General features: G+C 33.1%; 3 protein-coding genes and 1 long non-coding RNA gene across 5 annotated transcripts; 1 reads left to right on the top strand and 3 right to left on the bottom strand.

The window, feature by feature from the left end:
* Positions 1-7994: 7994 nt before the first annotated feature.
* Positions 7995-9536, top strand: LOC114179355 (transcription repressor OFP5). Its single transcript, XM_028065678.1, has one exon. The coding sequence runs from the start codon at positions 8146-8148 to the stop codon at positions 9367-9369; it is 1224 nt and encodes a 407-aa protein (XP_027921479.1). The 5' UTR covers positions 7995-8145; the 3' UTR covers positions 9370-9536.
* A 6499-nt stretch (positions 9537-16035) lies between these two features.
* Positions 16036-18177, bottom strand: LOC114177899. The gene is made up of 3 exons (XR_003603236.1): positions 17620-18177; positions 17442-17510; positions 16036-16075 (listed from the first exon to the last, which is right to left on the bottom strand). It is a non-coding gene; the product is annotated as an uncharacterized LOC114177899 (long non-coding RNA).
* Positions 18178-18592: 415 nt separating this feature from the next.
* LOC114178716 lies at positions 18593-26495 on the bottom strand. The gene is made up of 8 exons (XM_028064773.1): positions 26407-26495; positions 25850-26079; positions 24439-24520; positions 24261-24329; positions 20577-22450; positions 19169-19280; positions 18941-18991; positions 18593-18688 (listed from the first exon to the last, which is right to left on the bottom strand). The coding sequence occupies exons 5-8, from the start codon at positions 22442-22444 to the stop codon at positions 18593-18595; spliced, it is 2127 nt and encodes a 708-aa protein (XP_027920574.1). The 5' UTR covers positions 22445-22450; positions 24261-24329; positions 24439-24520; positions 25850-26079; positions 26407-26495.
* LOC114177897 (heat stress transcription factor A-4c-like) lies at positions 26374-28818 on the bottom strand. Of its 2 annotated transcripts, XM_028063488.1 has the most exons (3): positions 27825-28818; positions 26661-27698; positions 26374-26495 (listed from the first exon to the last, which is right to left on the bottom strand). In XM_028063488.1, exons 1-2 carry the CDS (start codon positions 28038-28040, stop codon positions 26706-26708), a joined length of 1209 nt encoding a protein of 402 aa, XP_027919289.1. In that variant the 5' UTR covers positions 28041-28818; the 3' UTR covers positions 26374-26495; positions 26661-26705. The 2 variants fall into 2 exon arrangements, with proteins under 2 accessions (XP_027919289.1, XP_027919288.1); XM_028063487.1 differs by lacking the exon at positions 26374-26495 and having other exon boundaries at positions 26565-27698.
* Positions 28819-52601: the final 23783 nt, after the last annotated feature.

Raw genomic sequence — 52601 nt, 5'->3', positions numbered from 1 at the left:
TTTGACTATTATATAAAAAAAATTGTTTGGTTGTTGTACCTTCAGAGGGCCTGAGTTATCTTTTTCGGAATTTTATAGAATCGACTATCCGAAGAACCAATAAATATTATCAGTGAAAAAATAAATTAGTTCTAATACGGCATAAAATATAAAATATATAATTGTTAACGTGAAAAAAAAATATATAATCAAAATTGAATGAGTTTTTCTTTTCAATCAGAATTTTAAGTGTCTTATATGAATAAAATTTAAAAACTTGAAATAATTTAATACACCATTCAATGTTATCCATACAAATCAAACATCATATATCTCATATTTTCATCCATACAAATCAAACATATGTATTCAACACTTCCTTATCATTCATATCTCATATTAACCATTCAATATTATCAATAAATCAACAGATATACATAATTATAAAATCTAAAACATGCAAATTATCTATTACAGAAGGTAGAGCCCAAAAGAAACTCTCTTACGTCAAGTTGCTCTATCTCTCGAGCACACTCGAATTTAGTTTCAAATGACGCCCAATGTAAAATTTTTGACAATTAACGCTACAGTAGAGCGCCCAATGATATCTATAGGTGTCCAACGCTCCAAACCTCTAAAGTTCATTGTCGTTGGATAGCACCTAATGCCCCAAACCTTTAGAGCTCACTACAAGTAAGAACCAAGCAATCCCTCGGTAGCACCTAATGCCTTAGACTACTATAATTCTTTGATTTCAATTTTATGCTTACCTCCTGACGATTTTGTGGTGCCACCCAACACCAACTTAAACTCGAACTAATTATAATAGTTTACCTAATTTGCTTATCCAAACAATTCTATCTTTTTTTTTATTTCAAAATACCCACTAGTGCATTTTGGACTTTCTAACTCGAGCTTTATGCCTCGGTTATAGCGGAAACGAGGCATATAAACACGCGGTGGCAGTTTTGTAATTTATGCAATGCTTTATGCCTCAGTTGTTATTGACCCGAGGCAGTAAAGCAAGTTTATGCCTCGGTTGTTATTGACCTGAGGCAGTAAAGCCAGTTTATGCCTCGGTTGCTACTAACCCGAGGCAGTAAAGTGTCAGCAATTTTTTTTTCTTTTTTTTTTCGGACTCTATGGTTTCAGGTGTTAGGACCCGAGGCAGAAGATGGTGATATGCCTCGGTTTTCAATTGAACCGAGGCAAAAGGTGGGATACAAATCTTCAAAACCAGAAACATTCCATCTCCTTCCTCTGGTGCGAAAAAACCCTAACCCTCATATTTCCCTCTTCGATCCTCTGCGTAAGTTTCATCAGAGAAGTGTAGCAATGGAGTGGCTAAAGCGTTGCATTCTAAATGGGTTCGTGATGTTGTTGTGTTCGTGACTTTGGTTGCGCTGGTTATGAAGATCTGATGGAGGCGTTGCTATGTAGTGAATCTCGCGATTAGGGTTCGTGATTGCTTGGTTCAGATGTTGTAGCGTTGAGTTTTCTGGCGTGGTGGATGTGTATTGGCTAGGTCCGTAGTGGTTCATTTGCGTGGAAAAATCCATGGCGCGTTATGGATTTTGGGTTCATTCCGTCTTGCTGCAACGGGATTTTGGTGAAGAACTGGTTTGTTTCGTGAGTGCAGGACCGTGAACGAAGCTACACTAATGGTGGTTCGAAGGTATTGTGTCGTTCTTGATATGCCCGTGGTCACACTTCTCGAGTTGCTCCGTCAGCAGTGTTCCGTCGTCATTCGTGTGGTGAAGATGGTGTGGAAGGTCGGAGAAGATGAGAGAAAGTTCATTTCTACAATTTTTTTTTAATTTTTAATGTATATTATGCCTCGGTTGCCATCAGAACCGAGGCAGTAATGATGGGATATGCCTCGGTTGAGAACCGAGGCAGAAAGATGACCCTTTTTACCTCGGCTGCATATGTCTCAGGTCTTAAACCGAGGCTAAATGACCAAAATAACCGTGATAAAATGTCTTTCCTGCACTAGTGACCATAGTTTATTTCAAAATAAATCTTAGAGCAAATTCGACAATTTTGTCATAACCAACTAATCTTACAAACACAATTTCATTCATTTAGAACAGTCAATTCAATTCAACATGCCAACAATTTCAATTCATCATCACAATCAATTCATTAAACAAAAATCAATCCATATAATTAAATTAACTTCTCTTACCTAAAAAATGAGAGTTTTCACTCATAGAGATTCCACACAATCAAACTCCTGAGGTCATTCTAGCTACAAAAGAAAGCTTAGATTAATAATTTGAACACGACTTTAAGACTATAAAAGAGTAGCTACCTAAAGTCACATGATAACCTCTTAGAGACCTTATGCAATAGGATCAAAATTGGCTTAAGAAAAAAAAAAAGCAAATCTATTCATAAATATGATCGGATAAATGTGTTGCTCTCAATGGCAAAAGTCTTGAGATAGGGTCAGATCTTCAAAGAAATGAGAGATAAAGTCAAAAACTTAGAGAGATGACAAAGAAGGCTTAGAAAGAAAGTTTTAGGGAGATGAATTTTTGTAGGGTTAAATATGTTTTTAATCTTTCAACTTTTAGTGAAAATTGAAATTAGTTCCTCTTGGAAACCTTGAACCAATTTAATCTCTTATCAAACCCGTTTCTCAACTAATATTGAAGCGAACACACTACAAGAAAATGCTTAATTAGTAACCAATTTTAGTGACCAAAAGTTGTTAGTCACTATAGTGACAAATTTAGATACTAATTTACAAAGTAAAAAATTATTAGTTACTAAAATAGTCACTATTATGAATAAAAAGTTATAATTGGTCACTAAATTAGTCTTTAAAATTAGGTACCATGGGTTTGGCTACCAAAGGAAATTGGTCACTAAAAATTAGCTACCTAGGTTTTGACTATCAAAATAACTTAGTTTCTAAATTGGTCTCTAATTAATTAATGACCAATTATAGTTTTTTTATTTATAATAGTAACTATTTTAGTAACTAAATTATATTTTTTTAATTTTTAAATTGGTTTCTAAATTGGTTACTATAGTGACTATCAACTTTTGGTTACTATAATGGGTTACTAATGAAGCCTTTTCTTGTATTGACATGTGTCAAACAGTGTAAGCAAACTAAAAGACTATAATGAAATGTGTTTGAAACTAATGACGGACCTTAGAAGGTCCGTAGGAGGCCATGGCCCTACAAGAAATTTTAAATATTTTTAATTTTTTTTTTAATTTTTTAGATTAATTTTTATTTTTTTATAAAATATAATATTTAATGTTAATAAATAATAAAATTAAAAATTAAATATAATAAAGAATAATAAATTTATTAAGATATTTTTTTGTTCTCTTTCTTACACGTATTATATACATTTACACTCTTGCATCTTTTGTTTTGTTTTTTGTTTTAAAAAATAAATAGAAAGTTAGACATAAATTCATTCTCTTCGCTTTTAGTTGTCGTTCGTTCTCTTTTAAGATAAAAAAGTAACTCTCCTTCTTCTCTTCGTATAAAAATATTAGTTTGATATTCTTTTTTTCATCTTATAGGTTTTTTATATAATTATTTTTTTATGAATATAAAAAGAAAAGTTATGTAATATATGTTTTTTCATAACCATTTCTTATATTTGACTTGATTATCATAATATTTTTTAGTAATTATGTCTCTCAATTTTTGATTAGATTTTGATAAATTATTTTTTAGTCTTATTTTTTTTTAATATAGGTTTATTGATGAAGAATAAAATAACATATTTATTTTTCTTAAAGTAATAAAAGGAAGATACCCTTGAAGATGAAAACAATACAAATTTACTTATTCACCTTCAATTGTTGAATTAGAGAACCATTCTTTAAGATTCAAAGAATTATAAGTGGGAAGTTTCATATTAACTCTTTTGAATTATAAGCGGAAAGTTTGATATTAATTCTTTTAAATTTATTATAAGAAAACTTTCTCAAATATGTGAATATTTAGGAAAAGAGAAGAAATTAGAAAAACTTATTTAAAATGAATTTCATATCAAATACAACTTCAAAAATATCATTCTTTTAAGAAAAAACGTACAAGGATATTTCAATACTAAATTATATATATTTTTGTTATATTAGTAATAATAATTAAATATATGAAATTTGAGTATATTTCAAAATCTATCACGGTTTGAAACATAAAATAAACTTAATAAAATGGTTAAAAAGATTAAATCCACACGATTACATAGTTAAGAGACTAAATTGATTCAAGATTTTCTAAAAGGACTAATTTACTAAAAGTTGAAAAACCAAAAATATATTTAAGTCAAATTTTTATAAAATGAATCTCTTTTAATAGAATTCTATTTATAATTTGATTTCTTAATATTAAAATATTGCGGTATCATTTACAAAATCATCTCCACTCTTAAACGATTTTTAAATCTTCAGAAATATAATATATAATGTGAAAAAAAAAATTACCAAATTCATCTACAAATAAAGTTTGTAAGAGTTAAAAATAAAAGTTACAAACATTCTAAGGTTCATTTTTAACCACAAAAAAATGGAATTTAAAATGTTAAAAAAAAGCTACAACTGTATATTTAGTAGTTTACAATTTTAGCTATTTTAAGAAATAATTTTATCTTTTATTACTTAATAGTTTAACTTAACACCTTTCAACTTTCAAATACCAGTTCATTTTAAAATCTTCTGCTAACTTTTCATCTTTGAGCTAACTTCAATTAGTTTATCAAACACGACCAAAGTATGATAATAATTATGAAGTTTGAATCTAAAACATTGTATAATCTCCACCACTCAGCATTATATGTCGGTAATAAACGTGAAAAAGTGAAATTACAAATAAACAAAGTCTAATTTAATCGAGTTTTGTTTACATACACACTTTGTTTACATATACGTATACCGACATGGAAATTAAAGAATCCTTTAATCATTGGAAGTCCCAAAAAAATGTACCAAGTAATGCTTAAATTTTTACAGTTTAAAACTTTTCAAACATTATCCTTAACAACAATAACAAAATACCCACACCGACAATAAAATAACATATCATGGAACTGGCAATAATCAATTCGTTGGTTGCATTAAAAAAAGTATTTGCCATGACTCAATTTGAATCATCTTTCAATTTATGGAAATTTTCAATACTAAAATAGTATTATTTTGAAGTGAATGACGTTGAATTTCAGGTATTGAATGCAATACTAACTATTATTTGACCAACTTCTATTGTTATTATCTTTCCAAGTGTCTGGATGATTTTGGAATAGTTTTTAAGAATTTTCTTAATTGGCCACCAAAAATGTAACTTCATTCCTATATTTAACTAAACAATGTTGAAACTTGAGTTCAAAGTCCAGCACCATTACTACCCTTCAATGTTGAACAAACAATATTTAAATTAAAGTAACATCAAACATTAATGAATGATCAAGATTTTGTATGGAGGAACGTTCCAGATTCTTACACTTCCACCTGGATTCAGAACTCACCAGACAAATAAAATTCCTAAAAATCGATAGTTTCAAATAAAGATAGATGGTGGATGAGAGAGTAAAAAAAAAGAGAAAGAGGGTAGTGGAAAAAGAAGAGAAAAAGAATGAAATGAAAAAATAAAAAAAAAATAAATAAATAAATTGGAGACTGAATTTCGAAAGAAAAAAAATCACATTACATCAACTATGAATGTTAAGATAAAAAAATAATTAAGCCAGAAAACAATTCAGTAGTATTCATGTTAAGAAAGGGTGAAATTGAGATTTTAGAAAATATGGAGTGCAGGAAGAAAAGCCATAAGCAATAAAGAAACAATTCAGCCATCGGCAAAAAGAAAAACTGCGCAAAGTTTTTTCTTCTTGCACCTGTATAATTTCAAACTGCACCTAAAATTTGTAATAACTAGTTTATTCTTATAAAGGTGACTTCATGATTATCTAATTTGGAATTTTTCTAGAATAAGTTTACCGGAACTTTTAGAATATGATTTTGGAACAAAATTTTCATAACAGGATTACAAAACAAACTTTTTATAACATAATGAAATATATTTTGCAATGAACTTTATAGAATAAAATTTCTGACACAAACTTTCTAGAACATATGATAAAGCATTGCAAAAAAAAAATTAAAATTCAGATGTAGTTGGAGGTGCTGCGGTAACATGATACAACAAGAAACGGTATTATTGTTTTTTTTAGAATGCGGGTGCAGGTAGTAATCACAGGGGTGGAGAAGTAAAGAAAGAGCCACGAGCAAAATCTAGTACGGTTTGTGTGCTGTAGATTTTGGGCTACATAAGAGAGATATTATTGAACCCAACTAACTTCCTATAAACTCAAATACTTAATTAATGTAATTTAATTTAATACCCATCTATCATTTAATTTACTCTCAACTAAATATATTCTGCACACGCAACTAACAATTATTTTTTATTTAAACACAAATTTCTAATTACTCAAAACTAATTTGCCACAAATTCTTCTATTCCTTCTAGCCCAGTTAAAAATATAATTTAAAATAAAACACTTATTCAAAATTATTGAGCAAATAAAAAAGGAATTTATTTATTTATTTATTTATTTATACAAATAAAGAAAATGGAAAAAGAAGATTCCACGTTTCCTAATCATCTTCAAGACCACAGATTATGTGCATGATGTTCGCAAAGAGTCATGAATGGTGTCTACAATTCTAGTTGAACAAAAAGGATTTGCAGTTTTCTTCCTTCATATATATATAATGATGCTAAGATTCTGTTTCATTTCCAGTTAATAAGAAATGCCTAGATTAGGTGAGAGTGAAAAAGAAGAATGGGGTGGTATGAGTTGAAGGATTTATTTGGGAAGTGTGTGAAAATGAAATAACTTGCAAAAGATTATGATCGAATAGGAAACTAAAGAAGCAATTTGATGACCTCTTTATGTTGACAAACTACAACACGACCAATTTAGAAATTCATAAATAACCGAATATTTATCCACCCAATAGCTTTTTTGGTCTTATACCTTGCTTGGAAATGAAGTTCCCCTAGTTGATCTTAAGAATGTTATTTTTTTGGGTTGGAATGGAACTTAACATTTACTGCATAATTTGGAGGAGACAAGCAGAATCTCATGATATAACACCTACTACGAGAAAGGGCCATTTGCTAAAATGGTAGGTATTGTGTCAAGTTTCTCTTGCATAATCACATCATATTTTTCCCTAAATTTTTAAATATTTCTCGTAACTTAATCTTCTTGACGCTGAAACATTCCAAAGGATCACTATTCTCGAAATTCAATATAACTTTTTGAACTGTTTAGTAGTATACAAGAAGTGCAGATAGATGAATTTGTAGAGAGTCCATAAATAATATTTGTACTATTTGGTGGCGGGTGAAAGATGAATTTACACGCCTAGACAGACAGGACTAAATTTGGAGCACCCCAACCGCCAAACATTGAGCTTAAACCTAGTAATAAGTTGTGTATGCTCACTGTGCTGCTGCTCTCAGACTCTTTGACCTATAACAAAAAGTTGAGAAAACTGCAAATAAATAAAGCCACCAAAGCAAAAGATGAGACAAAGACAAGGATTTTGCCTTGCCAGAACAAAGACCAAACACTCTCACTCCATCACAATCCAAAAAGAAACTGTTTTCTTCTTTAGTCTTATACCTTTTACAGAGCCTTCTACATATTGAAAACAAAGTTAATGTTCATTCAAATACACTGCAACATTCAAACTCTCTACAATTCTAGTTCTTGTTGTTACTACAAAGGACTACCTCAGTATTACAATGTACCATGTTCATAACCATTTTCTGATATCCGCAACCTAATTTCTGATTAAGAATTTGTGTATTTGTTATTATTAGCGTGTGGGCCTAAGAAAGAGGTCCCCCCTTGGCACAAATCTTTTTTTGAGTAGAAACCAAAAAGCAGGAAAAGTGGGAAAAGTGGTCACAGGAATTGGGGCGGGTATCTCTTTTGAAAACATAGCAGAAAAAACCAGTAAGAAACCCACGTTCCTATTTAACAGCCTAACCGTCCCACTAACTGCTACAACTCTCTCACACACCCCAACCCATTATGCACTTCACTTCTTCTCTTTATCTTCTCTCAAGTGAAAATCTTCACCAAATCTAGAGTTCCAAACACAACAACAGAGCAAATTATGAAGTGGGGTGGAAAAAAGCCTTCTCCTTCTCCTTCTTCCTCTTCTAGGCCTTCTTTCGCATCTCATGTGTCTCCTTTTTCATGGCTTTCCAAGTTCAAGCATATGAGAATGAACTCAGAGCCAAAACCTGGCGCACTCAAGCAAAATGCAAAGCAGAATTCAACTCCATCAGATACCTCACCCCATTATGCCTGTGGGAATAATAGAGGCAGGTTTTATGGAGGGGATGATGAGGCTTTCTGGAGACTCTCATTTGGTGAAGAGGGTAATGAGCACAGAAAAAGTGATGATATTCTGAAGCCACCCAAGTACAAATTGGATGCTGAACATGTCATTCCATCCTCAAGTTTCCCCGCTGGATTGAATAATGCTAAAAGACAAGGTAGAAGAGAAGTCACTCAGAAGTTGAAGCAGAAGGACACTGGACTGAGAGAAGAAACAACATTGCTGAATGAAGCTGCCAGGAGTGTAAAGGAACTCGAATCCTTGAGGAGGAGATATGAGAGGAAAGCACAAAGAGTTTTGCAAGAGCAGCTCTTGAAATTGGAAAAGGCAGAAGAGGAAGCTGGGTTTGCATCAAGTCCGTTCTTAGAAAATGATGTGCTGCAATATGAGTCACCCAGAACAATTTGCACGCCAAGGAAGCATTTGTTTGTAGATTCCAAAAGTTCTGGCCTTGGAAATCTCAGAGAAGCTAGAGTGAGTAGTCCCCAATTGGATTCTGAGTGGCATAATCTGAAACAAACTGAGGAGATGAAATTGAAAGCAAAGAGTAACCAACAAATGCAATCGCTTCATGTGAGCAGAGAAAACCAGAGGAGGAAATCAAAGCAGAACTCCAAGGTTAGAGTACATTCTCCAAGAATGGGTTCCAAAGTTGAAGTCCGCAAAATAAAGGCAATAGAAGAGAAGAAGAAAGCAAAACTGAAGATGAAGAAAGAAGAGGAAATCGTGGAGGAAACAGAAGGGTTAGATAGCTTTGCGGTGGTGAAATGTTCTTTGGATCCACAGAAGGATTTCAGAGATTCAATGATTGAGATGATCACAGAGAAACAGATCAGGCAGCCAGAAGAAATGCAAGATCTGCTAGCATGTTATCTGACTTTGAATTCTAATGAGTACCATGATCTCATCATCCAAGTCTTCAAGCAAGTATGGTTTTGCATGAGCCGAGCCAGTTCGGGTATTCAATCACACAAGCAATGCTGTTATTGTGATTAACAACAAAATGTTTAGCTTGTAGGAAAACATTTGCAGAATTGTAAATACTTACCCTTGTTCCAGTTATGCTCTAAGTTTACCAGAATTTCTCTATTCTCATCTTCTGTATAAAATTCAAGAGGAGTTACATCAACATCTCAGCGAACTTCATACTTTAGATTAATAATAACGAGTTATTTTAACAGTAGGAGTTCTTTGTGCATATAAATCTAAATAATCCAAGCTTTTTATGATCAAATCATGATTATATTGTTGAAGCTAGGATTCTTGTAAGCTTGTATCAACATGTTCATCATTTAGCACTGTTTTTAAGGCCGAAGCACGAAACTTTTAGAGGAAACAAGGAATCCAAAATTCGAAATGATAAAAATTTCCAAAAACAGAGAATGCACATACGAACACAAAAGACATTGTTGCTATGCACATCAGCATGATCCTAGACCCATAAGACATTGCCCATGCCGGTGGAAGAACTGTGGTTAAATATTTATGGGAAATGAAAGAAAGAGAAAGGAGACTGTTCTTCACTCCTCGTGATCAGTATTAGACACCATCAGATACACCTTTAGCTTTACCTGCACCTTTTAATTATTTAGTTTTGAAAAATCGCGGCAATATGCAAATAAACTATCACAAGAATGTCATAAATGGTAATGTTCAATTATGCTCAGTGATTTATTTGCATCCCTGACTATACATTCCATAAGTATCAGTAGGGTTTAAGTTTATAACTTAGTTAAACATTAAAATGTCATGGTTGCAAGTTAATGAGCTGAATATGCGCAAGATGAAGTAGGACTCGTTTAACCAAAAACTATCACTTGAGTTTTTGCAAATAAGCAGAATCATGATGAGCATGTTTGAGTCATTGTATGTATGTCCTACCGTCACATGGTTGATTAGGACCCTGTAAGAATATGTTGTTCCTTCTCCCTATTTCAGTGTGATATGTAGTCTAAACCAAACTACTTAAATGAATTGGCTTGTCTCCCTCTGAAGACACCACACACACTTGAAAATGTTTGAGAAGTGATGAAATTACGTTCACAATGTTAGTTTTGGCAATAAAGCTTGGTATAAATTCTCAAAACTTTCTTAAGTGGGTTGGGAGCATTAGGTGAGGCCATAAAATGGTACCATTTCTGATGATCTACCATAAGGGATGAATAAATGATAGAAGCAAATAGTATGCATGTGTATTATTATTATAATCTACATCTACAGTATGGGAAAAATTAATTATACATAATTTGAGTACCTTACCTAAAACCTAAAACCTGTATCCATGACCTAATGAGTTTTTGTGAGGCATTTAAGCTACATCTACGCAATGCTTAATTAGGTAATAACATAACAGTGAGTCCCAATTACACATGAGACCTCAGCAACTCTTAAAGTCAACTGGGTGGTTACTTGGGATACCTATAAAAAAGCAGAAGTAATAATAAAGTTAACCTACTTGCTAGGGTCTCATAAATTGGTGATTCTACTTTAATCATGCTGCAGGTAGCCTTTGCATGATCAAATTAATGTTTTCATTTATGATTTTGGCATCGATCATTCTATATAGATGCATCTTCATATTCATCACTCAACGTAAGCAGAAGTTGCTAGATGCAGAATTCAATGGGTTTTAATGTGATCAATTCATAGTAGCAGTAAAGGTTTCTGTTCTACAATTTGGCTTCATGATTATTGGATACTCATAGCTATCATAAAACAGGGAAATTTTGTAGGGATAATGGTAAAAATCTCGTCCACGAAAAAAAATGGAATCGAACTATTAGGATTGTTGAAAGAATATTAAATACACGATAGAGATCGAGACCGTAGTTATATATATATACATATAACATTAATTTTATAATTAAAAGTATTTTGTGTCAAAATTTTAAAACGTATTTTTATTTTTATATAGTTTTTATTATTTTTCTTATACTATTCTCACGTCTTTGTCAATTCATTTACAAATAAACTGCATAGCATTTTTTTTAACAAAAATGGTTGAGTGGTGAGTCGCCCGATATTATTGGACAAAGCGAGATAGTGTAAAACTTTCACTATCATTAATAAATTTATTTATTTAAGTAAGAAAATGATTATTTATTTACTATCAAAACCTATAGGTTAAAACACAATTTATTTAAATTAAAAAAAATTGGATTGCTTTTTATTCTAGGATTTTACTGATAATATACTTCAAAATTTACTTCCCTTCTTTGAATTGCGGGTGGGGTGAAAAGGAAAAATAATAATGAGAAATATAGTGAAAAAAGTAAAGTAGTTTGAATTCAGAATAAATAAATAAAATAAGTAAAAAAATTATATAAATTTAATTGACGTGATAACATAGTTAAATTATTTAAGTAATATATAAATTACAAAAAAATACCATTGTTCACTTAATAAAAATAGGTATGAAATAAAATTTAAAATAAGTAAATATAAAGTAATTATTTTGTAATATTGAAACAAATTTTAAAATTTTTTAATAGCATTCCATGAAATTACGTGGAATTAAAGAATCATTCAAATTTTAATATAACTTTATACTTTTGTACAACTTTAACTTATTTTATTCATTTCTTTTACAATAAAAATAAAAATATTAATATCAAATTAACATTTAATTGAGCTTAACTTTGTTTCAATTAAAATAAGGGTTAAATATGTTTCAAAATATGTGAATTTAGTTCTTTTAATCAAATTTTGATAGGTTTATTTGATATTTCGTACACATTTCATGATTGTAGTTGAGCTGTTTATGTTGTTTGACATATTTTTACTTTAATGTTAAGTCAAATACTATTATGAAATGTGCTTGAAATGTCAAAGAAACTTAACAAAAGTTTATTAAACGGACTAAATCCATGCATTTTGAAAAAAAAAATGAAGAACTAAATTGGTTCAAAGTTTCAAAATAGACTAATTTCAAAATTCACTCAAAGTCAAGAAATAAAAAACATATTTAACCCTTAAAATAAAGTAAAATGATGTTTAGTATTAAAATGTAAATAATTTAATTTTTAAAATACATTTATGATTTTGTATTTATTCACTTTATTTATTTCACATAAAACACGGTATATAGTTACATGTATTAATTTGTTATTAAAGAGGCGCATAACCGACTATGTCTTTTATATACTTTAATAAGAAATTAATGCATGGAATTATGTACTACAATTAATTATTACACTAAATTACCTTCTTCAAATTGTAAAACCATTCCATTGCAAGTTAAATGATTTATTAAACTATTAAGAAAGAATCGAGTAAAAAGGTGATGAATGTAAAAAGAATATTCATATATCGTTTTCACTATAATAAGAAGAAAAAGTTATTACAAAATTTTTAATTTTGTCAATGTTATTTGAATTTTTTAAATAATTACGGTACTGGAACGTTTTTAGTTTTTAGGAAAATTATCATTAACAGGTAAAAATTACTCAACACGTGAAAATTACTAAAAGTTAAGATTAGTTTTCTTTTTTTCTTTTCTGAAATCTCACATCAATTAAAGAGTTTTATAGAATATATTTGGGTGTAAAATTTATCTTATAAGTCGATTTTGTAAAATTAAATTAGATTTGAAGTTTATTTCTTAACATGATATCTGTTATAAGATCATTATTAGATCATCCATTAATGTTTACTCTCACATCTGGTATGTAAGTGCTTTGACTAGAGATAAGATAAATTTATAAACACCTGAAAATGCAAACCTTTCTTTATAAGTTAATTTTGTAAAATTAAATTAGATTTAATGTTCACTTCTCAACATTTTATCTTATTGTACTAATAAATGAAGTATGATAATATTGTTGCTCGATTAATAATATGGGTTAGACCTTGTTATAATTATATATATATATATATATATATATATATATATATATATATATATATATATATATATATATATATATATATATATATATATATATATATATATACCGTCATATTTTAGTTAAAATTGTATTGAAAGTTATTTTTGAGATAAAATAGCTCAAAACATGGAATACAAATAAATAAAAATGAGAATAGCATACGAAAACAAACATGAAAACATAATAGGATATAAGTCAAATGAAATCAGTTTTATGAATGTTGTACCAAAACAGAACAGGTTCCAATTAAAATGGAACTGGTTCCATTCGTTCACCGATCTAGTTATAAAACATATCAAGTTCCAAGCTATGTTGTCTCGAACCATGCAAGGCCTCCACCAATAACAATGGTGGAGAGGAGGAAACAACAATGGTTAAAAGGAGGATATACCTTAAGGAATGAAAGGGTGTAACTTTTTCCATTCGTTCATTCAAATAAAATGACAAAAATACTTTAGTAAAAGGAGCACCATTACTCTCAAATCCCACCTACAAAGCGAGGTGTTGTTATGAGATCAATCTCCCAAATCAGCGTCTTCCACTACTCTCCATTCAACACAAAAGAACAATAATAAATCTCTTGAATCTTTATTCATAATTATCTTTGAACAGTAATTCATTTTAAAAGAAAATAATCTTATTATATTTGGATTGGACTTGTGGAGAAGAAGAATATTATTGAATTTTATCATAGGAGCATCCCATAAGTCTAGCAAGAGGAGTCATAAAATTAAGCACTCTTGGCATAGAAACTAAACAGTTTGACGTGGCTGATGCTGGTTAAATATATTGATCCTGAAGCAGTCCAATCAAATTAAGAGTTACATAGTAGTATTAAACAGCAATATACATCATGGATTCAACTACACCAAGGCGCAAAATGTGTTGTCCTAACATTCAATCAATGCATTCAATTCATGACGCGACAACACAATTCTTAACTTCATTTTACTTTAATACAAATCCTGTAGGAAAAAAAAAATATAACTTCATTTCATTAAGAAGGGAGATATGAAGACAGAAATTATTGATGAGATTCACCGCAAAACAATTGTTTTCCAAAATTGGCATCAAACATAGGTAAATGCTAATCTATTTGTTGAGTTTTACAGATTTTTTTTTTAAGAATAATATTTAGTTTTTTTAAGAAAAATGATAAAGAAAATATATATTTTTAATTAGGATTAATATAAAAATACTTTCATATACTTTTTCTTTTCTTTTGCTTCCCAAACTCAAACGCTAGATGACAAAAATTAAACAAAAAAATAAAAGAATTATCAAGGAAAATAATCTTTGAAATCAAGTCAGATCAGAAGTCCATTATGTGTAGAAAAGATATTAATACATTATCATTTCCACTGTTACTTCTAATTGAATGTAGATTTCTAATATGTAACCTTTAATACATTTGTTTTATCCTTTTTAAAACAAAATGGCATTGTTATCATGGTTTCATTCATAACAGAAAATCAAATATTATATAGTTTTCTTTATTAGGGATTTATGGGTTCATTTTTCTGTTTAAAAAAAATTAATTAAAATATTTTCTAAGACTTTATAATTTTCATTAATATAGTCTACGATTATAGGAGATAAGATACACTTAAAAATTATCCAAGGTAAAGTATACAAACAATCTTATATAATTCTAAACGACTATTTAATGAATTATAAAAATAGTATAAATCTTATTAATAAAAAAAATCGTATTTAATTTATAAAATAAGACCATTATTTCGTGTGTATATATATATATATATATATATATATATATATATATATATATATATATATATTCCTACATTTATATGATATGACCCATTAATTCATACAATAATTTTTTTTTATTTATCTATTATTCATTTCTGTTATTAGTATTCTTCATTCTCTATTTTACTTTTAATTTAAATAATTCACACACAAAATATTATAAAGATTTAATGCATCAAAATTAATCTGAAACAATACTTTGTTTAAATAACATGAGCATAAATTAAGGGATCAAGAGGCATTTGGAGGAGCTTATTCACACTAATTTCCCTTTTAAACTCAGAAATAATGTATAAATGTGTGATAAATTATTATATTTTATTAAAAGGTAGATTTATGGCTAATTCAATTTCATCAAATCGATTTAAGAAATAAAAATTGTACTTATTTATATAATGAAAGTTTATTTTATTTCTAATTTATTCTAAAATATTTTACTTAAATATATTTAACAATGGTCACCTTAATAGCAAAGAACCCGGAGCTTTTAATGGATTGGGTAAGTCTGAACCCTCTCAACCCATCATTAAATTTACTATTTTTTTTGTTCAAGACCTGAGTCAAGGATAAATATTCTTAGTGATTAAGAAAAATGTAGTTCTTTCACATCATTTATTTATATGTGAAATAACAAAAATTTATCATTGCTACCTTACTAGAGGCAGAAAATGAACCTTAGTAACTTAGTATGAAAAATTAAATATTAAAATAATATTTAGTATAAAATATTATTTTATTTTCTAAATTGTTGATCAATAATCAATGTAACGTCCCATTTAATTATTAAGCGAAATTAAAGGAAAACGTCACACAATATAAGTACAGTAGCGTAGTCCTGGGGTCTCCAACACAACCCCGACAAAACTCGGGCACACCACGATGCCAAAGAAAAGCTGAAAACGAATACGACATAGAGTGTAGCGTAGAAATACAGAAAGGGATACACGGGCCATAGTCCTAAATAAAACACAAAGAAAACTCCAGCCCAGATGGCTAAGCAGCGGAACCACCATTCGCTTGTTGACCATGAGAACCTCGCCCATCTGCTCCCATCAACCAAGTTGATGATCATCGCAAGGAAAACAGCCACATACAACACAACCATGCAACGAAACGGGTAAGCTAGAGCCAACAACATATTTAACATGCAATTAAATATATTTTCATCATCTCATCCACATAGCAACCAAACATGTTATGACTCTTCATTCAATACACTACGACTCGACTCGACTCATCCGAATACGTATAACTCGGTCGGATTCAGCGGATGCTTGCACTTGTTGTGGATACCTCTGCTCGATCCTGAGCTATGTGTTACCAGTGTTACAATGAATCAAAATCTCTCCCACCACAAGGTTAGCCCTCAGTGAGTTTCAGGCCTCCTGCTACTCCCACCACAAGAGTCAGTTCACTCTAAGTGAGACTAACTGGCTCCTCGGAGCGTCAGGATGCAACCTTACCGTGAATCCTTACCTAGTTATACAGATGGGGCACCACCATGAACACCCACTAGCAGGGGCCATGGAATTACGTCCCGACCACTGAAGCGCGACCCCGGAGGTCTCACCTAGAGACCCCAAAGAATTACACGCTGACACGGACCAACATTCATAAATTAGCAATAAGAGAATATTGAATTATATTTTTCAATTCCATATCAACCCTTGAAGTTTAATCCTCATATCAATCACATCTCAAATCCACACCTCTGATCATCACCACCCCAATGAGTCTGGGGCCTAGTCTCATATTTATACCATGTTCCTTTAGTTTCAAACCACATACTCATTTCACATGCTAAGTCCCCACCACACTCATCATTCATCATTCATGAATCATGTCACGCATATATAGCAACCCATTAGGCATATATTCATACATCGGTACATGCATCTTATCCTAGCAGTCATACCCAAACAAGTCCAAGCACAAGAGAACAAATATGCAACCCAACACCACGCTATCTCGCCCAAACCCCTCGCTCAGGCTGAAAGGTCTCGCTCAAGCGAGACAGGCTCGCTCAGGCGAGCCCCCCTTCGCCTAGGCGAGGGCTAAAAAAAACAAGGGCATGAGCAACGCGGGATCTCGCTGAAGCGAGATCCCTCTCGCTTGGGCGAGTTGCTTGCTCGCTCAAAAGTTGAGCGAGCCGCCTGGGCGACTTTTCGCGCAATAAACCTAGGTGAGCTCCCTGTTTCATCTCGCCCATCTTGCCTAGGCGAGATGGACTCGCTTGGGCGAGATTAACAGGTCTCGCCACTGTTCTTCACTGCCACAGCCATGTAAATCGAACCAAACCAACATGCAAAGCATTCTCATACCCAAATCGCAGGATTAAAGCATACAAGCAGAAACCAACGCAATCACAGACCAAAACTACTGGAAAACAAGAGCTCTAACTTCCCGTACCTGGAAAACTTAGCGAAGACCTCTACTATGTGACCACGAGCACGGCAGCTCCAAGGATGCACTATAGGGCTGCAATGAGAGTGGGACAGGACCAGACAGGTGGGTTAGCCAGGGCTCTTACAACAGATCACGAAAAAGTTACGAAAAGGGAGCTAGCACGAACTCGAAAGTCACTTACATGGAGTAACGAAACTTCCTGGCTCACGTAACAGCTGCGGCGGAACCCTAGCAGAGGGGGTTGACGGTTGCAGCAAGGTTTTCTGAAAATGCAAGAAGTGTGGAATTAGGGCAACGCTAAGGGTCTTTATATCATGGGCCAGCCTTTTAGGCCCAATACTGTAGGGCAGCCCACTAGCTTTTAGGGCAGGAAAGAAATGGGGCCTTACATTCTCCCCACCAACAAAATTTTCGACCTCGAAAATAAAGACTCACCAGGTAAACAGATGTGGATGTGATTTTCTCATGTCCTCCTCTAACTCCCAAGTCGAGTCACCCGTCCTCCGATCCCAGATGACTTTAACAAGGCTAACACTCTTCCCACGACGTTCCTCAACCTTACTATCCTCAAGAGCTATGGGTGGTACTTCCACTGAGAGGTTTTCCCTGATCCGTATATCTTCAGCCTCCAACACGTGGGCCGGATCGAATACATACTTCCTTAGCTGTGACACATGAAACACCGGATGGAGGTTCGCCAACTGCGGGGGTAAGGCTATCTCGTAAGCCACTGGTCCAATCCTCCTCGTGATCTGATACGGGCCAAGGAATTTAGGCGAAAGCTTCCTTGAGCGGAGAGCCCTTCCCACGCCCGTGGTTCGGGTCACCCTCAAAAACACATGATCTCCCGCTGCAAACTCCAAAGGCCTCCTCCTGCGATCCGCATAGGCCTTCTGCCTACTTTGCGAAGCCAACATCCTATCTCTCACCATCCTCACCTTCTCGGTGGTCTGCTCTAACAACTCGGGTCCAACCAACACGGCCTCTCCATCCTGATACCAGCAAAGAGGAGTCCTACACCTCCTGCCGTAAAGGGCCTCGTATGGTGCCATGCCAATGCTCGCATGAAAGCTATTGTTGTAGGTAAACTCTATCAAAGGCAATACTTCGTCCCAAGCGCCCAGATGATCCAATATGCAAGTCCTCAACAAATCCTATAACGATTGGATCGTCCTTTCAGACTGGCCATCTGTCTGAGGGTGATACGCTGAACTCATGGTGAGCTTGCTACCCATAGCACTCTGCAGCGTCTGCCAAAATCGGGATGTGAATCACGGGTCTCTGTCGGAAACTATGCTCGAGGGCACTCCATGAAGTCTTACTATCTCCCTAATGTACAACTGAGCCAACTTGGCCATGGACATCCTCAAGTTCATCGCCAAGAAATGAGCACTCTTGGTCAATCGGTCCACTATCACCCAGATGGTGTCATGTCCTCTGAAAGTCCGTGGAAGATGAGTCACAAAGTCCATGGAGATGCTGTCCCATTTCCACACCGGTACCTCCAACGACTGTAGAACGCCACCGGGTCGCTGATGCTCCACCTTCGCCTTCTGACACGTCAGACAGGCGGATACAAACTGAGCCACATCCTTCTTCATCCCCTGCCACCAGAAAGTTTCCTTGAGGTCCTAGTACATCTTAGTCATGCCAGGATGCAAACTAAGACGACTTTTGTGTCCTTCCTCAAGAATCAACTTTCTCAACTCAACATCATCCGGTATGCATACTCTGCCTCGAAACCTCAGTATGCCGTCATCACTTATAGCAAAGTCTCTGGCTTCCTCTGATCCAAGTTGTTCCCTAACTCTGTTTAGACTAGCATCCAACAACTGCCTCTCTCTGATCGAGCCCAAGAAGTCACTAGATATAGTAAGGGTACTGCACCTAATGGACTCGGACCCCAACTCCACCTGTATCCTCAGGTCTCTGAACTTCTCTAGTAGTTCTACCTCTTTTATCATGAGGTGTGTTGTATGTACCGTCTTCCTACTCAGGGCATCTGCCACCACATTTGCCTTCCCTGGGTGATATAGGAGTTCGAAGTCATAGTCCTTCAGGAACTCCATCCACCTCCTCTGCCTCATGTTCAGCTCCTTCTGATTAAACAAGTACTTTAAACTCTTGTGGTCGCTGAACACCCGAAACTGAGCACCATATAGATAATACCTCCAGATTTTCAAGGCAAACACTATCGCTGCTAACTCAAGGTCATGAGTGGGGTAATTACGCTCATGCACCTTAAGTTGTCGTGAAGCATATGCCACTGCCTTCTTTTCTTGCATCAAGACGCAACCAAGTCCAAGATGAAACGCGTCGCAGAAGACTTTAAACGGTTTCCCCACATCCGGAATTACCAATATAGGAGCACTCGTCAATCTCCTTTTTAGTTCCTGAAAGCTCTCCTCACACTTCTCCGTCCAAGTGAAAGGTTGGTCCTTCCGGGTGAGCAAAGTCAGAGGCGCCACTATCTTGGAGAATCCCTCTATGAATCTCCTATAGTAGCCTGCTAACCCCACAAAGCTCCTAATCTTTGTGGCTAACTTAGGATTTTCCCACTTTATCACTGCCTCTACCTTTGCCGGATCCACTGCAATCCCCTGGGCGGATATCACATGCCCTAAAAACTGAACCTCATCCATCCAGAACTCGCACTTGGACAACTTGGCATACAACTGCTTCTCTCTCAAAACACCAAGCACCAACCTCAGGTGTTCTGCATGTTCCTCCTGAGTCCTGGAATAGATAAGGATGTCGTCTATGAAGACTACGACAAACTTATCTAGGAAAGGTCGAAAGATCCTGTTCATGTAGTCCATGAACACTGCGGGGGCGTTGGTCACACCAAACGGCATAACCACGTACTCATAGTGGCCATACCTCAACCTGAAGGCTGTCTTCTGTACATCATCAGCCTTTACCAGAATCTGATGATAACCCGATCGCAGATCTATCTTCGAGAACACTGATGATCCATGCAACTGATCCATCAAGTCATCGATCCTCAGAAGCGGATACCTATTCTTGATCGTCATCTTGTTCAGCTGCCTGTAGTCCACACACAGACGTGAACTCTCGTTCTTCTTCTTTACCAACAACACTAGTGCTCCCCAAGGTGAAGTACTGGGTTGGATGAACTGTTTCTCCATCAGATCTTCTATCTGTTTCTTGAGCTCCACCAACTCTGCCGGAGCCATACGATACGGAGTCATTGATACCGGACCCGTCCCTGGTACCAGGTCAATAGAGAACTCCACTTCTCTACTGGGAGGCAACCCTGGTACTTCATCTGGAAACACGTCTTCAAACTCATGTACCACAGGTATGACTGATGGTCTCTCTCTCTCTCCCACCTCCATACGAGCGAAGATTATGAAGCACTGCGCGCCACTCTGAATCTCCCTCACCGCCCCCTGGGGGGACACTAACTCAAGATCCTCTGAATCGGGAAACAACAACCTCTTCTCCCGGCAGTCTATAAGGACGCGACTGGCAGAGAGCCAATCCATCCCTAAGATCACTTCTAAGTCTTGCAGAGGCAAGCAGATTAGATTCACCTTGTACCTGCGTCCCTCTACCTCCACTGGACATCGAGCACACAAAGACGACGTCGTGACCAATCCCGACGCCGGAGTAGACACCGCGAGCTCGCACTGTAGCTCGCTTACTGGCAAACCCAGACGTTTCACACAACTATCTGACACAAAGGAGTGCGTCGCTCCAGAGTCATATAACACACAACAAGATACACCAGCTATCAAGCAGCAACCCATAACCAAGTTACCTGAACCAGTCGCCTCTGCTCCTGTCATAGCATAGACTCTGCCCGTCGCCTGAGGCCTGTTGCCTCTGTCTCTCCCCTGATGCTGCTGGGGTGCCTGAACTGGAGGGCGTGTCGCTGCCCTAGCAAGGTTGGGGCAATCTCTCCCAAAGTGGCCTTCCTTGCCATAGTTGTTGCATCTACGGTAACCCTCCCTACGTGGATAGGCGTGCCTCGGGTGGGGTCCTCCACATGAGTAGCACCGAACTCGGCCCTGCTGCGGAGGAAAGCTCCTAGACTCTTGAGGCTGATGGTGTGGTCTATCATATGGTCTCCTCCGCTCCTCATGTCTGGGCCTGGACCCGGATGGTCCACTGATCCTCTGAGGCGGCTGTGGCTGCTGTGGGCGCTGACCTTCCACCTCACGCTTCATCTTCTCCATTACTCTGGCCTTCTCTACCAGAGCAGCAAAGTCCTTGATGGACAAGGGTGCCACCATCAAGCGAATGTCACCGCGGAGCCCGTTCTCAAACTTCCTGCATCGCCACTCCTCATCGAGTGGTAGGGTGTAGAAACGGCTGAGGTGTTTGAACCTCTCAGCATACTCTGCCACTGTCTTCCCTCCCTGGGTCAACTGGAGGAATTCCACCTCCTTGGCGTACCGGATACTATCAGGAAAGTACTCCGATAGGAATCTCTCCCTGAAAATCTCCCATGACACGGGCTCATCCCTCTCCTCCAGGATGGATCTGGTGCTGCTCCACCAATGCTCCACCTCCCCCGTGAGCATGTACACAGAGAACGCCAACCTGTTCTCTGCAGGGCACATCTTCGCATCATAGATGCGCTCCAGGTCCTTCAGCCATTGGTCTACGGCGTCAGGACTGGTCTTCCCGTCAAACTTCGCCGGGTGGTGTTTCAGAAAGTCCTCCAGGCTCCACTCCCTAACTGCAGGTCGTGGTTCAGGACCAAACACAGGGGCAGTCGCCCTGTTCTCCTCCAACTGGCGAAGGGCCTCCATATGCTGCCGATGAGCATCCTCGGCAGCTATCCTCGCAGCCTCCATCTGCTGTATCACTGCCTGCTGCTGCTCTAGCGACGCCGCCTGCCGCTGCATAGATGCCTCATGCTGCTGCATCATCGCAGCACTCTGCTGCGTCATAGCTGCTACCATCGCCTCTATGGCTCTGGCGATATCAGGTACGTCTCCCTGGGATGATTGCGAATTCCTACGAGGAGGTGCCATAGTCCACTGGCACATAGAAAATCACTTGGTTAGGCTTGATAAAGACAGAAAAAAAAATCAACTAAGAACACTCAGAAGACGCAGAGAAAGCTAAGCGGACATCCAAGTCCACAGACCTAAGGAATGACCGCTCTTATACCATAAATGTAACGTCCAATTTAATTATTAAGCGAAATTAAAGGAAAACGTCACACAATATAAGTACAGTAGCGTAGTCCTGGGGTCTCCAACACAACCCCGACAAAACTCGGGCACACCACGATGCCAAAGGAAAGCTGAAAACGAATACGACATAGAGTGTAGCGTAGAAATACAGAAAGGGATACACGGGCCATAGCCCTAAATAAAACACAAAGAAAACTCCAGCCCAGATGGCTAAGCAGCGGAACCACCATTCGCTTGTTGACCATGAGAACCTCGCCCATCTGCTCCCATCAACCAAGTTGATGATCATCGCAAGGAAAACAGCCACATACAACACAACCATGCAACGAAACGGGTAAGCTAGAGCCAACAACATATTCAACATGCAATTAAATATATTTTCATCATCTCATCCACATAGCAACCAAACATGTTATGACTCTTCATTCAATACACTACGACTCGACTCGACTCGACTCATCCGGATACGTATAACTCGGTCGGATTCAGCGGATGCTTGCACTTGTTGTGGATACCTCTGCTCGATCCTGAGCTATGTGTTACCAGTGTTACAATGAATCAAAATCTCTCCCACCACAAGGTTAGCCCTCAGTGAGTTTCAGGCCTCCTGCTACTCCCACCACAAGAGTCAGTTCACTCTAAGTGAGACTAACTGGCTCCTCGGAGCGTCAGGATGCAACCTTACCTTGAATCCTTACCTAGTTATACAGATGGGGCACCACCATGAACACCCACTAGCAGGGGCCATGGAATTACGTCCCGACCACTGAAGCGCGACCCCGGAGGTCTCACCTAGAGACCCCAAAGAATTACACGCTGACACGGACCAACGTTCATAAATCAGCAATAAGAGAATATTGAATTATATTTTTCAATTCCATATCAACCCTTGAAGTTTAATCCTCATATCAATCACATCTCAAATCCACACCTCTGATCATCACCACCCCAATGAGTCTGGGGCCTAGTCTCATATTTATACCATGTTCCTTTAGTTTCAAACCACATACTCATTTCACATGCTAAGTCCCCACCACACTCATCATTCATCATTCATGAATCATGTCACGCATATATAGCAACCCATTAGGCATATATTCATACATCAGTACATGCATCTTATCCTAGCAGTCATACCCAAACAAGTCCAAGCACAAGAGAACAAATATGCAACCCAACACCACGCTATCTCGCCCAAACCCCTCGCTCAGGCTGAAGGGTCTCGCTCAAGCGAGACAGGCTCGCTCAGGCGAGACAGGCTCGCTCAGGCGAGCCCCCCTTCGCCTAGGCGAGGGCTAAGAAAAAACAAGGGCATGAGCAACGCGGGATCTCGCTGAAGCGAGATCCCTCTCGCTTGGGCGAGTTGCCTGCTCGCTCAAAAGTTGAGCGAGCCGCCTGGGCGACTTTTCGCGCAATAAACCTAGGCGAGCTCCCTGTTTCATCTCGCCCATCTCGCCTAGGCGAGATGGACTCGCTTGGGCGAGATTAACAGGTCTCGCCACTGTTCTTCACTGCCACAGCCATGTAAATCGAACCAAACCAACATGCAAAGCATTCTCATACCCAAATCGCAGGATTAAAGCATACAAGCAGAAACCAACGCAATCACAGACCAAAACTACTGGAAAACAAGAGCTCTAACTTCCCGTACCTGGAAAACTTAGCGAAGACCTCTACTATGTGACCACGAGCACGGCAGCTCCAAGGATGCACTATAGGGCTGCGGTGAGAGTGGGACAAGACCAGATAGGTGGGTTAGCCAGGGCTCTTACAACAGATCACGAAAAAGTTACGAAAAGGGAGCTAGCACGAACTCGAAAGTCACTTACATGGAGTAACGAAACTTTCTGGCTCACGTAACAGCGGGGGCGGAACCCTAGCAGAGGGGGTTGACGGCTGCAGCAAGGTTTTCTGAAAATGCAAGAAGTGTGGAATTAAGGCAACGCTAAGGGTCTTTATATCATGGGCCGGCCTTTTAGGCCCAATACTGTAGGGCAGTCCACTAGCTTTTAAGGCAGGAAAGAAATGGGGCCTTACAATCAACACCCATAACCATAACTGATGTGTCCTGAGTCATTCATAAATAAGTCATTCATATTTTAACTTTGTATAAATATACATATTTTTGTTTTAGTTCTAATAGTTATGTTATTTTTTTAACCGTAATCCTTACAAACATATTATTTTAGTCTATAATAACATCATATTTTTATAATGTCAATATCATTAGTTTGTAAATTTTGAATAAATGACATGTAATAATGGCATACCTTAAATTTGATGGAAAAATTTAATGACAAGGATATTTTTTTCAAAAAATTTGTAAGAAACTGAAAGGTTGTCTAAAATAAAAAAGGAATTAAGAATTTAATTGCTAACATACATATCTATATTTATTTCTTTGTAGTTTAATTTGAATCCTAAGAAAATAAAATACGATGCTAAATTACAATATTAATTAACTTGTTCTATTAGAATTATTAGTGACAAGTTTCTTATGCGGATGTTATTTATCAAGTTTCTCATACTTTGTAGTAGTATTTTAAGAAAATGAATAATGAAAATTAATTTCACTAGAAAAACATTAAAAAGAAATTGAATCAGGACACCAAAAACTTTGTTTTTTATCACCTGATCAATTTTTTACTGTCTACGGATAGTTCTGTTATTCATAAACATGAATAAATAACTGGCATACAAAATTTTGATAATTTATCAAACTTGCTATCTTGGCATGGCAGCAAAATGCAATGCAGTATGCATCCACTTTCCATTCTTGTCTTCAGCATTAGATATTAAACATGATGTGCCTAACACAGAATAACTGCTCTAAATGAACTTCTACAAAATGGTATGACACATCTTATAACAGCTCTATTTCTCCTTCTGTAAATCCTTTTGCTATTCAACAATATATGTCATAGAATGAGTGACAACTTATAATCCTGTTTGATTTGTTAAATATTTGGTTTTGATTTCTTGTTCTTGTAAATATTACCATAATATTACATTGTTTTCACTGATTTGTATAACAAATGGTGGACACGGTTGTTTTCAGCACCGTTTCTATAGATTTCTTTGAAAACAACAAACAAAGTGATAACAAGGTAACATTTCTGTAATTATTTCCGAAAACAAGAAATAGAAACAGAGAAAGTTTTGCAAAACCAAACAAATCCCAAATATTTCTAAGTTCTTTCGGCTCCATGTCCTTGAAAACTACTAGTCAGCAATCATTACCTATTGGCCTTCCCACATCAGTTCAAAACCCAGGTCAATTTTGAATCGTAGGTTCAGTTCAATCCAATGTAATTTTCACTTCAGCAGTTTGATGATTGGACAGTAATTTAACTTTACCCTTCCATCATGAATTTCTTCCTGTGAACCTTTTCCTCCTCATGTCAGCCTCAGCTTTTGTCTATGATAATAGAATAGTGAAATTGACAATATAGGTCCCTGTGAAAATTATTCTGTGAAGAAAATTTAGGCAGAAGTACTCTACTGCAATTCCCATTCTCAAATGACAAATCCTAGTTTCCATTTCCAGTAATATCTCTAAATGCAGTACTATGATATGAATAAATTCATGAAAACAAAAGTCTTTTCCATTCCAGAGAAGCAAGACTTTCTCAAAAATACTATCAGTGTTCTTAGAGACGATCAAAAAAATGAAAGAAACAAAAAAATCAGTGCTCGTGGTATCAAATTGTGAACAAAAAAATCTGCCATATGGTACAAGTAACGTTATAAGGGATCAAAAGGAAGAAAGAACAAAGGTAGATTAGTGATAACCATACCATCAAGGTTCTAAATTAAGGTTATGATTGCAGTCATGATTGCCGTTGCAGTAGCAGCACAATGCAGTACTGAAGATGCGTGACATGATCTACAATTTGAAAGCATGAACCAACCACAGTTCAGAACAGGTATAATAGATCTAGAAGAAACCGTGATCAGCAACGAATCAATGGAGGATGCATCCTATCCAAAATAAGGAGAATGTATTTATTGTAGACAAAATAAAAAAACCATGCAAACCTATATTTATTACATGTGATTGTACAGAAGTACAAGCAAGAAGAATAAATTATTGCCACTAAGTTTTCTCTGCTTGACCAACATGCCCCATCGGTTCTGAGTGATTATTCGCATTCCGTATATTCCACCAAAATTTGCTAAGGTCATTAGGTTTTCCTTCATTCTTTCTGCCATCAGAATCCTTTCTTTCTGACTGCACTTCCTGTGTTTCTGATGCACCAGGATCCTCTGTCAAGAACTGTTCCCAGAATACATCATTCACTCCAGTCGCTGCGACAGTGATTCCTGCAGGTTGATCTTTTGATGCAACTGGATCTGGAACAGCAGCTACAGTTGGCTCGGAATTCATATCAATTCCAGATGATTTAGCCCGAATTTCAACATCTAATTGCGCACAAGATATGGATGGACTATCAGCACAACTTGTAGATTCATCAACATCCATGTTTGACTGAATTTGAGCGAAGTTGTCGCCAATATCATGTGCAATAGCCTCCCAAAATGCTACGGATGATTCAAGCTGATCCAATCGCTCCACATTCAATGTCAAGACAGTGCTATTATCTGCATTTTCTCTTGGTAACATTTGAGCGGTTTCAATAGCATCTTCAATACTAGCTTCTTCATAGTAGTGGCCACTTCTCGGCAACCTTCGTTTTCTATCCATAGTTTCTGTCAGAGGCAAGATATTTACAGCAATCACAGGTTTCTGCAATACATGAGAAACCGAAGAAACCATCCTGTGTTGCTTTTGTTCTAACTTTTCCAACCTATCGTTCGAGCAATGTACTTGTATCTCATATGTCTGCCACTCATGCTGAAATTTCTGCAATTCGGCTAGAAGTCGCTCTTTATCATGTTTAAGCTTCTCTATTTCATTAGTAAAACTCTGCCTTTCTGATTCCCCTAATGGACCCTGTGCTTGGAGATTCTGCAAAGAATGGCTATGAACCGGCTTCCGTCTATGAATGTTCTTCATAAGATGAGGTTGCCCTCTTACAAAATCATCATTGGCAAATTCCCATTGTTCCGGATCAATTTTTCTAAATCCCTGCTCAAATAAAGTGGCAACAATTCAGTTTAAGCAATCAAAAGCAGAACAGAGCAATACACACAACACAAAGACAATTAGTATTCACATCAACAATTTCAAGATAGCAAGATCAAATTTGCTTACATATGTGTTGAGCTGCCTGATGAAACTTGAGAAGTTGTTGTGCTTAAAGAATCTAGGCAGCAAATCCCTTGCAAATTCTGGAGGATTCCACACAACGAAACTTTTACTAGAGGCACTCCACGAAACAACTGAATTCGTGGAAGGATCATCCACCATCTCATAAGTCTTCACCAGGAAAGGGGGCAGGGAACATGAACTACCCAGTGCCTCATCCATCACTCAAACCAAACTTCAATCAACCCCACTCACAAATCTCAGCCTCCCAGATTCAAAACCCAAACACAAAATCAAACTCCAAACTTTCAAAAGAAGTCAACCCTTAATCACCAATGGGACATTCCATAGAACCTCCCACCAAAAAATAACCTTTTTTCTTCCCAAATCTGACCAAGACAAAATCCAATAACATAAAATTCCCACTTTCAGCAAAATTAATAACAGCCAATTATTGCAAAACCCCATTTGCCAAAGGAGAACAACCCATAACCCATTATATCAACCAAACCACGAGGCAGAAAAAGTTTTCAACTTTCTCTCCTCTGCTAACCCCAAATACCCAGACAAACAACGTTTATTCTCGGACAAATTTTACAGAAGAATCGTGGGTTGAATTTCCCCAAATATGTTAACGTAGTGTTCTTCTTTCCCTGGATGGGAAAAATTGGAGAAGCTTGCACGTAAAGCAACAGTGATTAAATTATATAAAAGAAAAATGGCAATTACGCTATTGGAGCTTTGCACCTGAAAACGGGGAGGGAGAGAGAGCAGAGAAATCGCAGAGAAGAAAAAGAAGGTCTCCTTCTGTTTCTGGCTGATTCCAAATTTCTAATTGCTCGGATCCTTTCTTCAATTTCCAGTTTTGTTTTTGGGGTTGAACGAGGGTCAACGCGTGTTTGATTTGAAAAAGGAAGGGTACCAAAGGATTAACAATGAAAATAAAAGTGAACAAATGCAAGCAGAGATGTAATAAAACAAGAACTAGGAATAATATCTGATAATATTATACTTCAATTCAGAAAAACAAATTGAAATACTAAGATCTTATCTTGATTTATAGTAATATACTATGAGAATTAGAATGAATGATGTTAACTTCTCCTTTAGCAGCGAGTATATATAAGTGAGACATTATTAAAATGGAAAAATAAAATTATTCATACATTTAATACTACATTTAATAAAGGTAAACGTTTAGTTCAATAAATATTTATCTTTAATACATCATTAAAGTAAACTTAGTTTTAACTGATATTTTATTTAATACGAGTCATTCGTTATTATAGCATTGATTTAAGATAATTTGTGAAAATCGTGTGTAATTGGTTCAAGTAATTTGTGAAATTTATAGAGAAAGTTTGAAAAAAAAAAATATTTACTTCAATATAATAAGGCTAAATTAGTTCTTTGGCTTAAAATTGTGTTGAACAAATTCAAGTAGTTTTCTTTTTTCAATATGTTTATGCTAAGCTTCACTGCCATTATAAAAGTTCTTACTAAAATAATAAAAATAAAAAAAAGCAAAGAAAAATGTGAGAGACAATATCAAATCAATGATAAAATTATATTATAGGCAAAAAAACCTAATATGAAAAAAAAATCCATGATTTTCTTCATGAAAATCATTTTATACTTTGAAATTCATATATCAAAATAAAAAAAATTATCATTAGTCAATCCTCTCATTTTAAAATAGATAATTTATTTTTAGAAGTTTTGCATTGAAGGATTTAACATTAACTTTCTTTAGTCTACTTCTACCAAATTTTTTTGTAGTTTGTATCGGTTCATCCTCCTTTGTATTAGAATATTTTCCCTCATCAAATATATTAGTCCTAGTCCATTTATAAGTTATTTTAAATTATTCCACAAAACGAGTATCCTTAAACGTCAAAGAATTATGAATTGTTGTTGAACTACTATGAATCGAATATGTAAATCTTACAAATTATTAATGATGAGAGTGACATATTTCAAAAAAAACATATTAACTAAGGAATCAGATTCTACTGGCATACCACCATCAAAATTCTTAGTAAGAGAAAATCTATTTAAAACAACAAATATTATCATGATTAATTACCACTAACTTAGACGGTGACTTAGCGCAAGAAACTGTACCATAATAGGGTACACCATAAAAGAATGAACTAAGTACTACACCAATTAAGTTTTTTTTTTATGAAAATTTGATTCAATTAGGTCAATTTCATTAGATTTATAAAAAATGGCATTAAAAACATATCATGTGTCAATTTTTGATTTTTTGTTTTTACTTTTTCATTTTTATTTAATTTTTTTAATTGTTTGTTCACGTGTCAAGTTTGTGTTGTGTCACGTAACACTATTAATATCACATGACAATGTAAATGTCATGTGCTAGTGTCACTAATAAATGTCATTATCTCATATTCAATTTAGTTATGTATTTATTTTTTTCATTCAATTGAATCCCATCTTTCATTGTAAATGATGCAATGTTGTCCTTCTCTAAATTGGGACCAATTTTATTTTTCGTATAAATGTTATATTGATATTTTTGTTTAAATTGAAATTTGTATTAAATATTTTAAAAATTATTATAAACCAACTTTAATGATATTATTGAATTCCCTTTTAATAAAGTATAGATTAATGATATGGTAGTTCAAAATACTTACCCTTTTTATAAATATAATTTAAAATTATTTAATAAATGTAATAATATTTATGAATCATATTTTCATATATTTTTGTTAATTAAAATAAATTTCATATACTTAAAGCCAATTTAAATGTATTTATTACAAGAAATTAATAAACAACACATTAATTCTAATTTTTATATTTTGAATTATTTATGATTATTTTTTTTTATTTCAATTTAATAGGAGTTTATATAAAACAATACTTTTAGTCTTATTTTAACTAATAAAAATATCAGTATAACATTTATACAAAAATACAAATTTAGTTTCAATTTGGAGAAAGACAACATAATTTCATGTAAAAGAATAGGACTAAATTAAATAAAAAAATAAATATAAGAACCTAATTGAATATAAATAAATAACAATTAACGTGTGACTAACATTAGCGCATGAAATTGAAACTGTCATGTCACACGAATAACGTCGCATAGCACGACACTAAACTCACACATGCACATACAAACTTAAGATAAAAAACAACTTCAAAAAGATAAATAAAAAAAAAACTACATGTGTCATTTCAATGTTACTAATACAAATCTAACAAAAAAAAATACGAATCAATTTTAAGAAAAAATATTTAGTGAAACCAAAACAAAATAAGAGAATAGTTCAAGTTCAACAAAGTTCGAATCCAAAGACTAATTTAGTTTATGATAAATATTGATATATGTCACTTATAGTCTATTAAAAAATTACAATCTTAATAAAAAAACACTAACTACGGTAATTTTGTTTAAATTGCATTAATTATTAAGATATATTTATATTTAGCTTTTGGTACATTTTTATTAGAGAAAAAAAAATTAACTTTATTATGCAATCAATCTTATATATAAGTCTTTTACTTTTTATTTTTGCAAATTTAAGATTTTGATTATTTTCTTTTAAGTTTAATTACATATTAAAGTTACTTCTTACTTCAACATACATAAGTGACAATAAGTGAAACTAAACATGCACTCAAAATTATATTATTAATTATTAAAAAAGTTAAATTAAAAAAATGTTGTATTAAAATATTGATTTTTTATTTATTGTACTAAAAAGGAATAATATCAGTATGCCTGTATTGAACTAACTATGTATTAAAAAAAATAAAATGTGAGACAAATATTCTCTCCTACATTCAATATTTATTCTTACATTCAATATTTTTTTTTCAAAACAATTTGGTTTATTTAGCTTTTTCTTAATTTTTTTTATATAAAGTTATTGAAAACTAAAATTATATATATATATATATATATATATATATATATATATATATATATATATATATATATATATATATATATACCATATGGATATATTCATTTTGAAGAGCCGGATTGACGTTCAAAGAAATTTGCACAACGCTAATCAGCTGCAATTTTCCCTTAATGTGGTGATCACTATGAAAATCAAATAATTATGTGTCAACGAACGACTTCCCGTAGATGATGCCACACGAATTATACACTAAGCGTCATGACTTCAATGGTTGATAATATGAAATTATGTCAACGTTCAACTTCCCTTAGAGGCAATAATCACTTTAGAGAGATCATAGAATTATGACTTAATGAACGATTGCCTGCAGATGATATCACACAAGCAATATGAAATAATGTGTCAATGAACAATCAGGTCTCCTATAACGTGGCGATCACTCCATAAATTATGGAATTAGGTGTCAGCAAACGACCTTAGTAATGTTAAATGGCTAACTACGAGTCAGGTTCATGTTTGACACAAATATGTTAGATACTTTTATGACTCAAGCACGACGTGCGGTCGCCATGACCGAACAACGTCTAAGATAAGTAAGTTTGCTAGTAATTAAGAATAAACAGGTCAGTAATTAGATTTTTTAAGCAATTAGGTCTCGATTAGATCAATCTTAATCAAAGGCCCATATAAAACACTATAAACAGAGGTCAAAGGTAAGGTTGTTGGAATTTTTCTCTTGCATTTATTGACTTCACTGAACGTACCCTTACTGACTTAATCATTGAAGCCTCTTTGGCATGTATCTCGATTGACCGAAAGACCGAACGAACAATAGCGACATCAAACAAAGAGCTAGAATAAAAACCTAAAGATTGGACAGATTGTTTAAACAGACGTTAGACCCCTACACCCAAAACCATATATAAAATATAAATTCTCAATTTGTTATATATATACCAAAAATGGATTCTATTATATTATATAAATAATATAATACATTATAAAAAAATTAAAATAATAATGGATAAACTAAATATCAATAAAAATATTAAAAAATAATTATAACAATTAATAACAATAAATAATAATGTCATTGATATTAACAATAAAATTATAATTTAACAATTAAGCACAATTTACTTAAATAATTTCATCAACTAAAGTATATTTTTATTTAAACTAATCACTTACTTCTTATTTTAACACAATTTCAAAAATAACTAAAACACGGGTAAAAAAAACACTTTTAATTCCATATCACCCAAAACTAAAGCAAAACATGTAAGAAAACACACATATTGTAACGGTATTTTTATTAATTTTGCTTTTTATGTGTTAAATTTAATTTAATATATTGTTTAAAAAAATAAATAGATTAAATAGAAAAAAGCAGTAAATTATAACAACTGAAATTATATAATACATTTGAAAGTGGTAACACTTTATTGCGCAATAATCACATATATTAATATAAAAATTACAAAATTACAAAATGTTATAATTACTTTATTTTTAACAGAACTTCTACTATAAAATGAATAAATATTAATATCTTCAAAAAACTATATACAAAAAAGTGGTATAAGTTATTTATCCATTATCAAGGACAATGAAGTGCACTAAAAGACGTGTTATATTATATCTATATTCTATTCCCTTCTATAATTATCTGTCTATATTCCCAAACCTTGGATTGTTTGAAAATGATCTACAATTAAAATGCATATCTTTAATAATAATAATAATAATAATAATAATAATTTCCTTTCAATTAAAAATAACATGAGGATTTGTTTATAAATTAATTTATATACATAAACTATTTCTTTTAAAATACTTATGGAAAAATTTATGCCATGGACAGCAGTGTCACCAAATTTAACAGCTCTTCCCATTTACTGTGGATTTACTATTAAGCCAACAAATCACAACTCCAGATCTTTCTAGTCTAACCTATTGGCTCTGTCATCATTGCAACACTAAGCTTTTACAAAACTCAGAATCATCACCAACAAAGTAAAAAAGATCCTTTTAGACGCTTTTCTTGGTCACTTTTGCATTTGTCACATTGGTTGCAATATGTGGTACAGGTTTTTCGGACAGAACATGTCTGATATCTGGTACTGATAACAGAGGGGATAAACTCATCCTGTTTATTTTTATGGCTCAAACTTAGTTTAGGATTCGATTTCTATGCATAAACTTCCATAATTGCATAGTTGCATAAGGAAAATAGTTATGGCCTACAACTATTTTAAGCATCTTTTCTACCTTTTAATGATGCTGTGCATTCTGCACTGGATTGGAGAATGCTAGAATATACCACATGGCGAATTCCTTTTCTTCTCTAAGACATTGATTCCATCTCATATCACCATCAAAAAAAATAGCCGTCATTTGACTGAAAAGCTTGGTCTAATATGCATTATCACCTTCAAACAAAGGTTGGAGTGTCCAACTGAAACTGGTATCCATACTCCAGTATTTTCAACAGTGGAGAATCCGAATAAAAAGCCTAACCAATCCTTTTCATCTTTATTCTTTTCTAATGTTTTTTCTGCTATACTCGAAATTTAGTCTGGATGAATTCATACTGTGTCCTTCAATACCAGATAAAAAGGATCACAATACTCCTCAGTAACATGATATTTTTCGAGCACCACGGATCAAACAAAGAAAATTCATGATACTTAAAAGTCTAACTTTCTGAGAAAATTCAGATTGATGTCAAAAGAACGGAACTTTCATAGTCAAAAATGAAAGGGTCTGTTTAGGCGTCTTCGTGTCAAACAGGGGAACCTTCAACTTTCCACACTGATTTTCTGGTTAAGGTTTCTGTACTTTATTACTGTTGCTATTGCATAGGAGATCAAGAAAACGATGTCGTTCAAACGAGGAAACCATCTCATTCAGTTATTTATTAATCATTATACCCTGATAAGACGGGTTAACTAATATTTGGAGTGGATTTACGTACTTAAAAACTCTAATGCACACACATTCTAAAATAAATTTGACCACTATAAAGATGTTATCTTTTTCTGAGAATATAAAAATAGTTTATGTATCACAGAATTTCAAGAACAGTAAAGTAACTCAAACCAAGACCAAACTCCTCCAAGTTTTAATATTTAAAAACTAAAACCCCACCCACATGACCTGACGCAGCACAGTGAGGTGCAGCCAGCCCCAGTTTCAATCATTCAAACAAAGACTGTCTTTCCAACAGCATCCTAAGGTCCACTCTTTAATATCAGCTCTGGTTCTGTTGTGTTGTTGGGAAAGAAAGTGATGCGGCTTAGCATTAACCATTTTGAAAGGTGAAAAGAAAAAAATTCTGTTTTTAGGTTTGAATCATTTATTCCATGGTGTTGAAGTCCAAGGCACTGTTCCTTGTCCTCTTGCTCCTTTTGTGCCACCCCTTTTGTGGGTTGGGGGAGGATTGGTCTACTCGGAGACTCAGCAGCAGGCATAAGGTGATCCCCAGTTGTGGAGAGCTGGTGTTGAAGTCACAGTGCTCAGAGAACTCAAAGTGCAGGTGGTGCACCAGTGAAGACCTTGATGACATGTGTTTCTCTAAATCTGAGGCATTGCGGTTGCCTCACCAGGTTTTCTCTTGTGCCATCTCTGAGATCAGATGATATCAGATCTATTCTCTCTTGGATCTGTGTGCTGCCTACCTAACAAATTTCAGGAACTATTGTTTTGTCTTTTTGTCTTGTTTTATGTTTTTTCTTTTCGTTAGTAATTCGTTTTTGTCTTGTTTTATGTATGACTTGATAAAGTGTGGAGATGGAGGTGTATATTTGGTTTTTGTTGCCGTGTTGTTCTATATTCAGTATATGTTTTTCTTCAAACTTGACACATGGTTAGATTTGGATGAAGATAGACAGAAAATGACCACATTTTATCCCTTTGCTTTATCTGTTGCAGAAGTTTCATTCTAACTGCTGAATAGTTCTTCCCAGTTCTTTTCCAAACCTTTGTGTGTGTGTTGGGTGGTGGCTAACAATGTAAAAGCTTCAATACAAAAAGCTAAAAAATTCATCATATGTATATATCAGTTTTTCTTTAATTAAAATTTGATAATGAAATGAACACATTGTGTCTTTGGTTCTTTTAGCTACTGGAAGATTACATTGCCTATTTTCATTATTAATAGAAGAAATACCTGTTTTCAAATCAATCTCTCTAATATGGTTGAAGTCTTGCCTGGGAAGAAAACTGTGTTTATCTTTCTATGTTAACTGAACGTTTTGGTTTGGACTAATGTGTCTCCTCTGTTGCAAATGTTGATGATGGTTGGTAGAATTGAAAGTAAGAATTCCAGAAACACCAATGATTTAGATGAGAATGTGTATCTTAATGAATTGTCAGTTTTGATCTTATGAGCACCACTTCTATTTTAAATCTTCCAAAGCAAAATTTAATAGGAATACTATAACAGTGATCAAAATTACCTCAAAATATAACGCATAGATGGCCTTCAAGAAAAGGTCAGATTTCTAATTTCAGAAAATTTGATATGCTTTTAGTTATCTTTTCCTATCAAGGTTCATGATGAAAAACAAAGTTACATCATCGTAACTCTTTAACATTTTCAGTTTTCAGTTCTACATTTGGTCCATATTCCAATCCAAAGTGTTTCTTGTTCTTGATCTTCATCTAACAATCTGCAGAAACATTCTGTCGACAATTACTCACTGATATTCAGGGAAGGGAATAATAGCGTTATACGCATACCGGGTTAATCTATTATAATAATAATAATAATAATAATAATAATAATAATAATAAAAATAATAATAATAATCATTAATCATCATTGTGTAAAAGTTTTAGTAAAATATTTTGAGATTTTATGTACTGGTATATTTAAAAGTTTAAATTCATTGGTCAACTTATAAGTTGAGTTCTGATAGCTATCGATAAGTCTTAACACAGGTAGACTTAGAATCTAATAATGAAGCTTACTTTAATCTTAGACTTGCCGTGACAATTTTGCTAATACAAAAAATAATAGCAATGAGTTGCTTGCAAGTATCAAAGAACAAATAAATGAAATAATTTATGGAGCCTTAAATACCCTTTATCCTAATGAGCAGCTAGTGGATATAAATAGTGAGTTATTTTGATATAGGTAAAATAATAAAATTTCCAAATCAAGAAACATATTAATTTCTCATCAATCAATTTTTTCTTAAGGGGAAGACACTTGATGATAAAGCCACATGGTGTGCCCTCAAGATATTAGGGTATGTCACACAAATAGGGGAGAATAAAAGTGGGTAGGTAGTAAAGATTTTGCTTCTATTTTTATGAAAATGTTGGTTAAATACATAATTAGTAAAGATTTTTATTTTTTGCAAATTAGCTTGATTTTTCTATTACTGAACCGATCCTAGAGATAGAAGGATTGCTTACTGCGTGTTTATATGTAACAATAGAAAATATCACTCATAAAAAAAAAAAAAAACACTCTCGAGGATGTGTTTAGTATAAAAAAATCAAATTATAAATGGATTTCAGAATTATATGTAAGCTTTATTTATTTTTAACAAATAAATTTTAAATCTGACTGATTTTGGATGTATGAATGAAACTTACATTCAGCTCCAAACTTATGCTACTTTACAACATAATTTTTTCCATGTTTAATTCAATACTCAAACCAACCAGTGTCAGTTTTTTTTGTCTTCCAGTAAAATGCAGTTCTTTTTTCTCCATAAAAATAAGAAACGGGCCAAAAAAGAGCAAAAGGAAAAATAAATCAAGTATATTACTTATTTATGGGTTTTTACTTCTTGTACCCATAATTTCTTCGTGCACTCCACCAAATATTCAGAATGGTCATTTTATCTTCGTAAAAATAACTTCAATATTACATATTCCGAACATTTTTCAAAACAATATTTCTTTGAAATGAGCTTTTTCTTCATACTTGTACTCTTACTCTACAACGTTCTCTCTTCTTCTACCTTTGAAGCAGTAGCGATGACAACGGTAACAATGGTGGTGTGATCCAATGTTTAAGTGCATTTACTATTAGGGAGGGGGTGCAGTTAGTAATCGTGGGATGGTGGAAGTAGTGGACTTGTTTATTCGGGCTTGAACAAAGGTTTTCTCTTTCTGTACCCGCATTATTACTAACTATACTAAACTATTTATAGAAAAAAATGGAAATAACCTCTCATTTTTCAATGCCATTGTTGCCACCGCTGCATAGTAAAACGAATTGGGAGAACACGCCACAAAAATAAACTCATTTTGGAAAACTCACTCCAAAACTCATTTTATGTGTTCGAGAAAGCTTGTTATGGAAAACTAGTTTTAGAAGATATTACATATATTTTAGACTTATTTATAATCATGTCAATTATAAGACATATTTATCAAAAAAATTTCATATTACAACATTTCGAACAATCTGAATTAAATATATTTTGTAAAAAAAAGTATTATTTTTTTGTTTAGTTAAGTTTTAGGTTAAATTAATCTTTTGGTCATTAAATAGTTTTAATTTGGTCATCAAATAGGGTTAATTTGGTTATCAAGTTTTTTAAGTTTTCTTTTTGTCTCAATTTGGTCATTATTTTTTTAAAAATGATTCAATTTGGTTTTTGTTGTCAATTTTGACCAGACGATAGACGATGTTAAAATCAAAGCCACATGTCAATTTCTATTATTTTGAATTTTTTATTTATTTATTTATTTATTTACATATGTCACTTCACATTTACACACGTGTCAAAATAATTCAATTTGGTTCCTGCATTTGTTTTTAGTTTCAATTTAGTCACATTTTTTGTAAAAATGAAGCAATAGTGTCCCTCCTTAAATTGAGACTCAATTTACTTTTTGTATCAATCTTATGATGATATTCATACTAAAATTGACATTTTTATTAAAAAATTGTAGAAATATTTTTAAACAAATTTTTTGGTTTTACTTTTATTATTAAACAAAGCTAAACCTCAAACCTAATTTCAATAATTAATCATTTTGTCATCAAATATAAAGACATCAAGTGTACTATATTATACAAACTTAGTGAAGATTAAAAATCAAATAATTTGTCACACATAAGTTTAGGAACTAAATTTCAAGTTCAAAACAAAATCAAAGTTTAAAGTTTTGTATATAATTTAAAGTTAATTTAAAAATATTTCTATAAATATTTAATAAAAAGATTAATTTTAGTAAGAATATCATCATAAGATTTATACAAAAGGTAAATTGAGTCTCAATTTAAGAAGGGACAACATTGTTTCATTTTTAAGAAAATTGGGACTAAATTGAAACTAAAAACAAATATATGGACCAAATTGAATTATTTTGACACGTGACACAACCGTTAAGTGACACGTGTAAAAAATAAAATAAAATAGAAATTGACATGTGGTGTTGACTTTAACACCGTTTGATCAAACTAACGATGAAGACCAAATTGAATCATTTTTAAAAAAATAATGACCAAATTGAGACAGAAAAAAAAACTTGACCAAATTGACACTATTTGACAAATACAAGGACCAAAAGAATAATTTAACCTAAGTTTTAAGTTCATCATAAATTTGAAATTTTTTTATTGAGTTCCTCATAACATTGATTTTTACCTACTTTGGTCTCTTTGTTTTAGTGAATAAAATCAACTCTTCCTTGTTTTTGTCTTGTTTTATCCTAAAGTTTAGTGGGTTTTTGTGTTTTCTTGTGTTTTAGTTAGTTTATGGTTGTTTTAGCTCTAGTCTCTCTTGAAATGTGTGAAATAAGTGAATAGAAAACAATTCGGGTGGAGAAAAATAAGTTGAAACACAAGGAAGCATGAGTGAACAAGAAAGAATGATTTTTAGTCAAATGCCGCATCGAAAAGCACTATAATCACTCCCAACGCTGCAAACATGGAGAAATAACTCAACTATAAGTATAAACTACAATGGACCACTTCCAGAAGGCCAAAATACTATTGTTGGGGCGCCAGGTTGACTTTCTGGGCAAGTTGGTGCCTCGCTAGGTGAAAATGACAACTCAAACTTGTAGTATTCAAGTCATTGCATTAAAATATGAATCACTCAGTGAATTAAAAGTCAGAGAGCATCGATTTTTAAATCTCACTGGGCAAGAATATCTATCCTGATACGCAAATATGGTTATTTAACCATGTTTCTACAAGAGTTTGGGGACTTTCATCATTTTGCATGAATAAAAACATTATGGGTGCTTGGGAGAGACTCTTGGAGGCTGTTATGGGTGTTGGAAAACTATCCATTCTCTTTCTTAGGTCTCTTTCTTCATCCATGGAGGTTTTGTCCCTTTTGGGTTGGAGAGGATGATGGACTGCAAAATTGGAGGCAAAGATACGAATGAGTGACACAATTAGAGCAAGAAGCAGTTATTAAGAACCTTGGGAGAGAGATTTCTTCTACTTTATGGTTTCAATTTCTTTTTTATTCTTCAATTTTGTAAAACACTAGGTTCTCCACCATGGGAAGCAATTTCTGTTTGTTGAGATTAGATGTAAAACACTAAATTCTTGTGATAAATTGTGTTGTTAATATATATATATATATATATATATATATATATATATATATATGTTTTTTCAATTTCTGTTAATATTTTATTTTCATGCTTAATGGTTGATGTGGATTGCTCTCATGCTTGATTTGTGACTCTTGAGGTGTTGGGAGATATCTTTAGAATCTAGACTTGAAATTGAATACCTAATTAATGCTTGTATATTGGAATAGAACTAAGTTTATTAGTAATCTTAGATTATTGAAATTAATGTATGATTTTATTTGTTGAGGATTCAAAGGATTGAAACTTTATGAGTGATCATAAGTTCAAAGGCTTTAGGAATAGGATTTAAGTATTCTTGTGAGTTGATTTTAACATGAATATGAGATTGATATGATCGATGATGCATGAGAATGAAGTGGATAAAGTCACTCTTAACAACTTGTAAATACACTATGTTAAATTCTTGTTGCACACCAACTGTTTAATAAAAATACAAAAAAAGTTTTATTGTGTTTTTGTGATCTTTATTATTTAATTGAGTTGTGAATGAAAGAGTTGTCATGTGTTGCACAAGTCCTTCGGAAGAGAACGATAGAATACTTATTACTTGCTAAGTTGTCATTGATGCACTTGTCACATTGGTTTTGCGACTAACCATTCCCATGAAATTTGTGTGGTTGATTGAGTCCTTAAAAGTTTAAAAACCTTTAAATAGTTTTCTTACCATTAGATTTTTTTTTCCTTAACTATATAATGTGTCAGTTATCTTGTTATGTTACTACTTAAATGATGTCACATAATATTTCGTTACAAAAAAATCATGATAACAAGATGTTTAACTAGATTTGTTATATTTATACCAAATTATTTTTAAATTGAATACCATTATAAAATATGTTTATAAAATTATTAAAAAGAAGAAAATTTTAAAATTATGAAATTATAAAATTGATATTATATAATTATGAAATTATAAAATTATAAAATCATAAAATTGTAAAAATATAAAATAATAAGATTATTAAATTATCAAACTATTAAATTATAAAAATATTAATTTATAATTTATATTAGTATATTTTTATAGTTATAATTTATAATTTACATTTTTTATTTTGTATTTTAAAGTTTTATAATTATCTAATTTTACAAATTTATATTTTATATTTTACAATTTCATAATTTCAAAATTTTTAATTTCGTAATATTATAATTTTTGCAACAAAATATATTATTCTACTTCCTTGAGTTCCTACATTTCAGTATTAAGTAATACATGATCGTATAATTAAAAAAACAATATACATAAGCACACAATATAACAGTGTAATTACCATCCTTTCATAGTTAAAATCTTTCGGCATTAACATAATCATCTAAAAGTTTTTCAAAATACACTTGAAGACCTATAGTTGCACTATTATATATACTTATATATATTATTCCCAAAAGCAACTCTAAGGATGACCCTCAAGTTACTGTTTAGCTTTATTTCCATCTCAAGCCCCGATTGCTAAAGTGATTATAATGAAATAACACAGCAACAAACACACAAAGAAGGCTATGCTAATAATGATAACAAATTTGAGAAATTATGAAAATCAAAAGAAATTTAAAGTAATGCAATTAATCACACACTTTTCAATTCAAAAATTCACATTTATAAATAGATAACGTCTACACTCCATTTATCCAAATTTATGCATCTACTTGTACTTTAGAAGCTTTGCTTTGTCATGTAAAATGAAATCCTTAACGTTACATTTTTAGTAGTGGTACCTAGTTCTCCCTCTCTTATGACAAAAAAGTAAGTTACTTATAGCCTAAAAGAAATGGGATCCACGACTCCAAAACCATCTATAAAAACCTCTTTCTCTTTTTACCTCCTAGACTCCATCCTCTACATAAGTCAATGAGTCTAGTAGAGTATAATGATAGATTACAAAGAGTGTTTGTAGTCAATGCATAACACTAAAGTAACTCGTCACACCCTTCCTGCTTAGGAAGAATGTTGATCTATGTTCTGGTACACCTAATAAAGTCCTACATCGCTTAGGAGTCAAGGTTTGACATAGTTTAAATACTCCTACCTTCCTCCATCTTTTGAGGCGCCTTTTAAGGACAAAATCGTGATGGAACTCCATGTTGCTCCAAAGTGGACAATTCCTCGGGAACGTGGTGGTTGTTTCTAGCGATTACTGACAGACAAACTTAGGTCGGATCGAAACATTGGCGCCCACCGTAAAGACAACAACTCCCCTTTAAATCAGAGTCGAGAGTTTAAATACTCATATCTCCCTCCACCCTTCGAGACACCTTTTAAGATCAAAATCGTGACGGAGCTCCATGCACAAGTATCAACGTAAAAATACAAAATTCAAACAAAATTCATCAAGCCATTACACTATAAGAAACATTTATAAACTAGAGATTAGTAACTAAAATAATTTCAAAAAATTATAATTGGTCTCTAAATTGGTAACTAAATTGGTCACTAACATTAGCTACCTAAGTTTTGACTACCAAAAGAACTGGTATCTAAATTAGTCTTTAATTAGGAAATTGGCCTCTAAATATATTTTTTTGGTCATAAAATTTGTCATTATTTGATAATTTTCTTGTAATGTTACTAACAATTTAGTTTTCTTCACCTGATTTAGGAATCTCTCTTGATCTCCCAAAATCTCTAAGTGCTAAATTTCACGAGAACTCTAGACAAACATGAAAAAGAACACAAATTTCAGAATCTAATATGTTATTAATTCAATGTGAACTAAAAAGTCCCAGAAGATATTCCGAGAACACATGTACAACCACCACCTCACAAATATGAGAATCGATTCTGGATTCAAGGAAAAGAGTAGAAGGGAAACTTATTTTTTTTGAAACAACTCGGTGAAGAGGAAGTGTTTCCTATTTCTAGAGTATGATTGCACAAAGATCATAGGAAGGAAATTTGTAAGGGAGAGACTCTTCTCTCGTAGGATGTCGATGCACGTGATGAGAAAAGGAAAAAGAAAGAAAGTGAAATTAGAGAAAAAATTGAAAGGAAGATGAAAGAGAAAAGAAAGGAATAGAGGGGTGACAAAGGGTTTACAAATTTATAATTTTGTAATTTATTAATTTTATAGTTATATATTTTATATCTATTATTTTAAATAAATTTAACAACAATTTTGTTAAACACAAAAGTAGTATCAATTCCTTATTTACATTGGACGCATACTTCATTAATTTTATCGAAATATTCATCAATTTTCAACAGTTGAATAATTAAAATACTTAACTTAATATATTATATGCTTGTTAATGGCTATCCATAATCTAAAAGGAACATGAACAGTTTGGCAAACATGGACAAAGATGCAAACAAAATGAAAATAACATAAAAGTGGTTTAGACAAAGTCAAATAAAGGTAGTGTTGATGACCATGTAGGAGTGGGAGGTTGGAAAAAATTTGCATGCGCATTCAATTAATCCCTGTTCAGTCAATCCTTTGCTATTCATCAACCAGGTAGAAAAAGTGAGCATAAAGCAGCCTTTAATTTTTACTATAACAATTTTCTATTCGTTAACTTATTAAATAATATTTTACAAACTCAAACTAATTTTGAACCTAATTCTGGAAAAATAAAAAATCTTCATATTAGTTTTTAAATGAAAAATGGATCCGATCCGAATGTGGATTATAGTAGTTATATAATCTTAAAAATATAATTAAATCAAGGATTAAATATATTTTTTGTCCTTTAATTTTCAGTGAATATTGAAATTAGTCTATTTTAAAATTTTAGATCAATTTAGTCTTTCATCTTTCAAAATATGTGAATTTATTCCTTTTAATCAAATTTTATTAAGTTTATTTGACATTTCAAACATGTTTCATAATAGTATTTGACTTAATATTAAAGTAAAAATATGTCAAATAGTATAAACAACTCAAATACAATCCTAAAATATGTACGGAACAACATATAAACTTAACAAAATTTGATTAGAATGACTATAAATCCACGTATTTCGAAAGATGTAAATTAGTTTAAAATTTTAAAATAGATTAATTCCAAAATTCACTAAAAGTTAATGAACCAAAAACATATTAACCCTTAAATCAAATAAATTAACGAAGCGCATCACAAAATGACAAAAGTGATACAGATTCAAACTTACACATTCTCAAACTTTTTGATCTTTTTTCCGGTTTTGTCGTTGAAGAGGATGCATGAGTCCCTCACAAATATTATTTTATATCTTCATCTATGAAAGATGTATATGTATTTATAATTTTACATACATATGTTTTTCAATTATTAAAACATTATGTTTTTTAAACTATGATCTATATTTTTTTCATACACTATTAAGGCCTTGGACTATATCTTCAACCCCGACTAAATAACTCGTTGACATTTTGAATTTCTAGTTACCTAGTTTGTAAAAAGATTATCCATGATTAATGGATGAAACAAATATCAATATTCAAATTTAAAGGATTAAATGAGAAAAGATAAGCTAGGAATTCATCATAAGTTAAAATATTACATAAATAGTATTTTTTAAAATATTATAAGCTACCGAGTTCGTTAGTAATTGAAAATTTATTAGCTAAATTGGTAAAGTAATGGCCAATTATTCCTGAAAATGGAATTGAATTAGAAATGGCAAGTACGTTGCCGTGACAGAAATGTGAGATCAGCTTAATGGTAATGTCTTAGGGTTAATGTGAACCCAAATTATTCTTTTCAGTGCATCATGTGAACTGAATCTTTGCACGAACTAAAGTGTCTTATTTGATTATTTTTAAATATTTCATATATATGCACACATTGACCCAATATATTTGGGGATGTATTTATAAATCTTGTTATGCGACACATTTAATGAAATAAGTGGCTTTAATATTATGAGTATAATCATGCTTATGTTGTCAATACGATATCTTTCTTTTCACACTTCTATCATCGAGTCTTCTTATTTTACCATTTCCAAAGTCTCCATCTTACTTCTAACTCGTTAAAAACCAAGCCGTTTAGTTTAATTTAGGTATAAATATACATTTGGTATTCAAACTTTTTCGGAAAGTTCAATGTGGTACCCAAATTTTAGGAATGTTCAATTTGGTACCCCAATTTTCTAAAGAGGTTCAATTTGGTCCTCTCCGTTAAGTTGAAGTTAACACCGTGTCCGTACAGGACACGTGTCAAGCCATGAAATTTTTATTTTTTTTTATTTTTTTTCAAAAAATTAATTTTTTTTTCAAAAATTATTTTTTTTTTCAAAAAATTTAAAAAACTGCCACGTGTCAGTTTATCATCGTGCCACGTGGCAGTGTAATAGTTGTTTTCAATTTAGTACCCCAATTTAAATTTTTGGTTCAATTTAGTACCCCAATTTTTTAAAATCATTCAATTTCGTCATCTTCCATTTGAGACCAAATTAGTAAATAAGCTTAATTACAACCTATATATACATGTTACAATAACTTTTTATAATATATATACATCAAATCATTTCACCTAAATACTTAAATTATTTTATTTTTTTCATTTTAACCTTTGTAATTTTTTATATATGAAATTTTTTACACTTGTAAAAAATAAAATAATTTGAATATTTAGGTGTAGTGATTTGATGTATAAATTCAAAACAATTATTTTAACATGTTTATATAAATTATAATGAAGCTTATTTACTAATTTGGTCTCAAATAGGAAAGGACGAAATTGGATCATTTTAAAAAATTTGGGTATTAAATTGAACCAAAAATTTAAATTGGGGTACTAAATTGAAAACAACTATTACACTGCCACGTGTCATGCTTGTAAGCTGCCGTGTGGCACGATGATAAACTGACACGTGGCAGTTTTTAAAACTTTTTGAAAAAAAAAATTAATTTTTTCAAAAAAAATTAAAATTTCATGGCTTGACACGTGTCCTGTACGGACACGGTGTTAACTCCAACTTAACGGAGAGGACCAAATTGAACCTCTTTAGAAAATTGGGGTACCAAATTGAACATTCCTAAAATTCGGGTACCACATTGAACTTTTCGAAAAAGTTTGGGTACCAAATGTGTATTTATACCTTTAATTTAACATAACTCTCTCAGAAGATTAACAAGTTTAAATAAAATATAATTTGATCTAACTTAATGCAATTTAGATTGAATTAATCATAAATTTAAAATACATACGAACTAGTTCTTTTTCTAATTTAAAAAAAAATCTTTTAATTGAGAGTCGAGTGAGAGTTGTCACGTCAATTCTCTTTTCTTAAAGATTCTCATAACTCCAGAGAAGTCAATTGTAGCGATGGTATGTCATTTGAGTAATTTCAAGTTAATATTGATTCTATCGAGTGAAAAATTGAAGGTACAGGCAATTGTTACTCAAATGAGGAAGATACTAATTCTTTCTCGATTTTTTTTTTCTCAAAAACACACTTTGTAATTTTATTTACGTGAATAACACACTGTATGTAATATTTACATGCATAACACACTTTTCTCTTTAGGCAGGAATTCAGTCCCCATGGACTCGAATTCCAGCTTTGGTTTTGCATTTCTTTTTTTTATTTTCCATTCAGATCAGTCCTCAGTGACGTTCCACGTGTCAAGTCTCACATCTCAGGTATCACGTCCTACGTTTCACGTCCAACGTCTTACGTCTCACGTCTCACGTCTCACGTCGTCCCACGTCTCACGCCCCACGTCGTCCCACGTCTCACGTCCCACATGTCATGTTTCACGTTTCACGTCCCATGTCCCATGTCCCACGTCCCACGTCCCACGTCCCACGTCCCACGTCCCACGTCCCACGTCTCACGTCCCACGTCCACATCTCATGTCTCACGTCCCACGTCCACATCCCATGTCTCACGTCTCACGTCCCACGGCTCACGTCGTACGTCCCACGTCTCACGTCCTATGTCTCACGTCGTCTCATGTCTCATGTTCCATGTGTCACGTCTCACGTCTCAAGTATCACGTCCCACGTTCCATGTTCCCCGTCCCACGTCTTGCGTCTCACGTCCCACGTCTCATGTCCCATGTCTCACGTCTCACATCCACGTCCCACGTCCCACGTTTCACGTCTCACGTCTCACATCTACGTCTCACGTCCCACGTCTCACGTCCCTCATCCCACGTCTCACGTCTCACGTCCCAAGTTCCAAATCTCACGTCTCACGTCCTACGTCCCACGTCCCACGTCTCACGTCTCTTGTCTCACATCTCACGTCTCTCGCCTCACGTCTCACGTCTCACGCCTCACGTTTCATGTCTCACGGCTCACGTCCCACGTCTCACGGCTCACGGCTCATGTCTCATGTCTCACGTCTCACGTCTCATGTCTCACGTCTCACGTCTCACGTCTCACGTCTCACGTCGCACGTGCCACGTCCCACGTATCATGCCCACGTCTCACCTTCCAAGTCCCACGTAGCACGTCTCACGTCCCACGTCCCACGTCTTACATGATTGCACCAAAATACTTGATTCTTTCATAAAATAATGGTGCTTTGGTTTACTGGTTGCAGTATAGCTATGGTTCTTCTTGTTGTTTATCCTTCTTCAAGTTTTTTATTGATTGAAAGAAGAGAAATGACATTATTTTACCGGAAATAGGAAAGCTAACCTTATGTAACAACAATAATTTAAAGCTTTTGCAGATGTTTGCTATCATTACATGAATGATTTTAGAAAAGTGTTTAGATGTTGGCAGACAATATTTTTTTATTGGTTTTTTGTTCTGACATTTAATATGCGAAGAGATGTGTCACAAAACTCTAATTAAGGGTGGGCAAAAAATCCATTTTTTATAATCAAATCTATTTTTTCTATGATCTAATCCATTTAATATCTTTTTTATTAAAAATTTAATCCATTTAATCCATTTTATTGGATATGAATATCAATCTGATATATATTTTATATATTTTATGAATTGGATATCCATTCTCTAAATCTAGATTTTCAAAATGGATAATCCAAAATATCCAATCAAAATTTTTAGTTTATATTTTTGGTTAGGTTAGGCTAAAAGTTGAGACCGACTAGTCCAAATTTAGTCGTATTTGATTGAGTTGGCATGACCCTATACAAAATTTGGCCAAATTCTATCAAGTCGGTCCCGATCGAAATTTGGCCCAGCTAGTCCTGGACAAAATTTGGAAGTATTTGATTGAGTTCACCCCGACCCAAATTTGACTGCATTAGGCTGAGTCGACCTATACAAAATTTGACCATATTCGACCGAGACAACCGCGACCAAAATTTGGTTGTATTTAGTCTAGTTGGCTCCAGTCAAAATTCGGTCGAATTCAATCGAATTAACCCCGATTGAGATTTGACCGAGTCGGCCCTGACCTATATTTGGTCGTATTCGGCTGAGACGACCTAGGATGAAATTTGGCCGTATTCAAATGAGTCGGTCACGATCGAAATTTGGCCGTATTCAACTAAGTCGGTCACAACTGAAATTCGGTCAAATTCAGTCGAGTCGGCTCCGGTCAAAATTCGGTCGTGTTGGCCTCGACCAAAATTTGACCGAGTTGGTCATGACTTGAATTTGGTCATATTCGACAGAGTCGATCACGACCAAAATTTGGTCATATTTAGGCGAGTCAGTCCTAACCTAAATTTGGCCAAATTCAATTGAGTTGGTCATGACCAAAATTTGGTCGAGTCAGCACTAGCCCAAATTTAGTCGTATTCGATCGAGTAAGTCCTAAACGAAATTTGACTATATTCAACTTAGTCGGCTTGATCGAAAATTGGTCATGTTCAGTCAAGTCGGTCCCGGCCGACCAATTTAGTGGAGTAAACCCTGACCGAAATTCAGTCGAATCCAGTCAAGTTGATCTCGACTGAAATTTTGTCGAGTCGACCTTAGCCCAAATTTGGTCACGTCGTCCCTGATCGAAATTCGTTCGAAAGTCATCGAAGTTCATCCCATGCTGAAATTTGGTCTCGTTGGCCTCGACAAAAAATCTGTCAAATTCTATGGTGTCAGCTCTATCAAAAATCTAATCCACATCCATTTTGGATCCAAATAATGGATGTGGATCCAAATTTATGTCCATAGGGCTGACACCAAAGAATTTGATAGATTTGACTGAATACTTCCAAAGTTTGTCCAGGACCAACTGGGTCAAATCTCGATCGGGACCGATTTGACAGAATTTGGCCTAATTCGGCCAAATTTTGTACAGATTCACGTCAACTCAATCAAATACGACTAAATTTGGGCTAGTCCATCTCAACATTTAGCCTAACCTAACAAAAAATATAAAGTGAAAATTTGGATTAGATATTTTGGATTATCCGTTTTGAAAATCTAGATTTCGAGAATGGATATTCAATCCATAAAATGTATAAAATGTAGATTAGATTGATATCCAGATCCAATAAAATGGATTTTAAATAGATTAGATTTTTAATAGAATGGATATTAAATGGAATGGATCATAGAAAAAATGGATTGGATCATAAAAATTGGATTTTTTGACCACTCTTATTAAATATGTAATGGAATATATATGGAAGTATATTTTGATTTAATTCTTATTCTTTAACTTTTCGTATAACAACATTGCGCATTTGTTTTTCAATTTTCTTCATTTTTTGTGAGGAAAGTTTAACACGATTAAAATGTTTATTTTCTGTGTTTCCTAATAATATACTTTGTTGTTTTTTTCAACTTTCGTTACTTTTTTTCTGTGCTTTCCATATCCAAACGTACTCCAAATAATATTAAAACTTTTTGAAGTAATATTAAAAATAAATGAAAAGGATGGTAGCTTTGAACATAGAATAGGTATTAAAAATTTCCAAAAGTCGACTTAAAAACTATATTTATTTGAATTGATATTTAAAACAATGGTTTAAAAAGTATAAGCTAAAATTTGCTGTAAACAGAGTACACTTTTACAATTTTATTTTATTTTATCAATTTAGAAATATAAAAAAAAAAAAACATGTAGCATTCTCACTATACTAGTTTTAATGTTGTAACAATTATCAGAAATACTAAAAATAATAAAAACTTGATGGCTTACTCAATTCTTGTAATTTCCAAACATAGACAGAGAATATTGTAGTTGAGTATGAGAATAAATATGAGAATACAGATGATGATGATACCCTAATAATAATGACATCTAAATTTAATCGCCACTTAAATATAATTAAAAGGTGTCCTTGATTTTCTCAATCTTAGGATGCCCTAAGATTGAATTAATTGGCCAAGTTTAAGGCGACAAAGATTTTTTTTATCCGAATATTTCTGCTGCTCCGCCAGAGAAACATCCACCTCCTGAAAAGATTCCAGTTCAAACAATACTGACAAAAATAAACTTTATATTTGTTTTACACTGTTTTAATATTTTATTTTCAAAAAACGACAACTTTTATATTCGAATTTTGCCTATTTCATTGTAAAACATATCACGTTTGCTAATTTTCAATCGAATATATGGTTAGCTTCATTTTCTGTTTTCTTAGACAGAAATAAGAAAAACACTCAAAAGTAAAAATCCTTAGATGACTATTATCAAAGTCCACAAATTTAGAATATGTAGTACTCTATTTAACAAACGCATGTGTATATACTTTCATTCGATAATAAATAAAAATTATTTTTTCAATAATTATTAAAATAAAAATATTATTAAAATTATAAAAATGTATTCTCAAAAAATAACTATATTACAAAATTTAAATATTAAAATAATTAAGAGAAAATAAATAGTAAGATATCTACTCCAAATAGTTATAGATAAGATTATTAACTTTTATAACAAGTATATTTAAAGTGGTACCAACAGTGATTTTTAACTATTTGTCACTGCAAAAATCTTTAAAGTAAAAAAAAGTTTCATCACCGCCGTATCTTTTTTCGGAAGAACATGCTTAGTAAAATTTATCATCATTGTATTGCCACTATTTTATTTATCATTTTTTTTAAATGTAAGAAAGTATGCCAAAGGAAATAAGAAAATTTTAGAGAAATTTCATGAAGATGAGGAAGTGAAAGTAGGAAGATAACATGAGTTAAGTGAAAAAATGTGGGTAAATCAAAAGAGGAACACAACCTTGAAATCAAAGACTTAAAATTATTTAACATTACTAGGAAAATTGAAATCAAATTTAGCAATGAAAAAACGAGAGATTTACCAAAAGAAAAATGTGAGAATTGGGAGTAAAAGAAATCCTCAATAGATATTTTGCAATCTTAAATTTTAAGATCATGTATTTACCAAAAGCAAAATAGAGTGGAATTGCTTGAGGCACCAATTTTAGCATGATGTAATCAAGAAATTAAGAGGGTAGCTAGATGAAGAAAGAGATATCTATCTTTTCTCGGAAGAACATGTTTGGAAAATTTTGCCATCATTGTATTGCTATTATTCTATTTATCGTTTTTTTTTTCTTTTTTAAAATGTAAGGAAACAGGTGAAAAGAAATAAAGAAACTTTAGAGAAAATTTTATGGGGATGAAGTGAAAGTAGAAAGATATCTTGAATTAGGTGGGAAAATGTGAGCAAATCAAAAAGGAAGAAAACCTTGGAATCAAAGACTTAAAGTTGATTAACATTACTTTAATAGGAAAATTAATAGGAAAATTAAGATGAAATTTAGTAATGAAAAATTAAGAGGGAGTGAATTTTCTCGTCTCTACTTAATGTTAGATTTCCAATAATATCTCTCTCAAGGGTGAATCATTTCCACCATTACTGTATTTCTCATCAATACAAATGATGGATCTTTCGATGAAGGATCACCAAATTGACTCAATGTTAATAAGATTTGAGTCCAACACCACTTTCAACCTAAAATGATTTCAATTAGTATAATGCTTCAAAAAATGATTTCTCTACTGAACAATTTGATCATTAATATAATGCTTCAAAATATGTGAAGAAGTAGAATCTATCTTGTTTTCACCATTAGTTTCTTTTTTATCACTTTTAAACAATGAATTTATTCTTTTATTCTTTATCAATATTTTTTTTTGTAAATAATATTAAAAAATAATTTATCATAATCTAATAAAAAATTGAGGCACATAATTATTAAAAGAAAATTATATTATAGTCAATTCACAATTAAAAATTGGTTATGAAAAAACACATGACACATTATTTTTTTCTTCTATATCTTGATTATCAAGTGAGACAAAAGACAAGAAAGGAATATGATAAATTAGAAATGATAACAAAAATAATGAGTTAAATTTGTGTTTAACTTTATTTTTTGTTCAAAAACAGAAAGAGAACATATGAGAGTGAGAGATGACTACAATTTGTGAAAAAACTAAAAAGACAATAAGAAGGAAAATAAAATTATCTTAAAAAGTA

Source organism: Vigna unguiculata, chromosome 3 (genome assembly GCF_004118075.2).
Source record: "Vigna unguiculata cultivar IT97K-499-35 chromosome 3, ASM411807v1, whole genome shotgun sequence".
Taxonomy (NCBI): Eukaryota; Viridiplantae; Streptophyta; class Magnoliopsida; order Fabales; family Fabaceae; genus Vigna; species Vigna unguiculata.
This window is presented reverse-complemented; position numbering and strand designations above follow the sequence as displayed.

Excerpts from the sequence above, each read along its gene's own strand:
- LOC114179355 (XM_028065678.1), top strand. The coding sequence starts at position 8,146 with ATGAAGTGGGGTGGAAAAAAGCCTTCTCCTTCTCCTTCTTCCTCTTCT.
- LOC114178716 (XM_028064773.1), bottom strand. The coding sequence starts at position 22,444 with ATGGCACCTCCTCGTAGGAATTCGCAATCATCCCAGGGAGACGTACCT. Across the intron at positions 19,281-20,576 it reads GAAGATCTGATGGAGAAACA|AGAGAGGCAGTTGTTGGATG; the intron begins GTTCATCCAACC and ends GGGCTCGATCAG. Across the intron at positions 18,689-18,940 it reads GCGTTCTACAGTCGTTGGAG|ACGCTGCAGAGTGCTATGGG; the intron begins GTACCGGTGTGG and ends CGATTTTGGCAG.
- LOC114177897 (XM_028063488.1), bottom strand. The coding sequence starts at position 28,040 with ATGGATGAGGCACTGGGTAGTTCATGTTCCCTGCCCCCTTTCCTGGTG. Across the intron at positions 27,699-27,824 it reads TCAGGCAGCTCAACACATAT|GGATTTAGAAAAATTGATCC; the intron begins GTAAGCAAATTT and ends TTATTTGAGCAG.